Here is a 72,089-nt window from a genome sequence, read left to right as displayed (position 1 = left end):
TATCTTTTACTAACTATAATTTTAACAAAAACTAATGGATTGTATTTCTTTCGGAACCTCGCTTCGCAATGCAAGATTAACTGGCACTACCTTATTTGTGTATATTAGTGGCAACATTTCTAGAGCTACGACTTATATTGTTGAGCGTGAGCTGAGTGACGTCATTGGTAGAGGTTGGGTGGCGTTATTAATAAGGCTCGAGTGAAGTCACTTACGGAGGTTGAATACGTCAGTGGTGAACGTTGTGACGTCACTGGTGGAGGCTTCCCGTTGGTGGTGGTGTGTCATACGTCATTCTGTACAATATGTTATTTATTATATTATCTATTTGATCTATTTATTACCTTATTTATCCTCTGTTATTTTGTATTAAGTTGATTTTAATAATAAAGCATGTAATAAATTTTGTACAGATTCCTTTAATTGGCCACAGTCATTTATAGACTACAGTAGTGTTATAAATCCCATATATTTATCTAACTATAAATATTCCATTATAGTTTACTTACAAATTAATTTTAGGACACGTTTAATCAAGTTTAATTTGAATGAAAATTTTGTGATGGTAAGTTTGGCCGCATCAGTTTTGTTTTTGTATAGATCTGTAGTGAACGAAGTGTGTGGCTACAATACCGGATATATATAACAATGTGTACGTCATCATACGCGTTGTACTAGCTTACTCTAATGCTTGTTTAATTAATTGTAATATATAGATACTGTACGCTTTTAAATGTGCTTTTGCTTTTGTACTTAGCTCCCTAAATATATAGACAACTAGATACATTAGTACTTAGATTCTTAGCCATATAGATAGAGTAATTGATGAATATTGGCATAGAATGTAAAACAAACGTGAAAAGATTAGCACTGGATGATAGACGACAACATCCAAGTGTGGTCAGGGAAAATATCCCAATAGCTTCTGAATAATCTCCGATCTCAGTGCTCATGACTTACTTTGAATTGATATAATTTTATGTAAACATTTCATCTTTGACAGTATTATGTAGTACAAGAGATCAATGTAACTTGATTGTTTTGGGGAAGAAGAGGCAATCAAATGGTAGCTGTTGCTTTACTTTAAGATATCAATAAATGAAATCTTAACATGGAGGATGAGGAGAAGTAGTAAGCTATGGAAGGAGAGAGGTAGAGGGCGGGTAGCTGTGGAGGATTATTGAAGGTATAAACACAGACGTGAGGAAGGTTCTGAGAGGCCGCATAACCACCTTCGCTAACTAGTGACGCGTGACCCTGGACTATTTAACGGAATTAGTAGAGGGGTAGTTCTGTACACATCAGCTAGAGGATATAAAAAAAGGTAAACCTAGATGTAGGATGGCTGAGAATGTTAATTAAATGAGGTAAGGATTAGCGCTGAGAGAAAACCTGTGGATGTTTTGAATATTTGGGAGAGTTGGTGACCGACAGGCTGGAAGAGTCTAAAGGATCATTATAACATACCAGTAAACATCTTAGGTGGGGTGTACAGTATATAGGGCTCTTGGTCAAGCACTAAAAATGGGGCCTTAGGAATTTATGTCGTCCAAGCCAAACCAATAAAAATTCCCCGTTAAACATATCAAGTAAAGCCTGAATGACTAAGTAACTTGTAATGTTAAGTAAGAACACACTAAAAGTACAGAATAAGAACTCACAGAAGTGACCACGTAATTCAGTAACACACAGGCTGGCGAGACATCTCTCATCCTAACACCAACATCCACTATATTTTGGGTCCGCACCACTGGTCGGTCACGTCAAGTTTTGTTAATTATGCATATATGAAATAAAACCACATATACTGTACTATTAAGTAAGAAATATGACTAATATTAAATATGAGGTAAAACATATTACCTTGTGTAAGTGTTCTCTCCTAAATCTATATTTATTGGTATTTGTGTCGCTGTGATTCTCGGACACAGCAGAGTGGATACCGCAGACGAGCAGAGGCGGGCCACTACAAGAGTCTCAAATTATATCTGTCGTCCCAAGAGGAAAGTCGATCGTCCGAGGAGGAAGCTGAACCGTCAGGTAATGAACCAAACTATGGCAGGAGTGACAGCGCCTCGGGGGACTCATCCGCAGGTTCTTCGTCTTCACCTTCACAGCCTCCCATACACACTCACCTCGGGGAAGGCCAAGAGGAAAACGCCTCGCACTTAGACTCTGAATCTCCCTCGACCTTCGCCCCTCACCACAATAACAAAGAGATCTCAGCGTCGCCAGGGACTGAGGAGGAAGAAGCCCGGCTGTTTTTTGCCCCAGCGTTTCGTTGGGGTCCCACCTTCAACCCTAACGTGACCCCCATCCTGGCTGCCCACTCCTGGGACTTCCTGGGCTACCTTCTGCTGTTCACCCTCACCAGCTTTATATGGCCGATTTATTCTCAACCTAAAACCGATATGGACATGATGGGCATGGACGGATCAATGAACATGATGGGCATGGATGGATCAATGAACATGATGGGCATGGCGGGATCAATGAACACGATGGGCATGGCGGGATCAATGGCTACGGCGGAAGTGTCGTTCATGCCGGGAGTAGACACACAGGACGGCATGACAGACACAAGGTTCACGGGTATAAGAGACACGGGCTTTGAACAGCCTCAGGGCGCAGTGTTTCCAAACCCTCAGCAGAGCTTCACTAACTTTCAAATTAACTAGTGTTTCCTGTGTATGATCCACACTCACTTTTGATTCGCCAGTGAGGGGATGTGCGGGTCATAGTTTTCCCTCTAAATGACTCTCATTGACCTGGTTCACGAGTGAGTTCAGAGTGTGATAGGAACTTTGTTGTTGCTGCATATCTTTAACTTAGTGCTTTACATTACAGTGACATGTATTAATTAATCTAAATAATGTTATACTGTACTTGTTAGACTACCAGAGTCCAGCAAACATCTTCGTAACTTAGAATTAGAATGTTTAATATAAGCTAAACTAAGTCAATCAAATCAAAATCATATGTCCATATTTAATTGTATAAATGATTTTATATGTTTACATATATGTAAACATCGCCACACTTCCACGGTTCTGAGCTGGTGGCGTCAAAACAAAGAGAGAGCGCGAGTATAAACCTACAACGGCTCAAGATTTTCCCACATATACAAAGTTATTTTATTTGAGTGATTTTATCAAACTATTCACTCATTAAACGAAGAGATTTACTCAATGTTTACCCTATCTATCATTCTCGTCACTACAGACTGTGTAGTAAGTGACGGTGAATAATTTTTCTTAATATCACTAAAATCGGGTTATTACATCTTTCCTTAAACAAGTAATCACCTGGTTGTTAAGCTCTAGCGCAAACCTATCATGCTTAAACCCAATAAATAATGTGAAAAATAATTAGCCAACCTTAGGCTGCATTTACACCAAACGAATCGAGTCGAGTCAAGTCAAGACGAGTCATGAGTCGTCTTGACTCGCCATTGCAGTTCACATTAATTTGCATGTTTTTTTTTTTTTCAAAAACCGTTCACACCGGGAGAGTCACGCCGAGTCGAGTCATGTTTACGGCTGGACCCATTTTTTCATCAGTCACCGCGCGTCCGTTGTGGTGTGAGCAGTATCATGCAGGCGGGTGATTTGATAAATTTTGTTCGGGAGCGTCCTGTCATGTCCACCAACTTCTTAAAGTTTTCAGTTGTCATCCCAAAGAAATTGTATAATTTGTCTGGATGGTTCACCAAGTCTGGGAATAATTAACTAAAGGCACCAAAATCTTGTCCTTTGGCGTTGATTTCATGTATCCACAATTGGGTCCTCCTCCTCCTCCTCCTATGGCGCCGAACCCACAATAGAACATATAGTTCAGCGAGAGAATGTGTGTCCATACAGGCTGGGTACTGACAATTTAGTGACAACCCTGACTCGTTTTGACTCTTTCGGTGTGAACGGGAATGAGTCAATTTGACTCGAGTCTAATGACTCTAATGAATCGACTCGACTCGTTTGGTGTAAATGCAGCCTTATTTTACACACACACACACACACGCATGAAGGTGTCTTGTTCAAAATGTGACAACAATATTCAGTAATAAACTTACTTTACATCTTCATCACATCATGAGACACCACAGAGGAAGGCATTCATCTGAACTTGTCAACTTTATCTTGTGTTCTAACAGTTGATGTTTTACGATAACATTTTATGTGAATGATGTCACGGATAGATTGGTTGACGTCACCAAGAAGCTGAGTGACGTCACTGGTAGAGGTTTCTCTCTGGCGTTGTTACACCAAAAATAATTCTGTGATGTATTTATTGATCTAGTTACTACTAAATTTATTTATCTACTGTAGTTTATATGATCTAGTTGTTGCTTTATCTATTGATAATTTTATTGCACCACTGATAAATAACTTAACTGTGTATTGATCAGCTGATCATTTTAATGCTTTAATTTTGTATACGTTAATTTTATATTATTTTTTATATATATTACACCTGTTATGTTATGTTGTGTAGTTTTATATTTTTCACAATAAATTCCGGAAGGAAATGTTCTCTGTTGTTTAACCGAGTCACTCAGATTTGGGTGTCTTAATTATCTTACTTTTCTTTACCCAAGTAAGGAAGAGAGACGCTTATGGTTACTGTAGCTCCAGTGTATATGTGATGCTATGCTATTTTGTACAGTAGCTCAAGAGGATACTTAAAATGTGTCCCCGTATCTTCACTTACTAGGAAACATATATTTACGAATCTTTGAGAATTGGGATTGAGATGTTTTATACACGAACGGAATTAGGGAGTCTGGGTTTATGTGTTTAATAAAAAAAATAAACCTTTGTGAATCCAGACCTAGATGTTGCTGGAGTGAACACAACGCACAGTACTACAGCCTTGTTTTACCAGCCACATGAATAATATTAATAACATCCCGTAAAATTATGTATATGGTCTATATTTTATATACTGTAAAAACATGGACAACACATTTTAAACATAAACAATAAAACAAACATACAATCAAACAAACAGACAAAGAAACAACAAAACATGTTTGAACATTATCACTACTATGCTAACTTTTACTAACAATAATAATGCCTAAAATTATTTATTTTTTGTTATCATTACCAGATGGTTGTTTAATAATAACACGTACACGAACAAAGATGTGTGAAGATTAACTGGTGCCTTGTTGTCATGCACACAGGCAACAGGTACTCACGGTGGGGAGCGACGGTGTCTGATTCGTTCGTGAAATACGTTTTATTCCGATGTTCGCCACATATACATTGCCACTGGTCTCTAATTGGTCAGGGAATCAGTCAACCTGATATCGTTCTACCAATAGATACCTGTTTATGTATACGACAACAGGGGCCCAGCGTAAGACTCGGTACACAAAGGGAAACCTGAAACTATCTTTGTACATTTCACTCATACACTTTCCCAGGTGATTACAGGAAAATATCACTTGAATGATTTATACTTCATATGCGTCTTGTAAGAGTTAATGTGTTATTGGTTGAAAGAGTTTTCTTCAACATGCAAACTAGACGGCCATGATCAGGGTTGGAATAATTGTATTTGTAATTTAAATGAAATATAATTAATTACAAGAAAATAGGAATTGTAATTTAAAGGGTTATATGTTAATTGTAATTTAAATGATAATCATATAATTGTAATTTAATTGTGAACTCAGTCCCCCGATTAAATTTTCAAAGCCGTCATCATGACCATGGCCATTCCACTGACTGCCACCCACGCAAAGCCAACTGCTGTACTGTGAACCATTGGCTAGACTCCTGCTGGACTCTGTGAAGAAAAGGTTGCACCCATACATAGAAATGAGGGATGTTCGAGCAGCGGCTTTTCCGGATTCTAGGTTCAAACTGGACTGGCTGTAGCAGAAGGACCAGGTACTGATTGATATGAAGGAAATGTTGGAAGAATCGGAGGCAGTTCAGGAGGGGTCAACAGAGGAAGAAAATGACAAAGATGATCTAGCAGAAGGATTACCTGTATAAAAAAGACCCAGACTTTTCTCCTTCATACCACTATCTTCAACTGGGCCACAAAATCAACGAGCATCAGAGGGAAGTACAGTGAGTCTGTTGTTGAAACAATGAGTGGAAGAAGGAACTATCCCATTTTCAAGTAATCCAGTATTTGTATCTGTAATTGACTTAAAAAGGTGTAATTGCTCCAACCCTGATCATGATACCCTTAGTTCTACAGGCAACCCCTCCCCCCAGTTCTACAGGCAACCCCTCCCTCCAGTTCTACAGGCAACCCCTCCCCCAGTTCTACAGGCAACCCCTATCCCCAGTTCTACAGGCAACCCCTCCATCCAGTTCTACAGGCAACCCCAACCCCAGTTCTACAGGCAACCTCTCCCCCTAGTTCTACAGGCAACCTCTCCCTCCAGTTATAAAGGTAACGCCAACCCCCCAATTTAGGATTATCAGTCAGGTGTGGTCCCCCAGTTTACAGTACAGTCTCTGACAACGTGAGAGGAAGAGTGACCTAGTACAATAAGTAAGGCGAGGATCCCCAAATGGTGTCGGCCTACACTCAACACCCTTCCCTTAATAAGGTCCTTAGGTTAGGTTCCCCTGATACGGTCGTTTAAGGTGTGGTGATCGCTAAGTAAATATTGAATCAGTACAGTGTTACTTAATCCTCAACACAAGTGCAACAATATTCCTATACATGTGTTTCTACTCTACTGAAATGTAATTACATAGTATATTTATTACCTATTTACTTCTAAGCTTAACAGAAGTCAGTCGATGACCTATGAGCCAGGTAAGATCCGGGAGACGTGTAATACGAGATGTAAATTAATGATGTGCAGAGGTGAAGGTGTGCTACAGTGGGGATGTGTAGTACTCGAGGTGCCACACTGGAGGTCGGCGTAATTAATGACTCGTGGGGCGGCAGCTCTCGGTCTCTTACAGGACTAGAGAGTATTGCACCATTTTTGAAGTTAATGTCTTATTTTTTGGTTATTTTCATCACTTCGTGTCTGCGTCTTCGATGTAGGTTGTCTCTGTACAAGAGAAATAGAAAATTAGTTAACAACAGAGTGAATTAACAACATGAAGACGAGGGTCACCTGAAGATTAGGCACCCCAGCTTATTTCACGTAATGGTTAAACACCCTGACGGTTTAATCATCAGGTGAAATAAGCTGGGGTGACTAATCTTCAGGTGATCCAAAAAGTGAACTGTGCCTCTCACCACCAGAGTGCACAACACATGACAGGGTAACTCGCACATGCCAGGCAATGGCTCACCTCAGTTGTGTGTAAGGGATGTTGTGCCTGTCCCGGACCACCTGATACTGAGGACGACCCAGCCGACGACTCATGGGCAACTGCTTTTTTGTGACTGGTGCTTCACCCTCGGCATTTTGTTGTCTGATTGGCGCTCCCCTGAAGCGGTACGGTTTACGGACCAATCCTTTCCCGGGAGCGCGTTGTTTTGCTTTGGCTTTTTTGCGCGTGATTGGTGGGCTTCCCGAGATAAACCAGTAGAAGTAGTCGCTGATTCGCCGCATATATTCACCAATCTGCTGACCAATCCCAGTGATGGGGTTTCTGGAGCGCGGTGCCTTCGGTCGAGATGGAAGCTGTTGAGAAAAAAGACCAAAATTAAAGTAACAATTTAAATAATACATAAACAGTACCATTTCTAAAAGTAATCCCGAGCATCTTCACTGTCGCTTTATAAACCATCTTCAGCTGTAGACCCACACGCTACACAAGATAAGATGAAGCTCTTAAAGAAGCACCAAGTCTACTGCACCACCTCTGTTTTCTAATATAAAAGTCCAACATATTTGCATCAACACCCATTTTTTTTCGTTTTTGTGTTGTTAAGAAAATATTCCAACAAGAGCCAGTGTGTTAAGCATTATATCCCAACAATATTTGAGAAGTTGATTTATAGTGAGAAAAAAAATGAAGAGATGCGATATTGGCCAGACTTACCATAATCTCACCAAGTTGTTTCCTGACGGGGTATTTGGCGTACTGCTGCTGTTGATGTCCCGACACTACCCTGTTGTCCTTCGGCGTGAGGTATGAGGGAGGCGCCGCGACCCTCACTCCGCCCACTGAGCTCTCTACAGCCAATAGGTCCTCTTGACACTCTGCTGGCCCAGCCCACATCACCAGTGCTGCCACGCCCACCAGTTGCAGTACTCTGAAACATGGATATTTGTGAGTGTGGGCGTAAGGATAGTGATTTGGGAGTCATTACCTTAAAATCTTAAAAGTTGACAGGTTACGATTCCTTTAAAGTTGACAGGTTAACGAACTCTGGTCGTGGTCAAACCTTACTGAGTGACCGTTGCAGCTGCCCCTCAATAATCATTAACTCTCAGTTCCTTCAATTAGTCAGGTTCTACAGCTGTTGTGTCGCCTTTATTAGCTAACCAGTTCAGGGATGACTCTTCACATCGGGAGGAAGTGAGTAGTGTAGTGTAGTGTAGTGTAGTGTGGTAATGGGAGTCACCTGCCACACGGGATGTGGTCAGGAAATAATAGGTAACTGTGAGCTAAATTTACCATGGCAGATGACTAGTTATGAGGTCATGACGTCATAAACGTGACAGAGAAGACGTTCAACTTATGACTGAAGTGTGTCAAAACAAGGCAGGAAGAGGCTATAGTCGTTTACACGGTTCGTTGGAGTGTATTCTTTTACACAGACGTAGGAACATATATATATATATATGTATATATATATATATATATATATATATATATATATATATATATATATATATATATATATATATATATATATATATATTTATGTAAATCACAATGAAAACGTGGATAAGATAAATCTTGATAAAATCACACGGGAAAATGGAAACAACGGAGGCTTTCTTCTTTATTCAAGACATCTTCAGATGTGGTGTGGTATATATACCACATCACGTACAGTATTTAACATGGCACACTTTACGGACCTAATCAGTTTCCACACACACATACCAGGTGCATTTCACGACTCACGTCCGTGAATAAACACAAGTAACTCACTTCACATACTCGTACACGAATCGCAACAAGGTTCCACGTACTGTATAGTACTGTACATGACAAGCCACATCTCACGCACATACAACAGGAACCTTCTCACCGTGGGGTGATCCACACTACCCTGTCATTAACTGTTGTTTCTGGTCAGTCATCAAGTCTTAGCACTCACCGAGCTTCTTCACACACACACACACACACACACACACACACACACACACACCACTACTACTACTTTGCTGTCACTCGGAATCTAGTATGACGATCATCCAGCTATGATACAGTGATACGAGTTATTAAGGATGCCACCTACGTTGGTGAGTTCTGAGGTGACAAAAGAGGTCAATACGGGACCGGCAGAGTTGTTCACAGATGTTGCACATGTGGGGGCTACATCTAATGAGGGAGGGGCGGCGGCAACGTCTTTCCGGCGTTGGCGCTTGTCTGCCTCGTTATGCAGTCGGGTTAACTCGAAAGTATTGACACCTTCTTGTGTGGTGCTTCTCTAAGCGTTACAGTGTGGAGTAATCGTCTCCCAGGTAAGGGGGGTCTATTTGGCACTTTTTCAGATTTGTCTTAAGACTATCCTTATACCTTTTCAGTTGCTCGCCGGCGTTACGTTTACTATTCGTAAGGTGACTGTTAAGTAGCTGCTTTGGCAGTCTAATGTCATCCATGCGGGTAATATGGCCACTGGCCAGTCCAGCATAGTTGTTCATGGATAATGGTAACCTCGATGCTCCTACAGTTGGTGTCAGCAAGAATACTGGCATATGTTCTCTTGTCTTCCCATCGAACTCGGAGGATGGAACGTAGACTACGTTGGTGAAAGTTTTCAAGTGCCTTGAGGTGCTCCCTGTATGTGACCCATGTCTCGCTGCCATGTAGCAGGGTGGAGTTGGACCACTGCTCGATATACTGTGTATGTAACTTTGTAGATAATTCCAGCTCCCTACAGCTGAAGACACGGTTTCGGAGTCTGCTAAAGGCTTGAGATGCACATCTGATTCGATGTAGAATCTCTTCATCGATGTCTGCGTTTGGATAGGGAAGAACTCGGACTGGGTGCCGTTGTACAGGACACTGCCGTTCATGCCATCGTCGAGTTGCCTCACAATGACTATAAATTTTGGTGGGCAGCCAAAACGGCTGAGTGTCCACCAGAGGGTTTCCTTGTTGACCGAATCGAAGGCCTTGGTTAGGTCGATGAAAGCCATGTACAGATCACGACGCTGTTCTCTGCACTTATCCTGTATCTGGCGGGCAGCAAAAATCATGTCAGTGGTGCCTCGTGATGGTCTAAAGCCACATTGAGATTCTGGGAGGAATTTTTCCGCCTCGGGAAGAAATCTGTTTTAGGAGGACTCGGGCGGTAATCTTGCCAGCTACGGACAGCAGCAAGATCCCACGGTAGTTCTCGCAGTTTGACCGGTCTCCCTTGTTCTTATAAATAATGACACACACACACACACACACACTGTACCACCGTATTATATAACATTCTCAGATTATTTTCACAACGTAAGTTCTTAAGCTCAGATGCCTATGTTATGTCCCTGCATGAATAGCTCCTTAGAATGTGGTCATCACGGGTCCTTAAACGACCATCTGTAGTGTTGTGCATCTGACTGGGTGAAAAACCGCCCGATCGGATCCCTCACCACGGGCTCGCCTTGGTCCTCAGACGTCCGGCTCATGTCACCATCCTGTTTCTTGGTTCATTTTCTTTCTTTTTTTCTCTTCCTTAAATTTAGTGTTCGTTTTAATTTTTCATACACTGCGTTCAATGGATTACTAGTAGATATAAACAGTAGATATAAAAATAAACTGAGAGAGAGAGAGAGAGTATTTTACGGACGTCAGGAGTGAATTCAGATGTAGATGTTACAATGCGAGAAACTGTTATGCACTCATCAGGGGTCATTGGTAATTCAGGGTGACTCGTGAAAATGTCTACACACTACTTAACAAATTTTCGTGGTGATCGCGTGAATACTTGTATCACAACAGCAACATTGGTCTAACGTGTTTATGTGTGAGGTCTACCACAGGTGCACATCTGTTAAGTATTTGTAGTGTATAGACATTTTTATGAGTCACTCTGTAGATTCCTAGTTGGTGTAAGCTTATCTCTGAGACACATGCTTTGAATGATACGAACCACGAATCAATGAGAATCTGCCTCGGGATATCTAACGAACCAACGTGATTTCTTATACATCAGGTTTTATTATCATTTACCCAAATAAACACTACTCATTAGTACAGTTACCATATATAGTATACCTGTATATTTCTTCCATTTTACGGATAATTTCATATGAACGAACATGAACCTGTGAAAATTACTCGGAACAATTTATAAGAGAGTGGCTCATGTTCCATACAAGATAACGAGCTAATTACAAGTCATTGATCACCATCCACATGTCTGAATAGTGAAAACTTATAAGTTATGAATAAATAATGATCAAATTAGTTATACATTTGCTAGTTTTACACGCTGCTGAGTGTCATTACACTTATGTAGAGAGAAAGTGGATTATTATCTGCTTTCTGAATACGAAAATGAGTACATTAAGAGATATTTGTGATGAATGTTGTTATATACTGAGGCTGAGACAATATACGACGCCCTGTACACTGATAATTATACTGAATTATTAGAGAGAAACGATATATAGATTATTCCACACAACTTTCCCCTTTGGCTTTCTACTTCCTTCCTCTTTCTCCCTCTCACTCCCCGATACTCAATATTTATCTGTTTGTCTTGTCATTTTTCTCCTTTCTCTATCACTCCTCTCCATCTTCCTCCCTGTCGCTGTTCTCCATCTTCTTCCCTGTCGCTGTTCTCCATCTTCCTCCCTGTGGTTCCCAAGCTTCTTCACATGGCATCACCCTTTTGCTTTCTATTAAACCCATAAGCGCCCCCCTCCCCACCTTGTACCGACCCGTAACAGTTTTAAGCATGTATCTCGTGTATGTGGGGCAAATTGAAATATACTAAGGATTTTTTTACACTAATTTATTGAAAAATTCGTAATAAATAAAAAATCAATATTTATATTTGTTTTCCACATGGCCTAATCTTCAGGTAATAAGACTAATTACACGCTACGTTAAAGAGATTCACCCAAGGCATCCACCCAGGTATTGAGTTTCGGTTATATCAGAAGGGTGAAGTAACGTGAGCAGTTACCTGAGTACAAGTAACGTAAGTTTTAGATTTCATTATTTTTTTTTATTAATTGTTGATGAACTTGAGTTTTTATTCAATTTGTTAAGTGCTTAAAGACCTTGGTTGTTGAAGAGCAGTAATATCATTATAACAACAACTCCTAACAGTAATTGTCCCTTACAATTGATTATCTTCACCCTCTTACATCACTCACCACCACTACTACCACAACTACCACACCTCACTCACCACCACCACTACCACACCTCACTCACCACCACCACTACCACAACTATCACACCTCACTCATCACCACTACTACCAACTACTACCACAACTATCACACCTCACTCACCACCACCACTACCACCACTACCTCACTCTACCACCACCACACCTCACTACCACACTACTACTCACACCTCACTCACCACCACCACTACCACCTCACTACCACCACCACTACCACCACTCACCACACCTCACCTTCCACACCTCCTCCCCACCACTACTACCACTACTACCACCACTGCCACCACTGCACCACCATCTCACCACCACTACCACCACCACCACTACTACCTGCTTCCACACCTCACTCACCACCACTACTACTACTACTACCACAACTACACCTCCTCACCCACCACCTACTACCACCATCTCACCCACCACTACTACCATCTCCACCACCACTACTACCACAACTTCACCACACCTCACCATCACCACCACCACCACCTCCTCCACCACCACCACTACCACCACCATCTCACCACCACTACTACCCACAACTACTACACCTCACCCATCCTGCCACAACTACCACACCTCACCCATCACCACCACTACCACACCTCACTCACCACCACTACTACCACAACTACCACACCTCACTCACCACCACCACTACTACCACCATCTCACCACCACTACTACCACAACTACCACACCTCACTCACCACCACCACTACACTGTTGCCTTTGATCTTAAACATCAATAAGTTGTGTATTTTGTGACTTAAAGAATTTATTGCGATATTAACCAATTTAATTCTAGACATAAGAAAAATATATACAGTACTGAATGGTAAAATATAAGTAACTGTATAATTATAAACCAGTGTCTGTCCTCGAAAGAATTAATTGCTGGGTAAATATAAAATAAAGTTTGCTGTTCTTTTTAGATTAATTATTACTAAAAAAATGCGCTACTGAGAGGGGGGTGACGTGGTGGTGGTGGGGGTGCTGTAGTTTTTTCCCAGTCTGGTTCAAGATTTAGAATGCAAAAGAAGTCAGCAGGTGGTGGAGAGCGAGAGAGACAGAGAGAGAGAGAGAGAGAGAGAGAGAGAGAGAGAGAGAGAGAGAGAGAGAGAGAGAGAGAGAGATTCACTTCCGTTCACATCGTTCTCCACATAAAACATGACCAAGTTAAACAGTTAGACAAGTTCATTTAGTCTAATAGTCTTGTCTGAAACAGTGAGACAATACCAACATAACCGAGCTCACAGCTTCACTACGCGACTTGTTACTACACAGTTGCCTGTCTTCCTCACATACGACAACCCCTCCTGAATTTGCCGTCCTCACCGTGCACTCGCCTGCAGGTACTGACCCACTGGTCTAGACGACTGTGGCCACACACTGGGGTTGACCCACCACTTGTGATTGTCCAGTGGTCGCGGCAAATTGTTTGTAATGTGCAGCACAAACTCTAGAAGGGTTGGGTCCAGGCTCAGGCGCGGCCGACGAGGCGTTACCCACCACCAGCCTGTGGCCACATGTGTCGACTGATCACGGCCAATTTTATAAAGCACCTCAGTGAGAACTGTAGCCTTACAAACAAATACATCTTTACGCCTCTGACTGGTACGTATCGAAAAGATCAAGCTTCACTGTCACATAAACCTGCCTATAACTATTTACCCGTCACTCCATTTATCTACCTTTGTATAAAATCTAAGACAGCCTAAAGTTATAATCATACGCGTCTGTGCGTATTTATCCATCAGTCCCTCCACCTATCTCTGTAACTATTTAAATAACTCAACGCTGTCACGCCAAAAACATTATACTAAGCTATTTAGCTACCATTATCTATCTGCCTGCATCCGTATATCAATGACACCCACCACCTCACCACAACACATGGCGATTTTTCTTCAGTGTTGTGAAGGTCTCTTAAGTGTTTGTTGAAGTAAAGATAACTTCAAAAACACAAGAGAGTCTTAACTTAATATTTTGGACTCATTCAAGAAAACACAATTACTTTATTACAGTGATTAACAATATTTTAACTGATGTATTTCCGGAAGCAAACAACAAAACAAAAAACAATTGCTTTAAAGAGAATCCTGAACAAATATTCAAGATAAAACGAAGACTTAACATGTAGCTTTATATAAAGGAATACAAAGACCTAATGCTACTGAGAAAACTACTGTATATAATAATACTGTACGTTAATGTTCCGATGATTCATTAGCCCGAAGGTTCATTAATCTGATGATATGTTCAGGCTAGATAAGTTAAGACGTCGAGACCAAGTTCCCACTGAAGCAATGAACCGTTGGAATATAGACCCTTAGGCATTACGGTACTAAAGTAAAGCAAAAACTTACCCTGACATCGACTACCGACTGATAAAAAGCCCTTCATTTTCTTAGACAAAAAAACTAAATGTAACATGAACAAGAATTTACACCGTCACACACTATCATAAGTATCGCAGGTATAGTATGTCCATGTAAAACTAAACTAATACTGTATTTGTACTGTACTGTAATCCACATGTATGATAGAGAAGTTAATTACATCTACTAACACTCATACTTTTGTTAATACGCCCACCACTATATATCCACTTCACGTCACCCACCCCCGTGTAGGAGTTGAGAGTGAGGTGGTAGTCATTGTAGCTGAGAGTGGGATGGTAGTCATTGTAGCTGAGAGTGAAGTGGTAGTCATTGTAGCTGAGAGTGAGGTAGTAGTCATTGTAGCTGAGAGTGAGGTGGTAGTCATTGTAGCTGAGAGTGAGGTGGTAGTCATCTGGTAGTCATTGTAGTTGAGAGTGAAGTAGTAGTCATTGTAGCTGAGAGTGAAGTGGTAGTCATTGTAGCTGAGAGTGAGGTGGTAGTCATTGTAGCTGAGAGTGAGGTGGTAGTCATTGTAGCTGAGAGTGAGGTGGTAGTCATTGTAGCTGAGAGTGAGGTGGTAGCCATTAGAAGCTGAGAGGAGAGGTGGTAGTCATTGTAGCTGAGAGTGAGGTGGTAGTCATTGTAGCCGAGAGTGGGTGTAGTCATTGTAGTTGAGAGTAAGGTGGTAGTGATTTTAGCTGAGTTAGGTGGTAGTCATTGTAGCTGAGAGTGAAGTGGTAGTCATTGTAGCCGAGAGTGAGATGGTAGTCATTGTAGCTGAGAGTGAGGTGGTAGTCATTGTAGCTGAGAGGGGGTGGTAGTCATTGTAGTTGAGAGTGAAGTGGTAGTCATTGTAGCTGAGAGTGAGATGGTAGTCATTGTAGCTGAGAGTGAGGTGGTAGTCATTGTAGCTGAGAGTGGGGTGGTAGTCATTGTAGTTGAGAGTAAGGTGGTAGTGATTTTAGCTGAGAGTGAGGTGGTAGTCATTGTAGCTGAGTGAGGTGCTAGTCATTGTAAGTGAGAGTGAGCTGATGGTCATTGTAACTGAGAGTGAGCTGGTAGTCATTGTAGCTGAGAGTGAAGTGGTAGTCATTGTAGCTGAGAGTAAGGTGGTGGTCATTGTAGCTGAGAGAGAGGTGGTAGTCATTGTAGCTGAGAGTGAGCTGGTAGTCGTAGCTGAGAGTGAAGTGGTAGTCATTATGGTTGAGAGTAAAGTGGTAGTCATTGTAGCTGAGAGTGAAGTGGTAGTCATTGTAGCTGAGAGTGAGATGGTAGTCATTGTAGCTGAGAGTGAGGTGGTAGTCATTGTAGCTGAGAGTGAAGTGGTAGTCATTATGGCTGAGAGTAAGGTGGTGGTCATTATAGCTGAGAGTAAGGTGGTAGTCATTGTAGCTGAGAGTGAGGTGATAGTCATTGTAGCTGAGAGTGAGGTGGTAGTCATTGTAGCTGAGAGTGAGGCGGTAGTCATTGTAGCTGAGAGTGAGGTGGTAGTCATTGTAGCTGAGAGTGAGGTGGTAGTCATTGTAGCTGAGAGTGAGGTGGTAGTCATTGTAGCTGAGAGTGAGGTGGTAGTCATTGTAGCTGAGAGTGGGGTGGTAGTCATCGATATAAAATATGATTCTTATTATTATTATTATTATTGCCTTACTACAGTTCTATGTGAGTCGTTACTACATATTACAGCTAATACGTCTACGCAGTACTCTTAAAACACTCTTTTATACGAACGTAGAAAGAAGTTAAATTAAGTCAAAGATCGATTATCTTTTAAATAATTTAATGGATATATAAAGATTTTCATTACTTGCTTGGCTGACAATTTAATTTCCATAAAATCGAAAAAAAAGACGATTCACAAAAGCGAACAGCTCAAATCAGAGTACAAATATCAACGTCTATAATTTATTAATACCTGTACAGGACTTTTCCTTTGACGAGCTTGAAATCATTAATATATAACAAAACTTACTTTGATTTTTTTCCTTTTAAGTTGGCAATGATATCTCAACATCCTTCACATCCATTTGTCTCAATGAACTTGAAATAAAATAACGTTTGTATTATTCGGCATTACAAACTTTCTCTTACATGGAGTTTTACTGACCCTTGTTAAAGAGTTGTTTTAACAGTTAGTGTCTGTATGCGATACACGTCTTTGTTTTAATAACTAGGGTATTTAAACACGCACCCTTAATTCGGTTTATACGCTAGAAAGTCACTTACAATAACTATTCAGTACTTCACTGCACAATAAAGAACTAATGTCACGTATTAATAAACATGTCACTTTTACACTTGTCTTGGTACATGTTTTCAGATAACACAAATAATAGGTATAAAAAAGGACACACTGTACTTATTTTCAACCATTCAATATACACAGGCAAATTAGAGGCATGTTCCCATCACAGAACCGTTCTTCCACTCACCTTCCCATCTTGACGCTGCAGGGGAACTGACGCAATAGCACAGGGAATTTTATTTAAGTGTACGCTGCACATGCCTGTGCCGTTTCCAGGCAGGATTTATTGTATGTAGATATATATATATATATCTATATATACTTTGGGGGGAGGAGGAGAAAGAGGTGAATATTATCTGTACAAAAAATCAACAGATGCAGTAGAAAATGTTATATTTATAACATTAGAATTTTACAATTGTCTTTTATTGCGTAAAAATAGTATTGAGTTGGTAATTGGTTATATTGCAGCGTGCGGCAAGAAGTTCACTGAACGCTTATATCAAGGAAGCCTAACTGTAAACTCTTGGGCAGAACAACAGCATTTTAATTCAAGGTCGGCGTAGGTATTATTCCTACAAATCCTTTAAAAAAAAAAAAAAAAAAAAAATTATATATATATATATATATATATATATATATATATATATATATATATATATATATATATATATATATATATATATATATATATATATATATATATATATATATATATATATATATATATATATATATATAAACTCTTTCCATAGTGATATTTCCAAGAGTTACTGGACCAAAGGCTCATGGGAAGATTATTTCCTACCGTGTTAGATATACGTGTAGACAGTAGAGGTACTGTACGTGTGACCACAAACACTAATATGTGTCCACGGCTCTTGTTACCATGGTGACTAACATGTGTCCACGGCTCTTGTTACCGTGGTGACTAATATGTGTCCACGGCTCTTGTTACCGTGGTGACTAATATGTGTCCACGGCTCTTGTTACCGTGGTGACTAATATGTGTCCACGGCTCTTGTTACCGTGGTGACTAATATGTGTCCACGGCTCTTGTTACCGTGGTGACTAATATGCGTCCACGGCTCTTGTTACCGTGGTGACTAATATGTGTCCGCGGCTCTTGTTACCGTGGTGACTAATATGTGTCCACGGCTCTTGTTACCGTGGTGACTAATATGTGTCCGCGGCTCTTGTTACCGTAGGTGACTAATATGTGTCCGCGGCTCTTGTTACCGTGGTGACTAATATGAGTCCACGGCTCTTGTTACCGTGGTGACTAACATGTGTCACGCTCTTGTTACCGTGGTGACTAATATGTGTCCACGGCTCTTGTTACCGTGGTGACTAATATGTGTCCGCGGCTCTTGTTACCGTGGTGACTAATATGTGTCCGCGGCTCTTGTTACCGTGGTGACTAATATGTGTCACGGCTCTTGTTATGGTGACTAATATGTCCGCAGCTCTTGTTACCGTGGTGACTAATATGCGTCCACGGCTCCTGTTACCGTGGTGACTAATATGTGTCCGCGGCTCTTGTTACCGTGGTGACTAATATGTGTCCGCGGCTCTTGTTACCGTGGTGACTAATATGTGTCCACGGCTCTTGTTCGTGGTGACTAATATGTCCGCGCTCTTGTTACCGTGGTGACTAATATGTGTCCACGGCTCTTGTTACCATGGTGACTAATATGTCCGCGGCTCTTGTTACCGTGGTGACTAATATGTGTCCACGGCTCTTGTTACCGTGGTGATAATATGTGTCCACGGCTCTTGTTACCATGGTGACTAACATGTGTCCGCGGCTCTTGTTACCATAGTGACTAATATGTGTCCGCGGCTCTTGTTACCGTGGTGACTAATATGTGTCCACGGCTCTTGTTACCATGGTGACTAACATGTGTCCACAGCTCTTGTTACCGTGGTGACTAATATGTGTCCGCGGCTCTTGTTACCGTGGTGACTAATATGTGTCCAGCTCTTGTTACCATAGTGACTAACATGTGTCCGCTCTTGTTACCATGGTGACTAATATATGTCCGCAGCTCTTGTTACCATTGACTAATATGTGTCCACGCTCTTTTTACTGTGGTGACTAACATATGTCAGCTCTTGTACCATGGTGACTAATGTGTCCGGCTCTTGTTACCATGGTGACTAATATGTATCCACGGCTCTTGTTACCATGGTGACTAACATGTGTCCGGCTCTTGTTACGTGGTGACTAATATGTGTCCAGCTCTTGTTACCATAGGTGACTAATATGTGTCGCGGCTCTTGTTACCATGGTGACTAATATGTGTCCACAGCTCTTGTTACCATGGTGACTAATATGTGTGCTCTGTTACCATGGTGACTAATATGTGTCCACGGCTCTTGTTACCATGGTGACTAATATGTCCACGGCTCTTGTTACCATGGTGACTAACATGTGTCACGGCTCTTGTTACCATGGTGACTAATATGTGTCCGCGGCTCTTGTTACCATGGTGACTAATATGTGTCCACGGCTCTTGTTACCATGGTGATTAACAATGTCACGGCTCTTGTTACCATGGTGACTAATATGTCCACGGCTCTTGTTACCATGGTGACTAACATGTGTCGCAGCTCTTGTTACCGTGGTGACTAATATGTGTCCACGGCTCTTGTTACCATGGTAACTAATATGTCCGCGGCTCTTGTTACCATGGTGACTCAATAGTCCACGGCTCTTGTTACCATAGTGACTAATATGTGTCCGCGGCTCTTGTTACCATGGTGACTAATATGTCCACGGCTCTTGTTACCATAGGTGACTAATATGTATCCACGGCTCTTGTTACCATGGTGACTAACATGTGTCCACGGCTCTTGTTACCATGGTGACTAACATGTGTCCACAGCTCTTGTTACCATGGTGATTAATATGTGTCCACGGCTCTTGTTACCATGGTGACTAATATCTGTCCACGGCTCTTGTTTCCATGGTGATTAACATGTGTCCACGGGTCTTGTTACCATGGTGACTAATATGTGTCCACGGCTCTTGTTACCATGGTGACTAATATGTGTCCACGGCTCTTGTTACCATAGTGACTAATATGTGTCACATCTCTTGTTTCCATGGTGATTAATATGTGTCCACGGCTCTTGTTTCCATGGTGATATATGTGTCACGGCCAATGTTACCAAGGTGACTAATATGTGTCCACGGCCAATGTTACCATGGTGACTGATGTGTCCACGGCACTAGCGTAGCTACGGGGGGGCGGTCCGCCCCGGGCGGCACTTTTGGGGGGGCGGCACTTTTGGGTCTGCTCATCACCCATATCTGCAGCTACTGGAGACGTTAATCCATCCCTTTGTATCGGCGGCAAGTTAATCCTTGTCGTGTCTGACCTAACACCTGACCCACATCATCACGGCCACGTCATGAGCTACGTACACCCTTGCTATGCGCCCCCCCGCCACACACACAACCTGTAACCTGTTGAGGATTAAGGAAACAACTTCAAACAAGTACGCCAGTGAGCTCATGTGGTGTGGGTCAGGTGTTAGGTCAGACACGACGAGGATTAACTTGCCGCCGATACAAAGGGAAGGATTAACGTCTCCAGTAGCTGCAAAACCATGCAGTCTCGGGTCATATCAGTTCATGTACAGCCGACCAATCCACCAGTTACAAGCAATTCACTTCAGTTCTGCACAAGTCTCCATCGTGACAAGACGAGGGGAGGCTAGACGACTTTTAAGTTCTCTTGTGTTTTCGATCCAGTTATTTACTTCGTTGGAAGACATAATACTATAAGGTAAGAAATATTAAAGTATTGGTTAAAAAATATTGATGTGACTTTTGCTGCGGTACTGAGATTAAATATTAAGATTTTGTTTCACAGCATTGCGATTTTATACTAAGACACTATCCTCACTGGGGTACAGACAAAAGCCCCCCCGACAAAAGCCACCCAGACAAAAGCCCCCCAGACGAAAGCCACCCAGACAAAAGCCCCCTACTTTGATCGGGGTGGCTTTTGTCTGACAACAGTAAGGCAAACTATTTAATATATATATATATATATATATATATATATATATATATATATATATATATATATATAAAAGAGTGAGTCACTGTGCAATATGTATTTTTTGTAGGGTCACGGGGGGAGGGGGGCGGCAAACTCAAGGGCCGCCCCGGGCGGCACACACTCTAGCTACGCCACTGGTCCACGGCTCTTGTTACCATGGTGACCAATATGTGTCCACGGCTCTTGTTACCATGGTGACTAATATGTGTCCACGGCCAATGTTACCATGGTGATTGATATGTCCACGGCTCTTGTTACCATGGTGACTAATATGTGTCCACGGCCAATGTTACCATGGTGATTGATGTGTCCACGGCCAATGTTACCATGGTGACCAATATGTGTCCACGGCTCTTGTTACCATGGTGACTAATATGTGTCCACGGCCAATGTTACCATGGTGATTGATGTGTCCACGGCTCTTGTTACCATGGTGACCAAAATGTGTCCACGGCTCTTGTTATCATGGTGACTAATATGTGTCCACGGCCAATGTTACCATGGTGACTGATATGTGTCCACGGCTCTTGTTACCATGGTGATTGATATGTGTTTAATACCGTAACTGGTTTGATGTTGTCTGACCCCTTGTGCTAGTCTGTTATAGCAGTAAAGAAGACAGTGTTTTTCGCCTGACCGCTGAAGCCTCGTATCATAAAATTATGTTCTCTCCCTGTAGTGCCTTGCCGGCTTATATCCCTAATCCTTGCAAAGTTTGTTGTTAGATACTCTGAGCTTTCCTTTGAATATCCTGTAAACGTGTTTTTTCCTCACTTTCCGTCGCACTTAACATGTTCTGTGATTAAAGAACTCCGTGCCCATCGTGATCTTTTGTGTTCATATAAAGAACTCCAAAGAACAACAAACAAGAGTCAAGGGTTAGTCCAAGGTATTTCACTGAGGTCACAGACGAGATGGTTCATTCCCAAATAGTAAAACTGTTCGTTTACCATTTTGAGTTTTCTTTTTGATCCCGATAATATTGCTTCAACCTTTCTAAACTGTAGGGATAATATGTTGTTTATGAGCCACTGCTTGTATGACTCGCTTACATAACACAGCGAGATCAAAGGTCCTAGGATACTCCCTTGTGGGACTCCACAAGCATCGATATTATTTCAACAACAATTTGTTTCCCGTTGCTAAGATACGTTTAACACCAGTCAACAGACCCAATGCCAAGAACCTGCAGTTTGTCACAGTATATCATGATCGACTGTGTTGAAGGTTTTTTGCAAGTCTAACATTACCATATCTGTGTAATTTCCCTATGATGTCTGGGATATGATATACAGTAAGTGAGATGGAGTAGACTGATGTCAGTTGAGTAAGAACTTCAAACGCCTGATTGGCAACTGCACAAAATAGTATACTCACGGAGATATCTTTCCACCTGAACATGCACTACTGCCCTTTCTAGAATTTTAAATACAATATGCAGTATAGATAGGTGTTACTCTGGCAAATTTATACAGTACTCATCTGGTACAGTATTGGTACTAATGGAGAAATAAATTAGATGTGTTTTTGGTGTCTTTAATATAGTGACACCATCCCTCAAAAATCTGGCCTGGATGCTTTCAATACCTGTGCTCTTATAGGGGTCCAGTTTACTTAACTCATTTTGAACAAGGTCTTCTGTCACCGCATAAGGTTCAATATTGTCTGGAGTGTTACCTTCTTTCTAGAGTGGGATTATAATGCTTCTGGTCCCACAATGTAATTGTTTGAGGTTATCGGCAGTTTTTTCAGCTAAAGATGATGCAAGTGCTGTATAAAATGAATTAAATTGGTTTGCAACGTCTGTTTTTGGTTTGTTGCCGTGTCCAAGGGTTCTTAGTTCCTTCCAGAGCTTTTGGGGATTATTAATATTTCCCTCAATCTTTACTTCTTTGCCTACAAAATCATTTGTGACTCGTCATCATGTCTGTTTTTTAATATTATTCTTATTAGTTTTGTTTAGGATTATTTTGAAGCCTAGTACTTCTTCTCGATTCCACCACTTGAGTTGGTAGACCGTTTCATCGATTTACCACCTTCTGTGTAAAGAAATATTTCCTTATGTTCGTTCTGCGTTATAATTTGGTGAGCTTGAAGTTATGTCCCCTCGTGTTGGTGGAGTGTGACATTACAAAAAAAAAATGGCCCGGGTTCACATTTTCCATCCCTTTCAAGTTTTTTAATGTCTATTAGAGAGGACCATGTCGAGGGAAGGAGGTTACTGGCCTGTGTTCTTGATAATTTTGTTAAGAGCTATATTGAAGCCCAGTACTGTTCTTGATTCCATAGCTTGGGCTGGTAGACCGCTCCATAGGTCTACCAGCCTCTGTTTGGAAAGGTATTTCCTTATATTTGTTCTGCATGATAACTTAGCGAGCTTGTATTTATGGCCTCTCGTGTTGGTGGTGCATGAAAACCACAAAGTAATGTCCCAGGTTCTCGTTTTCCATCCCTTTCAAGATTTTGAATGTTTCAATGATATCTGCTCTATTGTGCCTTGTCTGAAGGGTTGTTAGTCCAGAGGCCCTTAGTCTACTGGGATAATCGATGTGACATAGTTCTTGAATCATCTTAGTCGCTCTGCGTTGCATCTTTTCTCGGGATGTTACATATTTTTGTAGGTAGAGTTTTCATGCCTGTATGAAGTAATCCAGACTGGAACGTACTTGAGATTTGTACAGTTGAAGGTATTCTTTATAATTCTTTAATCTCGATTTGCTTTCCTCACTTGTTGAGTCGCCCTCATTAAATGATCTATCTCCATCACAACGCCAAGATCTTTCTCCTTACGCATAGTATCCAGGAAAGTGTTATTAATAGAATAATTGTGTCGGGTTGTTGTATTCTTCGTGTAAGGTTTTGCATTACGTAATGTTGAAGAGTAATTATCATTCTCGAGACCATTTGAACAGTTTAAGTAATTCAGATCTTCCTGCATTGGTGCGACGTCATCCTGGCGTAATTACTATCTTCCTAAATTCATTAAATAGCTTCCCGAGGGACTGTCAGTTGATTGAAAATGTCCAAAGGAGGGCCACCAGACTGATGCCTGCATTTCGGCACCTCAGCTACCCTGAGAGATTAGAGCTCCTGAAATTGCCTAGCTTATACTACAGACGGGCAAGGGGGGACCTAATTGAGGTGTATAAACATCTCAAAGGGCACTACTCAGTCGAGTGCCCTTACCTGGAGCTGGTGGACCTCTCGCCCCACAAGAGGTCACAGCTCAAGGTTGAAGAAGCCGCAAGTCCAGAAAACTGTGAGGGGTAACGTTTTCGGAGTGAGGGTTGTAAACTCTTGGAACAATCTGCCAGAGAGTGTTGTGACGGCACCGAGTGAGGGCTCTTTCAAGACCAGACTTGACAAGCACTGGAGCAGGTTCAAATACATTCAGGAGACATTGCTCCAGTTTATGCCAACAGTGCGTAACAGAGACGGGAAAACCCAGAAATTCAAGACGTGGGTTGGGTCAAACGATGAGCAAGACAGGTGGATGTATGCAAGAGCCAGAAACCAAGCAAAGATAGAGTGTAGAAGGGCTGAAAAGGAGTTCCAGAGGCTGGTTGCAAGCGAGGTCAAGTCAAACCCAAAGGCGTTTTACCGCTATGCAAAGTCGAAATTAAAAACGCGAGTAGGAGTGTCAGACCTGAGGCTTGAAGATGGTAGTTACGCAGATTCTGACCAGGATAAAGCTGAGGCATTGAACAGCTTCTTTTCCTCGGTGTTCACAAGAGAGGATGCAATTAACCTTCCTGCGTTTGAGGACAGACGGTTCGACACAGCACTGACCCACATTGTGTTCACAGAATAGGTTATAAGACATAAACTGTCCAGGCTAAAGGTCCATAAGAGTCCCGGCCCAGACATGGTGCATCCCAGAGTGCTAAGAGAGTTGTGCAACGAGCTTGCTGAGCCCCTGAGATCCTGTTTTGTAAATGCCTGGATGAACAAAAGTTCCCCAGTGAATGGAAAGTGGCTTATGTGAGTCCTATCTTCAAGAAGGGCGATCGTCACTCCACGAACAACTATAGTCCTGTGAGCCTGACCAGCATAATATGTAAAGTACTTGAGAGTATTATCAGAGATGCCGCAATGGAACATCTACTACGAAACAACCTTGTAAAGGATTGCCAACACGGTTTTATGCTGGGGCGCTCCTGCTTAACACAATTGCTCAAGGTATTGGATATTTGAACCCATATTCTGGAACGGGATGATAATATCGACAATATTTACCTAGATTTTGCCAAGGTTTTCGACAGTGTACCTCACGAAAGGCTGAAAATCAAACTGGAAGGGTACGGAATTCGGGGAAATGTCCTAGTGTGGATAGAAGACTTTCTTCATGACCGCAAGCAGTGTGTGGTGATTAATGGCACGAAATCATCGTCCGTACCTGTCACAAGTGGGGTACCACAGGGCAGTGTGTTGGGCCCGCTGTTGTTTGTTTGTTTCATAAATGACATGCCTGACGTTGTACACTCCTCCATACAAATTTTTGCCGATGACGCCAAGTTATTTCGGGAAAAAAAGAACCAAGCGGACTGTGAAGAGCTGCAGAAGGATCTCTGTGGGCTCCAAGAATGGTCGAAGAAATGGTTGCTGAGATTCATTGTCACGAAGTGTAAGAGGATGCACCTGGGGCGTACCAACGGTAAGGAGGCGTATCATATGTCCCAACGGGATGAAGAAACTGTACTATTTGAGACTAAATGTGAGAAGGACCTTGGTGTGTATGTTGACAATGAGCTGAAGTTCTCGGGCCAATGCGAGAAGAAGGTAAATCAGGCAAATAAATTATTGGGTCTTATAAGAAGGTCGTTCAGATATCTAGACGGTCCGTCCCGCATAACGATCTTCAAGAGTGAAGTGCTTCTCCACCTGGAGTACTGTCACCCCGTCTGGTCCCCGAGATATGCTAGGGACTGTCAGCTGGTTGAAAATGTTCAAAGAAGGACCACCAGACTGGTGCCTGCATTTCGGCACCTCAGCTACCATGAGAGATTGGAGCGCCTGAACTTGCCTAGCTTATACTACAGACGGGCAAGGGGTGACCTAATTGAGGTGTATAAGCATCTCAAGGAGCACTACTCAGTCGAGTGTCCTTACTTGGAGCTGACGGACGGTCGCCCCACAAGGGGTCACAGCTCAAGATTGAAGAAGCCGCAAGTCCGGAAAACTGTGAGGGCAAACTTTTTCGGAGTGAGGGTTGTAAACTCTTGGAACAATCTACCAGAAAGTGTTGTGACGGCACCGAGTGTGAGCTCTTTCAAGGTAAGACTTGACCAACACTGGAGCGGGTTCAGGTACATTCAGGAACCGGTGCATGCCCAGTACTTGCCAACAGTGCGTAACAGAGACGTGACCGATCGCCCAAGCGGCTAACGAGCCGATCAGTGGCGAAGAGGATAAAAGAAAAAGAAAAGAAAAAAGACCGATCGACCAAGCGACTAACGAGTGGTGAAGAGGATAAAAGTAAAAAGTAAAAAAAAAAAGTGTCGTCCGCAAACTTGACAGTGTGGCTCGATATACTTTCATATATGTCGTTTATGTAGATCACAACAAGATGGGTCCAAGGAAAGAGCCTTGTTGCACCCCACTGAGAACCTTTTTCCACCTAGAATTTACTCCATACAAAATACAGTACCCAAGAAAGTGTTATTAGCATAATACTTGTTGTATCGGTTGCGCCAGTGACGCCAAGCTTTGTGTGAATGAGCTCAAAGCTGTTACAAACTTACACTACTTTTATCCTCTTCACCATTGATCGGCTCGTTAGCCGCTTGGGCGATGCGGTTTCTTCAACCTTGAGCTGAGACCCCTTGTGGAGCGAGCGTCCGCCAGCTCCAGGTAAGGGCACTCGACTGAGTAGTGCCCTTTGAGATGCTTATACACCTCATTTAGGTCACCCCTTGCCTGTCGGTAATATAAGCTAGGCAACTTACTGCGCTCCATTCTCTCAAGGTAGCTGAGGTGCCGTAGTGCAGGCACCAGTCTGGTGGCCCTCTGGATATTTTCCATCAACTGACAGTCCCAAATATATCTCGGGGACCAGACGGGATGACAGTACTCCAGATGGGGAAGCACTTCACTCTTACTTTTTACTTTTATCCTCTTCGCCACTGATCGGCTTGTTAGCCGCTTGGGCGATCGGTCACGTCTCTTTTCATTTATATTCTTCACCAAAAGATCGGCTCGCTAGCCGCCCGGGCGATCGGTCACGTCTCTGTCACGCACTGTTGGCAAATACTGGGCATGCACCGGCTCCTGAATGTACCTGAACCCGCTCCAGTGTTGGTCAAGTCTTCTCTTGAAAGAGCTCACACTCGGTGCCGTCACAACACTCTCTGGTAGATTGTTCCAAGAGTTTACAACCCTCACTCCGAAAAAGTTTGCCCTCACGGTTTTCTGGACTTGCGGCTTCTTCAATCTTGAGCTGTGACCCCTTGTGGGGCGAGCGTCCGCCAGCTCCAAGTAAGGACACTCAACTGAGTAGTGCCCCCTGAGATGCTTATACACCTCAACTAGGTCCCCCTTGCCCGTCTGTAGTATAAGCTAGGCAAGTTCAGGCGCTCCAATCTCTCAGGGTAGCTGAGGTGCCGAAGTGCAGGCACCAGTTTGGTGGCCCTCCTTTGAACATTTTCAACCAACTGACAGTCCCTAGCATATCTCGGGGACCAGATGGGGTGACAGTACTCCAGATGGGGAAGCACTTCACTCTGAAGATCGTCACGAGGGACGGACCGTCTAGATATCTGAACGACCTTCTTATAAGACCCAATAATTTATTTGCCTGATTTACCTTCTTCTCACAATGGCCCGAGAACTTCAGCTCATTGTCAACATACACACCTAGGTCCTTCTCACACACAGTCTCAACTAGTACATTTTCTTCATCCCGTTGGGACATATGGTACGCCTCCTTACCGTTGGTACGCCCCAGGTGCATCCTCTTACACTTCGTGACATTGAATCTCAGCAGCCATTCCTTCGACCATTCCTGGAGCCCACAGAGGTCCTTCTGCAGCTCTTCACAGTCCGCTTGGTTCTTAATTTCCCGAAATAACTTGCCATCATCGGCAAACATTTGTATGGAGGAGTGTACAACGTCAGGCATGTCATTTATGAAACTCTTGAAGATCATTACGAAGGACGGACCGTCTAGATATCTGAACGACCTTCTAATAAGACCTAATAATTTAGTTGCCTGATTTACCCTCTTCTCACAATGGCCCGAGAACTTCAGTTCATTGCCAACGTACACACCTACTTTTTTCTTTTATCCCCTTCACCACTGATCGACTCGCTGGCCGCCCGGGCGATCCGTCTCTGTCACGCACTGGTCATTTTCACGTTCAGTCTCAATTAATGCAGTTTCTTCGTCACTCAGGGAGATTATTCCTAGAGTTCAAACTGTCACAAAAAATACCTCACAATATAACCTAGCCTAACTTATAAATCATAAATAAAACATAAAATGTCATTTTCGGTACTTTCTTGTCGTATCTCAAAAAAAAACACATGCTATTTTTGTTTAAATGTGCGGATAAAACTGAAATAAAACAATATATTTCTATAAAAAAAACATAAAACCGAGAAGACCTAAGAACCATATGAAATGAATCATAATAAAGTCAAATATATTAAAAAGTTCCTAGGTATTTATTTGAGATGTAAGTTATTGTCCCAGACGAGGCCTTACAGCAGGTGACTGGCGTGTGAACTATAAACACTGACTCCCTCACCTAGCTGTCAGACCAGCCAATGTCAGCCTTAACTATAAAACCATATTAATACACAGTAAATGTATATGTATAATATATATGCTATCGCTTCTGTGATGATACCAAGACACGAATAGTTAATGGTGATTGGGTGAAGAGTTGTTAAGTTGAAATGACTGAAAAATAAAGGAAATTGGTGATTTTATAGAGATGGAGATGAGTGAGGTAAAGTTGAGGTCTATCATGCCAGCCAGTGGTGAGTCAGTCCTCACTCCTGTAACTGTGTCATCTGAGAATAAATCAACAGGTCAAGATATTGATACTCTTGATGATGAATTCTTGTTTATACACAATTCTGTTGTTCAAAGGTTAATAAACATGAAATGTGATGATTGTCAAGAAAAACAGTTTGATTCAAAATGCAGAAAGGTTTTTGGTTTAGTCAATTCTATATCTGTTACATGCCGACATTGTGGTAAAGGACAGCAAATAAATCCCTTTGAAAGAGGTGAAGAAGAATATCATCAAGTACACAAACTTATAACTCAGTATGTCCTGAATTCCAAAGGTGGCCAAGAGCTTTTAGGGGTAAGTTACAATTGCTTATGAGGTGTATGGAGAAATGCTTCACTTTCTGGTTATGGTGGAGGAGTTGGTTAGCACCCAAAGGTGTTTATATAATCCGTTCATATTTCCTCAATTGTTGTTTGGATGATAATAACTAATAAAAATTATACAACTTTTTCCTTTAACATTGGTAATTATTGATGACTGACCTGCTGCTGAATTTTCTTAGAAAATGATTTAAAGAACGTCGCAATTTCACTGTGTTTTATAGTGGACACTCGTAGTTTTGGTAATTGTGTTAAAAGAGTGATTATTTCTTAATTAAACCTAACCTAACCTTAGTTACTAAGAAAAACAAGTGGCAGAAGTGTTGTTAGAAGACCTCACCAACCTAACCAAAGAAACCTACCTTACCTTACCTAACTTCCTAGCCGTGGGGCTCCGCCTCCCTAGCATATTAAACAGAAAGAACTTACTATAATATAGTGTAATCTTAAATTTTTTGTGGATGTGAGAGCAGCCACTTGGATCGTGCGGCTCATAGACATACACTGGCGTTGATTGGAGTGTCAGTATGATTGGCATGTTTACATACAGGACATGACATCACCGCTGCATTACTACCAAGACAAAATAATGCACGCCTAGATGCCTAATTGGTCATTATTTAGAAAATGACACCAGGCAACTGAATATTGAAAATTGGGTATTATTTTACTTTCAGACATAGCTCGCCCGAAAGTTATAAACTACTGAAACATTTAAATCTCCCTATTCTGAGCATTTTGAGCCCCATATATACCAAGCAGAAATGGATAATAGTAACACAATTGAATTTAATTGATTTTACATAGTTTTCAGTCTTCTGTGAGGGGGTGTTATCGACGCATCACGCATGCGCAATATTGACTGACGTCATCCAGTCGTGACCAATGATGTACAATATCGTTATCATCACGCAAATTTTTTTCGGCCAGCCACATTTGATTTTTTTCAAAGGAAGCATCCTGGGTACTACAGTATTTTAATTTCATTGACCAGTCTCAAAATTGTCGCGGTGGAGGCTGGTTGTCATTTGTGCTCCTACGATTATTTTAAGTTAATTGCTGAGTTTTATGAGAAAGACTTTCGGACATGGCGCACCCGAAAGTTTTAAACTACACTGAAACATTTTGTTAGGTCAGATGACTCGTTTTCGTTTTCTCCCACACCCAAAACCCTGATTTCCCAGGCTCTTCCCCATTATTGTTGAGGGGGGGGAGGGGGAGACGAGCAATTTCGGACAAAAATGAAGGTCAGATTTGTTTAAAACACATCAAAATACAATGGAAAAACATATTGGTAAACTCATAGGGACTCGTGTCCTAAAGTAAAAATTTACCGAAAATTGATTTTTCTAGTGTAAATCATCGTGTTAAATATAAAAATGAGCTTTATTTCCGTTGGAAATGAGCAGTAGTTAAGATATTGGGGAAAAAAGAAAAAGGTCAAACAATGTAAAAACCTAAAAAAAAAAAAATAACCTACCTAACCTAACCCTTAGTGTATAAGAAACCTACCTTAAGTAAGAGATTTGGGAGGATAGGACCAATAAGAATAAACAAGAGACCAAGAATCAAGAAGAGAAGAAAAAACAAGAAAAGAAGATCCAAGAAAAGACACAAGTACCAGCTGCCCTTGTTGGCCCTGCACCAGCTGCCCCTGCAGACCAACACCTCACGTTCTACGACTTCTTCACCTTCTACTAGCAACTAGGACACAAGGAAGAACAAGACCCATAGCAGCCCGCCCATCGGAAAGCAGTAATCGAGCCAAGAAACTCACAAGAGATCAAGCCGACCTGAAGTAAGGAAGAAACAAAAGTCAAGTCAACACTACTAGACAACCTGCCGCCACCAGTCTCCCACTGCCGAGTCTGGTCGTGAAATTGCCTCCACCATTCAGGGCTCGGCCCCACTACCCCGCAAGCTGTGTTAAGCCACGGCATCTATCCTCTCCTTCTACAACTCCCTTCCTTCACCCCCTTTATCCTTCCCCTAAACCTTCTTCCACCTGTCTCTAACCATTGATTGATTGGAGGATAGAATGATGTGACTTGAATGAGGAAGTGGCCATCAGTGTCTGACTGATATCACAGTAGCATACATGGCGATCTACACAGTATTGACACTCTGAATTACATCTTGGACACTTTACAGATGAAACAAGAACACCGTGAACCCTAAAAATTACAACGGCTGCTGCTTCATTGTACAAAGTGCACCGATTAATGCAGCAGCCAGCCAATGTACCTCCATCTCACACAGACACCATCTTCCAACTGGCTGCGAACGCTGATTAGCACATGAGTATTGCATCACATCAGCACTCACACTGATTGGCACTCATGACTATGTCACATCAACACTCACACTGATTGGCCAATTATTATACTTTACTTTTTTTTTTACTTTTATTCGATAACTATAAATTTCCGATGGAAACGTAATAGATTAAATTATTTTAATTAATTTTTTCTCTATCTCCCCATGTATATGACTCAATATTCAGTTGCCTGGTGTCATTTTCTAAATATTGACTGCCTAATTATCTACCAAATGAATAATTTTCCAAAGAAATTATTTTCATATCAGAACTCATTAATGAAAATACAGTATAGTAAGAAAATAAACATCGAAACAAGTAACGTGTTGGCAGGTTAGTGATCAGTATTACCCTTAATTTTAGGGTTTTTTGTTTTGTTGTGTTTTCTCTATCGACAGTCATAAATCACCTGTGCTGGGTAGGGTATGAAAGATCATAAGACAGTCATTTCGTGTCTGTGCTTTGTACGTGAAAAAATAAATTATTTTCCATAAATATTTTGCCGATATTTACCTTTGGAGTTAAACTAATAAATTTTGAATCCTGTCTTTGTTACCGGGTAGCTTAAAAATAAATGATGGAACCTCACATTACCGTAGGGGTTTTCTTACCATAATATTGGCTTGATTGTCTTCTCTTTCATGTTTTATGCTTCACTTTCCTGATTCCTTTATATAATGTTTGTGCAAATCCCTTTATTTATTTATTTTTTTATCTTTTGTTGCATTAGATTGTTAAGCTCATTCTATGTATAAATGATGAGAATCATGTACAGTAGTTAGATTCAAATCTCATATTATAGGTTTGGATACATTTCCAAATTGTTTGGAATATAATTGGTTTCTGAGTGAACTGTATGTTCCTATACTTCTTCCATTTTGAACACTTAGCGTCCTGCCAACTAGTCCATGTTGACAGATGAACGCTTGGAGACAGTCTGCATCCTCCACAAGATGGCTAGCTTGTCTCTCTTCCTGGAAAAGAACAATAAGTATACAAACATACAGTTCACTTAGAATCCAGCTATACTCCAAAGAAATTGGAAATGTATCCAAACCTATAATATGGGATTGGAATCTAACTACAGTACATAGAAAATCTAAAATGGGTGTCTCTTTTTCTTCTCAGCACCACAAAACTCTCACTTTTAAGCTTGCCAACCATTTTAAAGTGAATTACAAAAAATTTTTTTGTCAGTACACAGCGCAATCACTAACGTTAGGATTCGAAAATACGTAATTTGACAAAATTTTGGTATGACTGAGGCAATCGTATGTCCGGGTGGTCGTAGGTCGAGTATGTTGTAAATCGAGGAGTAAGTGTATATACAGTTTATATATATACTGTATACACAGCATGCCCTTCAAATTTGCAAGGGTTAGGTTCTCAAAATGGCCTCAAATAACATTAGCTGACCGGAGGGAGGGGGGGGGGGTTACATTTTTACTTGTGTGCAAAGAAATCTATATTCCCTTTATGTGTTTGCTCTTAGGACAGTTATTTCTTTTACCTGTACAGTATTGTATATGTGTGTGTAAACACACACACACTCACACACACACACACACACACACACACACACACACACACACACACTCACTCTCTGACTATAAGAACAGTCCAGTCCCAACCATTATAAAAATTAACAACAACTCATAATCAAAAAGTGTATTTATTCACTCCCAGCCAATCTTACCTTTTTGCACTGTTACTTGAAATGCCTGAGAGTATAAACTTCTCCCCACTTCATTATTATATATCACATTTGTATCACTTATATTATTTGTCAATCAAGTGATCCATTCCCCAATTATGTAACTGTATATTTTCAGCCTTCCTGCTGCCATGCTCGTTTAATAAACCATTAATTATTATTATTATTATTAAAATGCATACAAATAAGTAGTAATGGGGAAGTCCTCTCAAATAATAAGAAACACGACAAGAAAATGTACCGGTAATGTAGAAAAAATGCGAGTCTACCCTCAAATCAACTCCGTCCTTTGTTATTAAAGTTGAGTTGGTTGAGTTGTCATACGGTGCCAGCAACGCGTAAATCAAACTTACATTATTTCTTTCGTAGCCGTCTAGCCAAGCCAACATGAAGGATGTCAGTAATTGTGGTGTAATACTGTATACTTTTTCACAGTGTGCATGTAAATGAGTAAAAATAAATGAAGAAGGTTACGTATATCTATCCAAAAATGCGAGTTGAAAAAAAATATAACACATCACAGCTTGGCCCAGTTGCCTGGTGGTTACAATGAGCTAACCTAGCTACAATGACATGATTAATCACTATTAAGCACTATTCTTTCAGTAATAACTATTAATAACAGTAAATCCAGTGAAATATGGCAGGGAGAGGAGGAGAAATACAACTGCAGACGTCAAGCTGACTGGCAGTCACTCCTTTCACCTGCTCCCGTTGCCAGGTGAAGCCAGGCATACGTATGGGAGAAATACACGACCCTCTTTTCTCTCTTCACTTATTTGAGCGCTTTCCCACAGCTAGATGAAGATGGTTGAGGGTGTTTGGGAGCCATCACAAGCACGAGCAGCACAGTTGTTAAGAGAGCAAAGTAACACACAAGCGAGACGGAAAAGTGTTTATCCCGGACTGAGGCGCAAATCGCGTGGGCCAGCCTCCCAAGACAAGAGAGACACCTTGCGGGACATCATGAAACTCGCGTGCTCTCCGTACTGGCCGCGAAATTGACGGCAACTTTAAAACTACCCGCAGACATTCTTGGGTATATCCAGGGTGTCATCCACGAATAATAGAGGACCGCGAAATAAAAATCTGCGAATTATCCGGGCATGTTGTACAATAGCTTAAGTTCGCTATAGAAAACACCTTGGTGAATACAGGAGGTCCTGGGGTTATGTATGTCAGACTTATAAACATCTGTTGATACAAATGAGGTCCCTTAAAGTAAAACTTTAAATTTACAGTATTTTATTTACATGATGATATTTTTTTTTTTTTTTACTTCAATAATTTCATTTGCTGTATTTTGAATGTATATAAGGACTTAGGCTATGATATAGTGGGATTTTAAACATTTTTCTGTAGGAAAGGAACTCGTATGTAACCCAAGGACTGCCTGTACTGTATTTGAATAAAGCCCATTTGTATTTTATGATAATTTTGTATTTTTCTGATGTAAAACTGTTTTGTTCATTTTAACCTTAATTTCTTGGGCAAATGCCTCAGTAGAAAAACTAACCGGAAAATGGCGGTTTCAAAAATACAAACCTAACTAAGCCTAACCTAATTAGACCTAACTAAACCAAACCTAATCAGACCAAACCAAACCTAATTAGACTTAACCAAACCTAATCAAACCTAACTATTGTAGACCTAACCAGGTTACAGTGTAGATGAGTAGTGCACCTTCACTTCCTACTGTAGGACACTTTACCATCGACTGTAAAAATTTCTTACTTCACGAAATTGATGAAATATAAACGATTAATACTTTTTGCAAGATATAAATTTTACAATTTCTTTTTGCTTCAATTAACGGATGTGGTGCCGTAAACCGGTCATCTGACGTTTTATTGTTTTCATCTCGGTGATCGATTGCATGCACAATGGACCTTAATAATACTTTTAAATTTGTTTCTGTTTGATTACTCAGTATTTTATGTTAGGTTAAGTTTGGTTTGGTAGGATAGTTTGGCTCATTTTATGAATCATAAATTATAGAATCTGGTACCTCATGAGTGTTAGCAGTTGTCAGGAGTTGCCAAAAGGGTTCATCAATATTTTATGGTTCATAAAATGAACCTAACTTACTCAGACCTAACCTAAAATGGCTACTACAGTACTGTTATATTGTAGCTAGTTTAATATTCTGAATAAAAGTATGAAAATGCAACGATTCCGAGATAAACAACGAATGTACCAGACATGGCAGGTGGATTTTGGAGTCCTCTGTGCAGATGAAATGCATAAAAAAATGTAAATATGTTATTAAATGAAGTAAGAAATTGTTTACATTTTATGGTGAAATCTCCTACAGTATGGTAGATAGCTACAGTAGTTTAGGTGTGCAAGTCATGTAACCTAACCTAATCAAACTTAACTTAACCATAAATATCTTAACAATTTTAACTGTCTATCTCTTGCCTGTAGGCACAGGGTCTATTGCATTGCCCACAGGTTGCAGTTTTTCTAAGAATGCCGTGCTTCACAAAAATATCTATTGCATATACAGTAATGCATTAATTTATTAATGTCTGGAAAAGATTAATTACAATTTTCACACACATCCTCGCTTCAGGAAAGGGAAGGCACAGTTAAAACAGACAAAAAAGATGCTGGAAGTCTTCTCTAAGCTGAATAAAATCATCTGGCAGTAGCCAAAACAACGTCTTAAAGTATTGAGAGCATTGAACAGGTTAATTGAGATATTACTTCTTTTGTATTCAGTTTGGTTAGTTTTGGTTGCATTGGGTTTTTTAAAATCAGCTCCCAGGAATGCATCCTTCGTTTATAAGTGTCAATGGGAAAATCTCTTTAAATTTCTTTTTCCCACATCTTCAGAATGTATCCTTTTTGTAGCTATAGAGAGGACTGCCTGTATTGTACTACACTTCATTATGGACAGTACAGTACAGTATAGTGCTGTATATGTACATGCATTTTATGATACTTTTGCACATAACTCTTATTGAAATATTATTGCAGGAACTTTTAAAAATAAAAATGGAAAAAGAAGTTGTGGCAGATACAGAAATGGACGAGGAAGAGCACCCTGCTGTAGAAGTAAACATCAAAGAAGAAACAGAAGATTTTGATTTGGCAAATGGACTGGAATTATCTGAAACTGTAAATGCACTTGTCGGAATGTTGACCAGCGAAGACAAAGACAACAAAGATGACAATGGTAAGTTTTCAGTAAAGCTGATAACATGCTACAGTCTTCAGCAGAAAAAAGTTCCAAATATTGTTTAGTTTTATAGTAAAGGTAGAAGATAAAGAATTGTCAGGGCTAGTCATAGAGATTGAATGACATAATATTTGTTAAGTGGCAACATACAGTACTGGGCTATAATGGGATACTGCCATTATACAAGGTACTACAGTGCTTTTCTCACTTGGGTTTTCTACCATCTGATGCCAATAGTTTTAATAAAGATGTTAAATTGTAATCTACAAAATATCATTTGCTGCAAGTCGGCCTCTAACTTTGCTTCTGAATTACCAGATGATTAGATGTGCCTGCACAGTAGCTATCTGTGTTTATAAAAGTATAAAAACTTTATACATTTTCTGTGAACACACTGTGTATTTAATCTGTACCTGTGTCATCTCTACTATACTGTATACTGTACTGTCACTGCTGTTAGTAGTAGATTCATGTGGTACTTACTATAGAATTTCCACGCTAACCTGGCCCGTAAGCCACGCCCCTCTTCTGTAGCTTCAAATAATCCCCCTGTAGCTGATTGGTTCCCCTGAGCTTTTTGCCTCCCCCTGGACTGCGCATGTATAAGCGTGTATTTACTGTACATCAACCTTTTATGATAAATATTAAATTTTTTATATCATGCTCTCTGAAGTGCTAATGCCTTGAAATTATTTGCATTTTGATAGTCCAGAAATTTAACATTATTTTAGAATCAGTGGTTCCCAACCTTTTTTGGCTGCGACCCTAAATTTCCCAACAATACTGTGTCGTGACCCTCAGGCATATAATATATTATATACAGTATAATCTCGGTTTACTCGGATTTTTTATACGAGGTTGGTCATTTACGCGGCACCTGTCCAGACGCGCCAATTATTAGTTATGCTGTACATTCCTGAATTTACGCGGGAAGCGGCGCGGACAAGTTGCGCGCTAGGTCGCTCTTACGTCACCGCTGACGTCAGATGACGTTTCGGACTGTGATTGGGCCACGTATCCTTACCACCCACGCACCCCCTCCGCCGCGAGCTGTGATTGGTCTATTTAACTTTGCTTGCCCTGCCACCAGGGGCGATAAGTTGATGACCTTGACTGCGTCAGTCCCATTGTCTCCCGTCTCCGCGTATACTCCCTCGTGCCCGCCACCCACCACAGCCAGCCCAAGTCAGTGATAGTGATAGTGAGGATATAGACTTTGAGGGGTTTGACAAGGAGGCCCCGCTAGCCTCTGTGTTGGATAGTGATACAATTGATACAAGTGATACAGGTGAGGGCCATTAATCTGCCCTCTGCCTCGGAACCAACCCCCCATCCCCGTGTGCCCAGCCATCTCTTCTACTAATGTAAGTGTTAAAAAACCTAATATTATTGATATTTCTCTTAAATATCAATTGTGTGTGCATACCATCATAAAATTAAGATGTTATTTTTACTGCAATGTACGTATTGTGTCGGAAAAAGGGTAGTCTGGCGGTCGGCCCAGTCTCTATGTATTTCAATTAATCCCATATGTTCTGTTATTTCGTTTACGCGTTTCGAGTTATACGCGGACCTCCATGGGTTTAATTGACCGGTAAAACGAGACTATACTGTAGCTTGAATGTTAAGCAAAAATTTGTTTATGACTTTATGATAGGTACTATATTTTTTAAATTGTCTGAGGGCCCCTCGCAACCCTACTGAGGACACCACACGACCCTGATTTGTGTCGCGACCTGAGGTCTGCTTACCAATTGTGAACACATTTAGTTTGAATATATGGACAGCTACAAAAACATTTTCTATGAACCAATCAGCTTACAGGCCAGGTTAGCTTGGAAGTAGTATGGTTATGGCTCTTGGCATATAGGTTAGATTTTGTCAGAAGGTTTGAGGAATATTGGGAAACACCCCTCCTGCTCCCCCTCTCCCTCAAAGTTGGAAGAACTGTATGTACAGTTGGCTCCACTCCTGACTTTACCACTTAGCATTGCCAGTCGTCTCTTTCCCTGACATCTGAACCCCCAAACTCAGAAGTGTGAATTTGAAGCATTTGCTAGTGAGCAGGAGAGAGAGAGAGCAGAGGATAGTTGTGTTTCCAGAGTTGTAAAAAATTCTAGACTTTGTTGCTTAAATAAAAGTATTGTTACATTGGCAAAATGTTACTCAAGTAGAAGTAAAAGTATCCAAATTTCAAAGTACTCAAATAGTAGTAAAAAGGTATCTTATTCTTAAAGTACTCAAGTACTGAAAGTAAAAAGTAACAACAAAATTATTATTTGTATCAAATATTAAAATAAATCCACAGTAAATTATATATAAAAAAATAGTTAAATAAAGATCAAAATAAAAGACACAACATTACACATGTTTATTTGCAAATCTTTCTATTAGGATTAATCAATAACTGATTCTAAAAATTATGGCTGTCCAATCCAGATCTCTTAGGCCTAAATATAAGCCCAGCATGACCTACCGAAAGAGAGCACCTTCAGCCACTCTTCTTACAATCCATTGCAGGGATGGTGAACGGGCTTAACATATATCCATCCAACACAATGATCACTTTGTTTCTTATTCATACTAGTACAGGTATTGCCGATGTGAACTAAAGGTCCGCAGACATAATGTTGTCTCTGCTCACATTAGGTTAGGGTACAGACCTATCTGGCAAGTATCTGAGGTGGGGGATGACCCACACTTCTCTTCCTGTAAACTCTGTAATTGTCCCAACACTAACACCCTTCAACATTATTGCCTTGACTGTCCCACTGTCAGGGACTTCCTACCACAGGATGAGTCACTAACCACCATGTCACCACCTACTTACGGTAATATCTCTGTTAGCCGGAATCCCTCAAACCCGGAACTCTCCAATAGCCGGAATTGAAATTTTCTCTGAAAATTGCTCCCAAAGCCGGAATTTTCCAGAAAGTTCCGGCTTTGGGAACGATTTTCTGGAAAATTCATAGAAAATTTTCCTGCTACCTGGAAAATTCCGGGGATGGGGGAGTTTTTTCTGGGTTCGAGAGATGAAAATGAGGCACATTTTCCAGAAATTTAGATAAAAAATTTCTGGTACAGTCAGTTCTGCTATAACACGATAGTTGTGTTCTTGTAAAACCTCGCGTTGTAGAAATTCGCGCAATGGAAATAACAGGGCTTATGGAGAAAATAGGGTTAGGTGCAGATTGCTCGAAATTGAAAAAAATTTAGTAGTTAGCCTAACACAAAGGATAGCACAGTCTAAATAAATGTTACATTCATATCTAATAATGAAATCATACAGTAAATGTAACACTTTACCTTGAAAAAATATGAATGTAACTTGGTGGGGGGAGAAGGGTGATTTTGAGGTTGATAACATCAAGCTTCTCTTCAAGTGTTATAGCCTTTCTTTTACGATCACCACCGGGAATGCGATCACCAGAACGCTTCTTGGAGATATTCTTCTTTTCCATATTCACAGTTAATACCACAAAATTGGAGAAATAGCAAGCAAAAATCACTGAGGACGCTTCAGAACAACCCACGTGTTTAAACTGATCGCGGGATGTAAACAGAGAGCGCGGGTGTAAAACGCTAATTAGTCCGCACTGCGAAACATTATTTTTATTAATTTTTTTCATACAGTATTTATGGGAACAGCTAAATTTGCAAAAAAAAGGATGAAATTTATAGAGTCCCTATCAAATAACATTTCACAAACAAAACACATGAATCAATTGAACCTGTGATGTCAAACATGAACTGTAAACACTGCATAACCCCACGCCAAGCGACAGTACAGTACACTTAAAACGTTCGAGTGGAATCGCATTACAGCCAACACGCGTTTGCGTTTTGTAAATATTGTTCTTCTATTCATCAATCGCATTATAGCCAATTCGCGTTGACAAAACACGTGTTATAGCAGAACTGACTGTACCAGGAAAATTCCGGGGATGGGTGATATTTTTTCGGGTTTGAGAGATGATGTACTAATGGTCATTTTCTGGAACTTCCAAGAACATTTTTCTGTTACTCAGAAAATTCTGAGGATGAGGGATTTTTTCTTGGCTTTGAAAGAGTCGTCTCGTTACCCGGAAATCTCTCATTCCTGGAAGTGCTCTGCACCAATTGTTCCAGCTAACGGAGATATCACTGTATTGGTAATAAGTTCGATTTAATTCTGGTATGCTACCCATGCTTTGGTGGGTGCTTACTCCTATTTAAATCATATCAATATTGTCCCCATATCACAATTCATAGAGTGCCTGGCGAGACACGATTACCAATGTATTACTGTCTGACCGCATGGTCTTGTGACCAGATTTGGAGCCCCCTGGGGTGTAATGAATTAATTAAATATTGAATAATAAGCCCAGCTTGACTAAATAGATGCTCACAAGCACCAGATGCAGGTTGTGGGGTGTTAAGCTTGAGAGATAAGTCACATAATGTCGGGAAAGACCTCAGTAGCTCCATTCCATCCCCTGGGCATGCCAAGTAGCTATCAAGCTCTTTCAGTTGAGGAGTTTGTGGATGATTGTTGCCTCCATAGTGACTGAGTCTGACGAAGACTCCCTGTGAACTGTCCCTTCTAATTGATGAGTGGCTGAATTTTTTGCACCACGTAACATCTAGCGGGTGCTGGCGAGGGGTACTTAGTGGTACTTAGTTATTTATTTAAGCAGAATTTTAAATACACTCAGTTTCACACATATTTATATAGATACCTGCTTTATATCTAAGATGGAATAATGTAAAGCATTTTAGATTCTGAACCTCATTTAAATTAATCTTAGGTACAGGTATATGCAAAGAGAAGAGAGGAGATTGATGGGGGAGGGGGAATAAGAGGGTAGGCTAGGTGAGGTGGGTGGTCAAGGTTCTAATGGACACAAGAAGATCAAAGGGAAAGTCCGCTGTCCTGGCCACTGCCTTAACCTCACCTCACGAGACCTCTAGGTATGTGACCACTTGGTATCTCCCCACACCTTACCCTTCGTGGCTCCCCCCACACAACTCTTTTATTGTGGTTAATTATTAATTAATTAATTAATAAAAATATTATTAATTTGTCACAGACATTAAAACTCTTTGTTTGTTTGTTTGGTCCATGTAACGAGTAACTTTTTTTTTTTCAATTTTATTGGAGTAAAATTATTAGAAAACCATACTAAAGTAAAAGTAAAATTTTTTTTTTTGTATTTTTAAAAAGAAGAAACCCAAAAATGATACTCGAGTACATTACTCAAGCAAAATTATTTCATTACTTTACAACTGTGTGTGATTCTGTGGGGAGGAGACTAGGTTCTAGTAGAGGGATGAGGATGGAGAATGTATATCATTAGGAACAGATTACAATACAGGATAACATTTTGACAATACAGTACTGACGAGGTTTCCTCTGATGAAGTAATTGTCTAGCACTAATCAGTTGAAAATACTGAAGTTACGATAGTATGAGAGGCGGATGGATTCATGTTCTAAGTAAGGTGTTCCTTTGCAAAAGTTGGCATTATGGATATGTTTGGATATATATCTTGTAGAAGCAGTGAAATTTTGTTTTATCCAATTGACTATGAGATGGAACTTCCCCAGAATAAAATAGATAAAAAGACATTGTACTGAAGAGATTAATTAGCAATCAAAGTAATCAGGAAGTGAGCAATACATATTTTTGTCTGCTTGATGTCATGAGCATATGAGGTAAAATTTTATTTTTTTGATAATAATCCTTTATCTGGTTACTATGTGGCATAGATAGACTAACGCCAGAATGGTATTCGGACGTTTGGGCCACGAGCTGTATGTAGGGTGAACGTTTGGGCCACAAGCTGTATGTAGGGTGAACATTTGGGCCACGAGCTGTATGTAGGGGTGGTTTGTTTGAGCACAGGCTGTATGTAGGAGTGGACGTTTTGGGCCTCGGAACTGTATGTAGGGTGAACGTTTGGGCCTAAACCACGAGCTGTATGTAGGGTGAACGTTTGGGCCACGAGCTGTATGTAGGGTGAACGGGGTGGACGTTTGGGCCACGAGCTGTATGTAGGGTGAACGTTTGGGCCACGAGCTGTATGTAGGGTGAACGTTTGGGCCACGAGCTGTATGTAGGGTGAACGTTTGGGCCATGGACCAAAAATTTCTTGACTGTAAATTATAATCCCTTCAATACCCCCAAGAACCTTCCGGTCAAGAGCCTGCAGGTTAGGTTAGGTATTATATTGTTATTTTGACCCATGAATCAAATGTTTGGGGGTTGTGGTTCATAGCCAGAACGTCCAGGGGTCGTGGCCCATGGCCCAAACATCCTACATTATGCTTCTTCTTTCTGCCATAATATACATACAGTTGAGTAGTAGCATAAGGTGCAACAATTAAAACACCCAAAATGTGTGGAAAATGACATTTATTCTAACTAACACCTAATAGTGTGAAGTAGCTAAGACTAATAACTGCCTCACCCTGGTGCTCGAAATACTGAGCATCACTTGTACAGTGGTATCCCCGGTAGCCGGAACAATTGGTGCAGAGCATTTCCGGGAATGAGAGATTTCCGGGTAATGAGACGACTCTCTCAAAGCCGTAAAAAAAATCCCTCATTCCCGGAATTTTCCGGGTAACGTAAAATGTTCTCGGAAGTTCCAGAAATTGTCCATTACGTCATCTCTCGAACCTGGAAAAATATCCCTCATCCTCGGAATTTTCCGGGTAACGGAAAATTTGTCTTGGAATTTCCAGAAAATGCGCCTGATTTTCATCTCTCAAACCTGGAAAAAATTCCCCCATCCCCGGAACTTTTCGGGTATCTTGAAAATTTTCTCAGAATTTTCTGGGAAGTGTGCCCTTCGGAAAACGTTCCTAAAGTCGGAATTTTCTGTAAAATTCCGGCTTTGGGAACAATTTTTTGAGAAAATTTCTCTTCCAGCTATCGGAAAGTTCCGGGTTTGAGGGATTCCGGCTAACAGAGATATTACTGTATTTGTATTATTTTTATAATTGCGCTTGGGCGGACTCATTTTAGCTTAAATAAAAATCATAATTGCCTCGTGGAAATGAGAGAGCACAACATTATTCTACTGTGTAAATTGTCTGCAATGGTTTGAGTAACAGAAACCTAGAGTAGGGGGAGTGGGGGGTTGAGGGTTCCACCACCAACAATGTCCAGGGCTGCTGTCACATTGAGTGCACTACCAAGAAATTTAATTATTTAACACCTTTAAGTAACAGTAATATCACTTTGTATCATAAATTGCATACAGTATTTCATAATAATAATGTCTTTTGTTTTTTTACCTTTTACTGTTTGGCACAACTGAACTATGTGGTGCCCACTACTATGTGGTGCCCACTACTATGTGGTGCCCACTTCCTGGTTGTTCTGATTGCTAATTAATCCCTTCAGTACAATGTATCTTTATCTATTTCATTCTGGATACCTGCACACGACTTTATTCAGCCGGGGAAGTTCCATCTCATAGTCAGGGATTAGACAAAACTTTACTGCTTCTACAAGATACAGATTCAAACATATCCATATTCCATTTGCTCCTAAATGTTCCTTTTTACAAAGGAACACCTTACTTAGAACATGAACTCATCCTATTGTAACTTAAGTACAGGTTGACAATCCCTTATCCGAAATCCTTGGGGCCAGAGGCATTTTGGATTTCGGAATTTTTCGGTTGTCAGAATGGTTAGGTTTTTTTTTTTTTTTTTTTTTTTATAAGCCCACCTGAGCATAGATCAACATCACCCCTGGGGTGGGGGGCAAAAATATTATAATAATAATGATAATAATACTGTAATAATAATTCATAGGTCTAGGTCGCATTTCTCACTTTTGATCTTTTTTTCATTCTTGTATTTCTTTATTATTATTATTATTTTATTACAGTATTATTGTTATTATTATTATTATTAATTTTATTATTGTATTTTATTATTACTATTATTATTATTGTTATCATTATTATTTTATTTTGGTGTACCCCGTACAGTATTTTAATTACAAATTTTATTTACTATGAATAATTATTATTATTATAATTATTATTACTATTACATTTTCGCCCACCAGGCCCTGATGTGAGTCAGTGATTTATGCCTGGGTGGGCTAATCCCTGTTTTAAAAAGAAAAAAAGCCCCATAAAAAACTTTCGGTTTTTAGAGCTTTTCGGCTTTCGGAATTTCGGAAAAGGGTTGTCAACCTGTACTTTCATCTGGCTAGCGTTAGATGATTACACTCGGCTGAGGAGACCCGTCGGTATTGTCAAAGAATTAATCTGCATTGTAATCTTCCCAACTGAGATACTGTACACTTTCCCTTCTCACCCCTGGTACCTTGTCTCCCCCCACAAAAAGACACACCCCTCCCGTCTCCCTCCTACTCACTAGGTGAATGCTTCAAATTCAGAGTTCAGTGTTTGGGGATCAGATCTGAAGGAGAGAGAGGATTGGCAATGCTAAGTGGTAAAGTCTGGAGTGGAGCCAATTGTACATTGCCTGTATAGGACAGGATTGTACTATACAGTAATAAAGGTAAGAACAAAATTTATCCCACCCCCCTATAAAAACAGCTCTTGGAGAATAATTTGTTCTAAGATGGGCTGTGATTTATGTTTAGCATTATATAATGTGATAGCTTGAAGTTCTCGTGGTTCTGAGAGATGGTCAGTTTTAAGTTATAGAAACAAGAGCTGTTATAAAGTTAGTGTTTCCCAGTTTATAGTAGAAGTGAGAATTTGAGTGCAAGATGATATTTAGGTGGTGTACAGGGTCGCTAGTCATATCTAACATAACAGTAAATGACAGAGTGATGTCATATACGTACACATTTATATTAACCATTTTTGGTAAGTGACAAGTCATGGGTATGTGAAGTAAAGACAAAGGGGGAAAGAGGAAAGCATTGGAACAGTATTGGCGAAGAAGTTAGAGTGTGATCATGTTGTCTTGTTGTGATTATATTCCACATAATTTGTGTTGCGATGTTACTCTGTGTATTTATTATTTTTCCTCCACTCTCTTGTGCCTGGGATAGATCAGTGGAAGCAGCCTTCAAGAAAAGGATTAGGTTAATATAAAGGCACAAGAAAATTTAAGAAAGTACAAGTTTCAACACTCAATACATACATTTTCTACATTCTCAGCTTACATACAAAGTAAAATTTGCACAAATATGATTTTTATACTTTTCCCTCAATTCCAGATTCAGGCCATTCTGACCAACACATTACAATAAACCAGACATCCACAGCAGCACTTAGTAATCGAGACCAGCACCTTCCAGAACTCTTTGGGGAGAGATTCCCAGAAACTAGGTACAATACCTGTATATTTTTCTTCTTTGCTGCTGTTTTGATCATAACTTGCATTTTCATTTTGTTTGCAAATCTTAGGTTGCGATGCTTCAAGGGTAAGAACTTTTTATGAAAATAGCTGATATGGTCTGTGGAAACTTGATGAGGTTCTTCATATACGCACCATATGATATCACCAATATTTTTAGAATACTGTACAGGTATTCCCCGATTTACGATATTCGGTTCTACAATATTTCGCTTAAATGATGGTGATGTACTAAGGCCACCCCTATTTACATTTAAAAAAAAATCACATGAATGATAGTCATTGTCCAGCCAAAATCACTGACAAGCTGAATATGGAATGCATCTCTCGCTGCACTTGTCAGCTGCGGTCTACCCACACGTGGCCACCCGATGCACTACAATCTCAAACTTTGTTCCATGCTGATTGCACATGCCCGTAATCGTGTAGTTCAACAATTATCGGTCAGTACAGTATCGGTGTTTTTACTTATCATTGGTGTTTTTTTTATTTTACCTTAAAGTGAGGGGATATCACTAGCGTTCATATTGTACTTTGTTTTGGTGACTGTAAAGGGACTTTTGCTATGTTTTTTGTAACTGTAAAGTGCTTTGCCTCTGTTATTGTCAACGTGATGTAAGCAGTGCTGGCCGCTATCTTTGTTCTTATGTTATCGTTTGCTCTGATTTTGTGACAAGTGCTTTTGCTCTGGTTTGTGACTGTGAAGTGAGCAGTGTAACTTTGAATATGTGTGGGAAGGCCAAGGCACCCAGGGAAACTGTGTAAATGGAGGTAAAGCTTGACATTGTGGAGCTGTGTGGGAGTCAGAGTGACATCTCCTTCAAGCATCCCCTTAGCCTTGAAGGGAACATGTGATGACAACCAGGCTTGTTCTTAATAATGTGATGAGTGTTGTTTAATTGTTTTTTATGTCTATTATTATTGTAGGAATTATATTTTTGGTGATACCTGTGGATGTGAGTGTTGAACTGGCTGGGACCGTATCCCTTGAACCCCATGTAATAAGGATCCTAATTTGTGATATTTCAACTTGCGATGAGTTTTTCAGGAACGTAACCCCATCGTAAATAGGGGGATACCTGTATTATGATTCAGTTAACCTCATAGTTAAGTTCTGTTTCTGGGGGTTTATATTGCTGCATACCATCTGTTAGAAATAAGACGTTGTCAAGTCTAACTTTGGTTTCCAGTTTCTACATTGTGTTTACTGAAATATATACAATAGTTATACTTTAAATGGAAAGTCATATAATTTATGACTATTTCCTTAGAATAACAAGTCACTCATTTCATGATGTAATGTCACCTGTAACTTGTTAGAATACTCATTATTTATTTAGTATTAAGAAACATATCTTATTTATGATTATTTTGAAGCATTATTTGTTTTCAGAAAGGTTATGACATACTACACCATAATGTTTAATGTGTGTGGATAGTATGGGATATCAGACATGACCTGTGAGAGTATCATTTACTCTGAAGTATTGTACTAAACCAGTGGTTCCCAAACTGGGGGGCGTGAGGTGGGTACAGGGGAGCGCGAAGAAACACTTTCGGAAGTAACTCTCTCTCCGTTTGAATCTTCCACACATCTGTGCAAAACCAAAGTACAGGGTATAGCAGTCACCTCTATCCGTTTTCTATCATTACATCTCTCTCTCCTTATGCGTCTTGTACTGTACATGTCAGGGATACCATACTGACTCACACACTACTCATATCTTTCACAACACTACCAGCCACCGATCCTCCCTCAACAATACAATATAATTAATAAAAAAAATTGAATCTGTGTAGATTTTACATACAAAAATATAAGGGGGGGGGGGCGGCTGAGGACTTCACAAAAAGCAAGGGGCGTCATGTTAAAAAGTTTGTGAACCACTCTACCTAACTAATATGATAGTGGTAAGGTTGACGTCTTTAGTCACCTGTGCTGATGCAGGTTGAACAAATGGTTTGAACTGGCTTTAGTGTAGAATTCAAGCACTGTTAGGAAGCCAAACTTTGGAAACCCACCTCATGCTTCAAACCTCCTCAGGCAGTAGATGAGTAACAAGCAGTATTTGATCTCTGACATTGTGTTTTCACTTCCTTCGATGAACATACACCACTGTATCATCTCTTTGCTGACTGTCACACCAACAAAAGACAACTGTAATTCTGGTAAATTTATAGTTAAGAATACATAGAAAGTTCAGTAATTAGATTTATGGTTTATTAATAATGCATAAGAGACTTTGTCAGCATCCTTGTTCATTCTCCAGGAGTCTTAGGGCCATATTCTCAGTCGTTACACAACCCGACTGATCAAGAACAGCATTGGTTGAGGCCATTCAGAGATGCCACAGTCCCGAAGGCAGTCGTGGTTCTGTTCCTGAAAACCGCAACGTTAATGGAATCAATTTTCCCCCAAAAGAAACACTGTACAGTAGATAAAATATAGGAGTTACGTTCCCCAGTATATATAAAACTAAATTATTTTTGTGGTATTATTTTACTTTCGGACATAGCGCCCCCGAAAGTTATAAACTACCGAAAGGAGATGTTATCTGTGCATCACGCATGCGCAGTGTTGACTGACGGCATCCAGTAGTGACCAATGAGGTATCGATATCACGCAAATTTTTTTCAACCAATCACATTTGGGATTTTTTCAAAGAAGCAGCCTGGGTATGATTTTAATTTCATTGACCAGTTTCACAATGGCCGTGGTGGAGGTTGGTTGTCGTTTGTGCTGCTACGATTATTTTAAGCTTATTGCCGAGTTTTACGAGAAAAACGATTATTCTATCCAATTCTTACGTATCCCAGAGTTTTTAACTACTGAAATATTTAGGTTAGTTTAAGCTCGGCCTACTGGAGGCAGAGCCCCATGCTAGGGGTCAGGTTAGGTTTTGTTAGGTCAGATGACTCGTTTTTGTTTTCTCCCCCACCCAAAAACTTTGATTTCCTAGGCTCTCCCCCATTATTGTGGGGGGGGGGGGGCAAAACTAGTAATTTCTGCCAAAAATGAAGGTCAGATTAATTTAAAACACACTAAAATACACTAGAAAAACATTGGTCAACCCCTAGGGACTCATGTCCTAAAGTAAAAATTTACCCATTTTGTATTGTACTCACTGGTGGAGTGAGTGTGTGGTGGGTAGTGGAGCGGAGGAGGAGGGCGAGTGCCTCCTCTTCCCGCTCTGACTGGGGTTCCTCGACTACTGTTTGCTCCTCCTTGCTTGCAGGCTGTTGTGAAGATGCTGCTGCTTTCCAGCGACGAAAAAAAGAATCCAGCGTTGACTGCTTAGTGCTCCTCCTCCTCTTCTCCTTGTAGATCTCATTGTAACAATCAAGACTGTCATCAATGTTGCATTGAATCTTTGAGCTACATTCTCTGTTTGGGTCGTCATCAATGAAGATTTGCATTCCTTGCTGAATCATGTTGAACGCTTCTGCCATCCTATTGGTAGTTAGCATTCGTTGTGTTATTTCGTCATCTTCAATGGGACAGTGTTTTGTTGCTTGTTGCAAATCTTCACTGGTGAGCCTTTTCTGTATGGGATGCCAAGATTTGCTCAATATCCTCTGATTCCAGCTCATCAAAGCTTGCCTGTCTAGCCAAGCTGAGGATATCCCTATTCACAGCTGGGACTAAGTCTGTGAATCTTGTAATACTGTTGACTCACTCGGGCCACAATTTACGCCACACACCATTCAGGCAACTTTCTGAAACTTCTTCCCATGCTTTGTCAATGTTGTCGATTGCATGAAGAATGTTGTAGCCCCGCCAATGTTCTCGGATTGTAGGTTTATTTTCTCCATCAGTAGCCTTTAGCAGTTGATCCATGGTACGCTATAAATAATACGCCTTGAATGCGGCGATGATGCCTTGGTTCATAGGCTGCATCAGTGTTGTCATGTTGGGAGGCAGGAAGACAACTTGAACATTGTCGTGCAAGTCGTCGATATTGGGAGGATGAGCTGGAGCATTGTCAACGACAAGAAGAATTTTGAAGTTTATGTTCTCCTTGGCGTACACGGTTAACCACTGGCTAAATATGGCACTGGTTATCCATGCCTTCTTATTTGCCTTGTAAATGACAGGAAGTTGATCCTCATAGTAACCTTTCAGGTCCCGTGGGTTGACAGCGCGAGAAATTAGCATAGGCTTCAGCTTGAAGTCGCCAGCAGCGTTCGCGCCAAGCAGCAGCGTCACACGGTCTTTTGCTGCTTTAAAACCTGCCACTCTTTTCTCTTCCTTTGAGATATATGTTCTTTCAGGCGGCATCTTCCAAAAGAGACTAGTCTCATCCACATTAAAGACTTTCTTCGCTGAGTAGCCTCCTTCCTTGAGCAACCATATCTGAACTAGCAGCTTCACCAGTCATCGTAATGTTATGAAAGTTATGACGATGCTTAAAACGTTGAAACCAGCCTCGGCTGGCCGTAAAGTTCTCTTCCTTCGATCCTTCACCCTCTTCCTGCCTTTAAGTCGTCAAACAAAGATTTTGCTTTATGCTGGATAATAATAAGGCTCACAGGGGCATTGCATTGATTCTGGTCCTCCATCCACATAGCCAGCATCCTTTCCATCTTTTCAATAACGGAACTTCGAGCACAAGTTGTCCTTGTTGCACTCAGAGTAGCGCCACTTCCAGCACTAACCTTAATCTTGTCCGTGTTGGTCCGGATAGTATGCACTGTTGTGGCGGTTAGACCTAGAGCAGCAGTTATGTCCACCGCACGTTCCCCTTTTTCAAAACGGTTTAAAACTTCCATTTTCGTAGCAAGGCTAATGATCTTACATTGCTTCTTCACAAAACTAGCATCAGTAGCATTTGATGGGCGCTTGGAAACCATTTTGAATTGATAGAGTACAGTTTTAAGAGCAAAAACACGCACGAACGCTATGGAAGCCTCATGAAGACTGACGCCGCTTTGGGAAGCTGTGACGTTCCATGAGTGAGAGGTAGGGTGCCAAGACGAGAAAGTGTAGAGCGGCAAGATGAGTGAGGATGATGCGACGTAAAAAGTAGTCCGTGATGACACTAAAAATGACGTTACATTGAGTCTTCGGGATGTTAACTGAATTATTGGTATCGAAAGAGTAGCGACATTATAACGAAACAACGTTATCGGGGGCAACGTTAAGCAAGGACTTACTGTATTTAAAATTGATAGAAAATGAGTTTGTTGGTGACAAAAGCTTTTGTTTCCATATACAGTATATTCAAAGATTGTCATTTATTTACAAGTGCATCCATGTGTGAACAACACCCCGCCTTGTTATCGTTTTATCCTCTTCACCACTGATCGGCTCGTATGCCAGCCATTGGCCATCCTAGTGTGGCCAACATCCGGTGAAATATAATAATCTTCAAAACAAACCTCACAAACACCAGAGAATCATAATTTCGATTTCCCATAGATATCTTCTTAACACTTTTTTGTTCATTTGGTCGTATGATTTATTTATTTATTTTTTTTTTTTTTAGCTTTCGTTAAATTTCTTTTGTGTTTGAGGGAAATATTATTGGGGTACAGTACTCGATGCCTGGGTTGTGGTAACAGTTGAGTCATCCAGCCAGTTTGGAAATATTGGTAGCCCTGCCTGGTACATCCTGCCCGAAGCACACACATTATTGAATGACCTCCCCCCTCATAAGTGTATGGTGCCTGATGGCTTGACATGATGACTGAGAGTACGGCCCTGAGTCATAGTACACACACGCACACACACACACACACACACACACACACACACACACACACACACACACACACACACACACACACACACACACACACACACACACACACACACACACACAAAAACTTACTGCCGTAGGTCAGTGGTCTACAGATGTGGGGCCGGATACTCAAAACACCTCATAAGTTACGTATATTAGCGAGATACAGTACCATATATTGCAGACTCCTCACAGTCCCGTAAATTTAGCATACTCAAAATTTAATTACAGTTCCTAAAGCAGTCCGCAAGTTATCATAACTCTAGTGTTTACCCTGTAAATTCAGTTCTCTTGTCGGAAGGTAGATGGCAGTGCAGGAGCTAGTTGGCCAATCAGTGCTCAGTTGACAAAATCATCAACCAATCACAAGAGAAGGATAAATCAGCTGAGAGCGATATTTACGGCTATACAACATTAATAAGGTCTATCTATAAGTTTACTCAACCATAAAACATATTTTTACCCTAAGTGTGAACAATACAATAATTTGTAAGAAGACAAAAGATGCGTCTCTTCCAAACTGCGCCAAATATAAACACTCAAAGCCTCGTATTATTGCAACAAAAATTTTACGAAAAAGACAAACTGAAATACTATATTTCAGTATGTTGATGTACAAAACATTTTCTTCGTTATTCTATGACAAAACAAGTCTAACAAGCATTATTACAACATATATTATTATTATTTTTTATACAATCGGGAGTTAGTGACTACAACATCCGGGTTGAGAGTGTTACAGAGCCTCAGGGGCTGGTGCAAGTTATGGGCTTTAACTTACAGAATTCGATGTCAAATATTTGTTTTGAATATACCATCGGTGTTTTGAGTATACCGATCTGAGACTGTAAGTCCAGTTACGGGGTACACAGAAACATACAGTCCCATAAATGTTTTTGAGTATTGGGCCCCTGGGACCCATGTTATGGTTACTTGTATAAAAACATGAAAAGGTAAAGTATGCAATTCTATATACGTACAGTCCATCTGTATACCAAATTGTTCAGGCTCTTTTTAGACATAATTAGACAGTGTGATTACTGCACAATATTTAATTTGTTGTTGTATATGTTTATACCATACAGTATACCCAGAAGTCATCAAAGAGTCATTGGAATAGTTTGGGCTTTAAATAAGCTTCAGTCATAAAAACTTCATTGATTCGTCAACTTCCTTCCCCTTATCCTATCCTTGGTGATTTTAATGGAAGGCACACCCTTTGGGTTGATACAATGGTTAATTTAAGTGGTGACTTGATAGCTTCACTCATGGAAGAAGTGGACCTGGGTATATTAATTACTGGTGATATCACCCACTATCATGTCCAGACCAACACGACTACAGCCATAGATCTCTCACTGTGCTCAATAGACTATACTGGACTTTGGGTGGAGAGTAACAGATGACCTCAGATAAAGTGACCACTACCTTATCCTACTTTCCTCCCCGGAAGTCCTCCTGACACCATGAGCTCCCCCGTTGGTGGTTAGACAAGGCAGACTGGGACTTGTTCAAGGAACTAGTGAAGGTAGACATGACAAGTGAAGAATTTCCGTCAGTAGATGAAGTGGTTGAATACTTAGCCAACCTCCTGCAATGGGCTGGTCACTGCCGACCTGTTCCTTGGTGGTCAGAGGAGTGCAGGCAGGCAGTTGTTGAGCGCCACATTGCTTATGGTCACTCCTAGCATCATAGGACAGAATTTTATAATGTGGAATTGAAATGGGCCAGAGTACAACCTCGTTTAGTTTTAAAGAATGCCCATCGCCAATCTTTTTCTTCTTATGTCTCCTTTCTAAATGAAAACTCCCTTGTCCCAGGTATGGAAATGTGTGCAGAAATAGCAGGCACTTTTTCATCTCATCCTCCCCCAGTTCTCAGGGCTAATGATGGCAGCTCAATTGCTGCCCCTCAAGAAGTTGCTGATCTTTTTGCCACAGCATTTGCAGGGGTATCTTCTAAGGCAGCTCAGTCCTCAAAGTTTTTAGAGTAGAGGAGTCACAGACATCATGTTTTCAATGAAAGAAATGAGAACTGCCCAGAACGTCAGTTTTTGCTGGGTTCCGGCTCATGTAGGGGAGAGGGGGAATGAGCGTGCTGATGCTGTGGCATAAGCATCTGCTTCTCGCCCTGTGGCCCATCATTCCTTTCTACCTGCCTCTGACATGAAGCCAGTAATATGAGCTGCCATCTGCTCGAGTTGGCAATGCAGGTGGGATGCTGTTGGAGCAAACAAGGATCTGTCGTGCTGCTAAGAGACTGCTTTGGCCTGCCTCCTCATTGGCCACTTGTGGTTGCCTTAAGGTTTTTTAATGAAGAGGACGCCCCCTCCATATTGTGATGACTGCCTGGTCCCATTGACTGTTTGACCCCTGGTGGAATGCCCCAATCTTAGAGATCCTCATCTTAAGTACCTCTCTGGGTGCCAGGGGGAGACAGATCTTACTGTCTCACTTTGGTGCTGGTGGGGGGGGGGTAGTGTTGGAGGAGATGTCCTCTCCTTCGTGAAGGAAGCTGGCCTTTTACAAAAGTTTTGAGTTTTATCCATTAATGTTTAAATGATTTTTAATGAGGGTTCTATGCTAGTTATTATTTATGTTTCTTCCTTGCATTATTTGCTTTTAGCCTTCTAAGCTCTTAGTTTAATTCGGGGCATATGACCTGAGCTGTTGTGTCGCCAGGGATGTTATTACCACAATCAATCGCTCACATGGCAGACATTGATGTACAGATCATCCAGAAACAATACAGTTGTTTTTGTAAAAGGGAAAGGAACAGATGGAAAATTGGTCTCTAATACCAAGTCTTAGCATCATAGAAAAACTTCATTGATGGGCCACTTTTGTCAAAATGAATCAGTATAGCATAAATGAAACACTCTGAGAAGGCCAAGAGAAATTGATGGACAGATGTAACTCACAATGTGATGGAATGTGTCTTCTGTATGGTAATGAATATTTTGTACTACATATACTGCTTGGGATAGAAAGATACTTAGTAATTACTTTTGTTTATTGCAGAATGTGGTGTAGGGCAGTATGGCTTAAACATGGTGAAAAAATGGAGGGCATGCTGCCAGCCAATTGGATTAAGGGAGATACTGTTTACTGGCCTCCAGGTGTTCATGCTAAGAAAGCAATGGCAGAGAGGCATGAGCCAACAGCAACCTGGAGACGGTTCATGCTTGTGAAAGTCAAGTATATGTTAGGTACTAAAAGAAATACTGATGTTTTTGATATTGTTCAAGCTCCTGTTTCACATGGGTGTGAAATTGAGAGACCTCAGATGTTCTGCAATAGTCATGGTCACTCATAGAGAGAGATCTTTTATGGAAATAACATCGAGGGATCGCCTGTTATAGGTGAACATTTGTCCATGTAGTGAGTGGATGTGTTTTAGTGTGTAGGGCATCATTACAATGTTTACACAATGGATTTGGGGTGAGTTTGATATTGGTTAGGGGGGTTGGTAACCAATGCTTGAATCTTGTCTTTTGTGTAGTATTTGTTTGTGAATGGAATAATTTTATCATTGAGGGTAAGAAATTCTCTTTCAACTCAGTTATTGGGTCTCCTGTCCTTCGATTATGTAGAGCAGGAAGGAGTGTGGGAATTTAGAGTTTGGGATTAGATTGATTCTCTGTATAAATCTTCTGCTTTATTTATCTAGTAAATTTTGAAGCTTTAATACTTTGCTTGTTGTAGATGCTTTTATTTTGAGTTGTAATATGTTGAATTTTTCTGATTGTGGCAGTGCTGGGTAATGGGTAGTGAATTTGATAAAGATTGTTGGTGATACTGCAGCTGTATGCCAACTGTGGATTATATTGTATGTGGGACATTTCAACTGATATGAAGCCACTAGTAGCACTTGCTGTATTACATTGGATTGTCCCTTGTCTTTTTGTTATATGATTATAGTATTGACTGTTCGATACTCTACTTCTATATATTTCATGAATGTTAGTGTATTTTTTCATGGTTATTCACTGTATATTATATGAATATCATACTCGAAAATCAATAGTTTATTGCATAGCTGATTGGCTATCTTTAATGTTTATTATAATATTAGTGTAAAGAGCTGAGCTATAATGAAACCTAAATTTAAGGAATTGGTGGTCACTGTACAACACTCTGTGAACCACTAATGAGATACCCTGGTTAGCCAGCACCAGTGTGCAGTAATCACTAGAGTTTCTGATTCTGAGACCTGTCAGTGAGGGCAGACGTACATAACTGACGTGTAATAAACAATAAAGAGTTTAAGAACATTTCCACAAAGAGAATTGCACAGTACCAGTAATTTATATAATTATTTTTTTTATGTGTTTACTGTTCTACAGTAATTATATATAACCTAATGCACTTGTCTTATCTTCCAGGAAGCAAAATTGACAAAGCACATAACTATACCACAAAACTTGACATGGCTACCCCACAGCAACAACACGAGAAAAAAAATTTCACTGACTATTCAGCAGGTACCTGTATATGTAAATTGTTGCCCCAGCCATATGTATATATCACCCAAAGAATCAGTTATGTATTAAACTGGTGATACTAATACTTAAAGCTTATATAACTTAAAAATTGTTGCCAACAAAACCACATCTATGAACTACATGTAACTCAACTGCAAATGCAAATTATTTTATCATTATTGAACAGAAAAATATGGCAATGGTGCTTCTGACTATGAAGAAGAGATGGAAGAGTATGATGATGAAAGTATTGAAGAGAGAAATACCGATCAGATGTCCAAGCCTCGTCGGCGTTCAATATCCCGCTCCCGCTCCAGGTCACCGCTCCGTGGGATGCAGTCAAGCAAGGTGCCAAGCTTTGCATGGTCGCCATCACAGCAACACTCAGTGTCTCAATTCCATTCTAGGTTACCACCAAACAGGCAGGCTAGCAAGTCCACTGGGGATAGAAATTTGGATCGATTCCCTTTGCCTACAGCAGGTACGTTTTATGTTTTATTTGTGTTGTACGTGTGAACCTTTTTAGAATAAGCCGATACTAAAACTTTTTCTGTGATATTTTTGATCATACACTTTTCATGCTTGTACACTATACTAAATGCTGCAGCATATTAGAAATTTCCATCAAAACCTAATAGTAGAGTTTATAAACTGTGATGAATGTACCGTATTGAACTTTATGTTTCAACTAAACTCTGTGTTATTCTAACTCATATATTGTAGAGTTCCAGAAACGTGTGCTGTATCTGCTGTCTGAGGTAATGGAGCAAATAGTACACATGTCAAGCATGCCAAGTATCACGGACTCTGGTGACCATCACATTGTACAGGCATCCTCCCTTCAAGATCTGACTGAACTAGAGAATTCATTGAATGGCAGAGGTAGACATCAACAGATGGTAAGGAAATAGTTGAGACAAGGGGTATAATTGTTTATCAAGTAGCCATTGGGCTAAAACTAGCAGGGTGCACGGGGTGCAGCCACACCCAGACCTCCAACAACAGGGGGCCTCATAACTTTTGTCCATTCATGATAATTTAGAGGTGCTCATTTATTAATGAAGGCGACAATAAAATTTTTTCAGGATATGAAAGAGAATACATATTACAACACATATTGAGTGTATTTTTTAATTTTACCAACTTTAACATAGAGGCATCCCCCGGGTTACGGCAACTCAGGTTACGGAAATTCGCTCTTACGGATTTTGTAAATTATGACCCATCTATCTGGGATACGGACAAAAAATTCGCCTGTACTATAAGAAAATATTTCACAAATTATAAAATTTATTTTGTGTGGATTTCTTGGTGGTTGCTACAAGACTGTACAGTGGGGACGCCGCGTATCCTCTCCACGCCAACCCGCTCTGTTTGAACTCACATGTGCGCTTGGTCTCGCGACACTTACAAACTTCTGTATTCAGGACTGTATTACTGTGTATCCTTATTCAAGATGAGTGGAAAGAGGCCATCAAGTTCAAGTAAGAAAGCAGTGGTGCTAAAAGATCCCGTACAGGAATTACATTGGACATTAAGCTTGATGTTTTACGGAGGTTTAATGCAGGAGAAAAACTTAGCCAGATTGTAAAAACATTAGGCCTTGCTACGTCTACAGTGTGCACAATACGTGACAATAAAGACAAAATTAGGTCAAGTGCTCAATCGGTTACTCCTTTAACTGCCCGTACATTGTTTTTTCATAGAAGTGATGTGATGCTTAATATGGAAAGACTCTTGAATTTGTGGATTGAAGACCAAAAAACGGAATGTGCCACTAAGCACGATGATCATTTAGGAGAATGCAAAAAGTTTGTATGAGGATTTGCAGAAAGAACAAAGTGCAAGTTCTGATGCAAGACCTTTAAAGGGCTAGTAAAGGATGGTTTGAAACGTTTAAGAAGCGCCTTCAGTTGCAGAATAGCCCCAACTGCTACAGGGAGCTGTACAAGGACAAAATGCGCTGTCAACGCCAAACAACTTCAGACAAGTTTTTTGCCCCAAGAGCAAGGCCTGTAGCAAATGATGATGATGGATTACAGGGCGAGGCAGGAGCCAGTAGTGCCCCTCTGTCTCCCTCCCAGTAACTCCAATTGCACCACTTTACATCACCACCTCACCTAATGCAGCTCTCAACATTGTTTGTGGTAAGTTAAATTCAAGTGTTTTGTATATTTATTATCATATTATATCATAAAATAATCAATGTACAAGTATGTGTTAAAAATAATTTATTTTCATTCATAAATGTGCTTGTATTACGTCTTTTTGCCAAAAATATTTCCTTTGTGAACGCATCTCCAATTATATAATGGAAGTCAATGGGGAAATTGCTCTCGCGTTACGGACAAATTTTCATGAACACACCTTCCGTAACCCGGGAGATGCCTGTAGCGTAAACACCCCTAGAATGTCATACTCCCTTTACTTAATCTACTCCTTGAACTATGGTTGCTGCCACCAGACCTCAGGGCAGTACATGTGGTTTCGAACAAGAATTTGGCTTCTTTCATGTGGTAGCAGGTAAAGAAGTGAGCTCGTGTTTTTCATTAATCAACTTTATGATAGAAGGAAGGGTGAAATATTATTGATCATTCTTAATTAATTTATTGATAAAAAGGGTCTTAATTTATATCTATTAATAATAGTACACTCAGTTCCAGTAAAAAAATAGTTAACCTTCCCAAGCACTTAAGGTCATGTCTTCACTATACAAAAATAATATAACTAAATACTCATAGCACCTGAATAAAGGAACCTTCAGTAATACATACAGTTAACACACAGCGGGTACTTCACAGACAATCATACAGGGACTATATCGACTTCCTTCATACTTGGGACACTACAGTAGCGGCAGCACCTCAAGTAGCACCAACACGTATTCACACCCAGGGTACTAAAACTTTGAGACACCCAGAGATCCTTAGGGAGGTTGTACAATGACCACAGGCATTACCCATGACACCAGGTGGGTTCCTCACACACAATAGTGGTTTGGGTCTGGCATTTCCTTCGACATCACATCTTTACCTCTATGGCCTCCACAGCTCACCCACACACAAAGGCTCACACGGCCTGTACCTGTCCATATGAAGTGTCTTGTGTTATTGTGCATAAACAAATACCGTATGTTTACTGGCTCTTCTGGCCTTTGTACTGACACAAAAAAATATAAAACTTATTAACAAACTTACTATATCATCAGTAACATTATGCAAGGCTTTAAACTGTATATAAAACTCTAAATACACATCTTGAAGAACTCTGACCTTACACCAAGTGGACACTGACCTGTTTGTACAAAGCGTCCTGTGTTATCGAGACCGTGTGCAGGTGTCAGGGCCAGGACCAAGGCCAATGGGTGCCAATGCTTACCGATCCCAGTGTTTTTATTCTGGCCCCCACACACAGTTTCTAAGGTATTGTGACTTCATGCCTTATAATTATATATCGTACCTTAATTCTAAATTACATGATACAATCAGTGTCTTGAGTTGTCAGGACTCTGGTCAATTTCTTCCTACATCTCACTATCTCGAATCTGAGGGCCACATGGTTTCAGGCGCCAACATGGACAAAGGCCCTAGCTTGTGGCTTGGTATATTACACTTACTTTACTCCCACTTTGCTTACATTTACCACTTCCATAAGATTCTCGAATCAGAGCTGTCCATGGCTATCCATCAAATGAAGTAACTGTGTATTAACCTCACACACAACTAAATAAGATGATTTCCTCCTACCATAGTGTATGGGTCAACCCAAACACTTCACATAACTTAATACAATTATAATTTTCTCAGATCATTGTACAGTGAGTTCTGCTATAACGCGTGTTTTGATAACGCGAATTTGCTCTAACGCGATTTATGAATTCGGAACAATATTTGTATAACGCGAACGCTTGTTTGCTATAACGCGATTTTTGCTTACTATTTCTCCAATTTTGTGGTATTAACTGTGAATATGGTAAAGAAGAATATCTCCAAAAAGCGTTCTGATGATAGAATTCCCGGTGATTATCGTAAAAGAAAGGATATAACACTTGAAGAGAAGCTCGATGTTATTAACCTCAAAATCACCCTTCTCCCCCATCAAGTTACATTCATATTTTTTCAAGGTAAAGTGTTAAATTTACTGTATGATTTCATTATTAGATATGAATGTAACATTTATTTAGACTGTGCTATCCTTTGTGTTAGGCTAACTACTAAATTTTTTCGATTTCGAGTAATCTGCACCTAACCCTATTTTCTCCATAAGCCCTGTTATTTCTATTACGCGATTTTCTATAACACGATATTTTACAAGAACACAATTATCGCGTTATAGCAGAACTACCTGTACTCATATATTTTCACCTGTCACATGAGAAAGCTATTTTTTCTTATCTTACATAAATATTATAACCTTCAAACACAGTCACACTTATTCACAGTATTACACTATTACGTACCAATTGGGCCTTTGCAGCCCACATATATGTACCTGGAATTCTCCCTTGATACTGTCTATATACTGTACTGTCCTCAATCCAGATGTAGCTGTATCCCTCACATTAGCGGCGAATCTTGGCAGAGGGGGCACTTAGGGCAGCGGCATTATGAATCTCCCTCTCTTACTTCTTGATGTAGCGGACGGTTGACTCATTGATGCCATACTCACGGCCACACGCAGCAGAACTCTGGCCACTCCTAAGTTTGTCCAGCAGCTGTATCGTCTCCACGAAGGTCATGACCTTTTCTCTCTCTTTGCTTGTTTGGGCTCATTTCCGCGGCTGGATGAAGGTGGTTGAAGGAGTTTGGGAGCCATCACAAGCATGAGGAGCACAGTTGTTAGGAGAGCAGAGTAGCACACAAGCGAGACGGACAAGTGTTTTTCCCGGACTGAGGTGGAGTGTGTACGTGGCCCAGCCACCTTGGACAACAGAGACACCTTGCGGAACACCACACAACTCGCGTGCTCCGCCAACTCTAAAAGTACCCACTGACATTCTTGGTCACATCCAGGGTGTCATCCGCGAATAATTGAAGGCCATGAATTAAAAACTCGTGAATTGTAAGGACATGCTGTATAAAATAAGAAAAATGAAGAGCATTGGTGTGTATGTGTGGGAAGTGAACATTTGTGAGTAAAGACAGTGAACTTTAACTGTGTATGCGAATTGCCGGTCTGCCCTCCTTCCCTCCCTCCCTCTCTCCTCCCCTGATGTCAGCCACCTAGGTGACTGCCTATCCAAGCAGCTGAATTGTGTCATGTCGCCCAAAGGATAATATGAGTGTGGAAGGAGCTATGATTTGTACCAGTAAATGTGAGGAATAAATAAAAATAATTCTGTACACAAAACACTTGAATTTAACTCACCACAAATGAGATTGAATGCTGCATGAGGTGAGGTGTTGCAGTGGGAGTTATTGGGAGGGAGAGTGACGAGCACTACTATCTTCTGCCCTGCCCTGTAAATCATCATGTGTTGCAGCCACTTGCAGGCTCTGCTCATGGGGCAAAAGACTTAACCAAAGTTGTTTGATGTTTACGACTCATCTTCTCATTGTACAGCTCACTGTAGCAGCTGAGTCCATAATGAACTGCTCTTGCAACTTGGAGGTTATGTTCGCTATTGGGATCATTAGCAGCAAAGATTTGCAAACCTTCTGCTATAAGTGCAAATCCTTTAGCCATTTCCTTTGTAGTCAACAGAAGGGTGGGTGGAGCTTCTATATCCTCCTCCTCTTCTCCTGCAGCTCACTCTTGTTTCAACAGCATCAGATCCTCATTAGACAGATCTTCCCAATGGGACTGTAGCAACTCAGACACATCATCTTCAACAACTTCTGCAAAGCCTACATCATTTGCAAGTGTCACAATGTCTTGTTGAACTTGATGTATACAGTAAGTCCTCGCTTAACGTCGGAGTTACGTTCCTGAAAATACGACGTTATACGAAACAACGTTAAGCGGATCAATTTTCCCCATAATAAATAAATAAAATATGGGAGTTACGTTCCTTAGCATCTCTTTGCCCCATGAAATACATTACAAATACATAAATTCAAAGCTCCTTGTGATGCCTGGTGAGGTGCTTGTATGCATTACTATAAAGTCACATTCATTGAGATTTTATAAGCGAAAAACTCAAAACTCCTCTACATGACAGATATATAAATACCACTAGGTAACCTTGGTTGGCCGGCGGGCTGGCGCCAGCTGTCATAATACATCACCTCCCCTCTGCACTTCCGGCAAGATTGATGGTGGTTTAGGCTTAAATTTTTTTTCTTATAGAATGGCACAGACTAAAGTTAGCGGAGTATAAATTGCATTGTTGGAATCCTTGAAAGACAGTGAATACTGTAATATGAATATAGACATCGTATATTTTGCACGAGATAAAAATTTTTGTCCCTTAAGTACATTTAAGTACTGTACATGTTTTTTAACTTATTTTTTGGTAGATATAGTAACTTTCTTCATTTATTTTTACTCATTTACATGCACTCACCATCCTAAGTACATGTTGTGAAAAAGGTAAAATGTAATCCGTGACGACTCAAACGACGTTGTACCGAGTCACTGGGACGTTAAACAAATTTTTGGTCTCTAAAGTTTAGTGACGTAGTACCGAAACAATGTTAAGCGAGGACTTATTGTACTTTCTGTTTGTGGAAAACCTTGAAAGTCGTGGACGCACTCTGTCCATATGTTTTTCCAAACACTATTCATAGTTGATGATTTCACTTCATCCCACGACTAGGCAATGTTCTCCACGGCGTCCTTGATGTTGAACTTTTTACAGAAGTCCCTAACTGTTGGTTTATCCTCCCCATCATTTCTTTTTATGAGTTGTGTAAAAGTTCTTAGATAATATGTCTTGAAGTGGTCTTGGGGATATACTCCACTCTGACATGGTCAGAAAGATCATTCAAGTTCACTGGGTAGTTTGGTGCATTGTCAATGCTTTGTTGGAAATATTTCATCTGTCTGTCACTGTACCTTTCAACAGCAGGGCAAAAATGATAAGTGAACCAGTTTTGAAAAAGGTTCATAGTTATCCAAGCCTTTTTATTTGAATGCCAAATTACAGGTTGATTAGACTTGCCGTAGCCTTTGAAGACCCGTGGATTTTCAGAGTGATACACAAGTAGGGGCTTTAATTTCATATCACCAGCAGCATTTCCTCCCTCAAGAAGCATTAGACAGTCTTCTGAAATTTAAAAACATGATGCTGACTTTTCTTCCTTAGTAATAAATGTCCCAGCTGGTATGTGCTCCCAATAAGTCCAGTTTCATCCACATTGTACACTTTTTGTTCTGGTGTGTAACCTCCTTCATCAATAATTTTCTTCATCTCATCAGGATAATTGTGCACGGCTTCTGTATCAGTACTGGCAGCTTCACCGATCATCTTAATGTTGTGCAAATTAATGCAATTCTTAAAACTTTCAATCCAACCTTTATTAGCCTGAAAAGGTTTTGCTTTAGATGTTGCACCTTCCTCTTCTGCAAATTATTATACAAACTTTTTGCCTTCTCTTGAATGATCATTGTGTTTATTGGCACATTACACTGGGTCTGACCTTCAATCCACATCCTCAGTAGTCATTCCATATTAAGCATCACATCACTTCTATGAAAGTATAACGTATGGCACTTGACCTAATTTTGTCTCTATTATCACATATTGTACTCACTCTAGTTGTAGTAATCCCTAATGTTTTTGTAATCTGGCCAAGTTTTTCTCCATCATCAAACCTCTGTAAAACGTCAAGTTTTATATCCAACAAATCCTGTATGGACTTTTAGCACCACTGTTTTCACTTGTACTTGATGGGCTCTTTCCACTCATCTTGAATAAGGGTAATACACTGAACAGTTTTGAATAAGATATATACAGTACGTAAGTGTTGAATCTAAGAGCTGGGGTCAAAAGATCAAGCATACACGCTGGGAGATAACAACACACTGTGTTGGCATGGGTATGCTGGCATACCCATGCTTGGTGGTTGTAAACACTAAGAAATTGAACCCAATAAATTATAATTTCTGTGAATTTTTTTTCTATTGAAAATTTGGAATATTTACCCGATTTCTGTAAGGTTGAATTTTCAGGCCATATCCTGAATTTAGTGGTCACAATTTACAAATTTGGTATGGATGAATTTCCACAACCTGAGTTTCTGTAATGTGGTGGATACGTGTATTGTATTGTTAAATGATGAATTAACCAGCCGTGGGCAATTGTCTGATTATGAGAGAGAGATGGGAAGATATGTCATACCTCCTATAACAAATGACTGGGCTGGTCTGTAGTAGCAACACAACTGAGAGGAAAGCCAGTTAGAAATATGATGACCTTGTGAAATATAGATGCGAGAAGGTGACCTCAATGTAATTTGATAGATTCAATTCAATTCAAATACATGGATGGGATTATTATTGCTTAATTATTCATTAATGTCCATGAATTTCCCCAAAATTTAGTTAAGAGCACTTTTTACGTGTACCTTTCCTTACTGATAATGAACTGTAACTGGTCCTGCTGCCCACACTCTGACGTGTTCAAAATATGTGTAGTACGTGAATTTTCAATGCATTGCTGAAATTTTGTTACATTTTTTCAGGTATGTTTAGTCCATTTCACATTGCATGAGGATGTGTTGGGCAGTCTGCCTGTACAGAGCTGCTGTTTGCTGTTAAAATTTAAACACATCAGTTTTCTAAAAAAATATTTTTTTTTTCTTCAGATCCATCACCTGTTTTCCATTGGAGGATTAAACATAAAAGACAGCGTACAGAAGATCATGGGGAGGTATGTAGTCATGTTTAGGTAGTCATTTGTGAACAGTACGGTACAACTACAGTATTGTGTTTCATGGTATTGGCTTTATAAACTTTTCTGGTAACGGTCTATGTGTTTGTACCATATGTGTCAACATAGTCATCATACACCTGGTGTGAGTAGCATGGGCAAAGTCACATCCATTGTCATACTCTTGTGCAATCTTTATTACAGGCTTATGACAAATGATGTCATGGCTCAGCTCAACATGCGTGGAAACCGGGGAAAAGTTGCTTTTTGCAAGATGACTAATTTATACAATGCTATCATAGGTAAGGGTATTATTATTCTTATACATGGGATTTATTAGATGAACGATGAAAATTTATATGTGTTTTGTCTGATATTGTTGCCCACTAATGTTGCTAAAGCAAGTGAATATAATATGAAATAACACTTGTTTGAATTCTTGCAGCAAGTGTCAGAAAGCAGTTTCCAGATGCAACAGAAACTGAAGTTGGAGCTGTCATGGCCACTACTTTGAGATACGCTCCTGATCGAAGAGGTGGTGGTGGCAGGAGGAAATCAACAGAGTCTGCCAAATAAAATGTGCCTTTTTGTAAGACTGACATTTATATTAATATCTAAGTACAGTAGTGTCAGTGACATCAAATTCATGACTAGAAATTTCTTTATTTGAAACATGTCTTGTGTTTTATGTTTCTGCATATCTTGTAGTGTCTTTGGTGCATGAAAATTAATTATTTTTTTATTTTTATGGAGCTGTACATTTTTTATATCAGTGTTCATTTTTTAAATACTGTACAGTAATATCCCCGTTAGCCGGAATCACTGGTCCCTGGAACTCTTCAATACCCAGAATGGATTTTTAACCTTCTGGGTAAACTCTCTCCATTCTAGGCATGGGAACACGTTTCTGATGATGAAATCATGTGCATTTTCCGGAAAAATTCAGAGAATATCTCTCCTTCCGGGCATGAGAATTTTTTTTTCTGGAGTTTCGAGAGATTGCATTATGTTCTGACACGTCTGCCATGTTCTGAACACATGGGGGGCTAGCCATTGGGGTAACTTAGGCTGTAGGCTTGCACGCTGTGATTGGCTATTTCTGTCATGTGACAACATGGGATGCCTGTGATAGGCTGCTGCATCCCCAGCTTATCCCTTCAAACCCTAGCATTGTGCCATGTTTAGTTCATAATCTGCCGCCAAGCTGCTCCCTTGCTTGCTGCTGTTTTTGTACAAATCTGTGTTGTTCAGTACTGTACATTACTGTACCAGGACACAATCAGCCAAGAATACAGTGTTAAAGCAGTGCCAAGATGTAAATAGTGATTACAGTGTTATTTAACTGTAAATTAACATTATTAGTGTGAGCACCATACTGTACATACAGTAATGTGCATAGCGGAGTGGACAGTGCAGGATATGCATACTGTAGCCTAGTGTATAGTGTTTGTGTGTACTGTACTGTAACTTTACTGAACACGTACAGTTGCCTCCACTTGAATGTACCACTGCCTGGGAGTGTGTGAGGGAGTAGGAACGATATGTGGTAACACAGTGCTGTAGTCATGGGTGTGAAACTGTGGATTACCCTGTTTTCTGGTTCCCCATAGTTCACTCCTAGTCATTCTGTCATGGTTACACAACAATGCTGCATAAGACATATTACAGGGTTTGTTTATCTGTTTACCTCCTATTTTGTTTGTATCTTATTGCAGATGTTGATGAAACTGTAATTTCACTGTTTCATTTCCATGCATTCAGCCCACCCTGACTATGGTGCTGCATTGCCACATCTCGTATCCGAGCCTTCACACACACCCAGGCTGTGGTACGTTCATGTGGAGGCAACTGTACAATGCTGATAGCTACAGAAAAAGCATATGGCACCAAGAGGTCGAGGAGAGGCTCAGAGAAAGGACTCCATTAAAGAAAAATTGGTAATTCTCAACAAACTTGAGAAAAATGTGTCAGTGAGAGTGTTGATGGAGGAGTATGGTGTGGGCATTTCGACCATCTACAATGTTAAATATGTCAAGGAGGAAGGTAGCCTCACCCATACTTGTATGGGTTGCTTGAAATACAAGAAAGTGGATGCTGCAGTGTATGACTTGTACACTACAACAGTTCCGCCTGATCCACCTGGCCACAAGGTAGGGCTAACATGGCAACAGCGCATGTGTATTCGTGTGCACATGCTTGACACATTGTTGAAACAGCAATGCTCTCTCACCACCAACCATGAGACTCATAAGTTGCCAGCCTGAAGCAGTCACTAAATTTACCCATAGATGGCACAGGACAAGGGAGGGGGGCTTAACAAGTTATGGGATGGAAGTGGAGTGGGGTAAAGTTGGTATAATTTTAATTAAAATAATATTGCGGTGTCATCTGCATGGTGCTGGAAGTGATTTTGGATGGGAGTTGAGTGATAAAAACAAGAAATATATATATACTGTACAGCATATCACTCATTGACTCCTTTACTCTCTATTCACGTTGATGAAATATACAGCGAATGCTTTTTGTATACCATGTGATACACCCGCGCTACACACGCACTACACTCCTCTCCCTATATACACCACACACAGCCAACACCCACCCACACACATTCTTGACATTCTACATTCTGTTATTTCATACTAAAATTGGTATATTACAACCAAGACCAGATCCAGACCTCAAATTTGACCAATACGTTCTTTTAGTTTTTGTAGCTGCGGCTAGCCCAGATTTTAGCTAATATTTACTTGGATAAATGTTGGTTTACCCAGATATTTAAGCTTATATTTGTTCATAAAAGGAAACTAAGTAAGACTGTATATACCTTTAGTTTATTGACTTACACAATACTGTTTAAACAATATAAATTTGTGCAGTGATTTATACTACCTGTACTAAGATAATTCTCAAATAGACTTAGTTACCTGTATTCTCACTTGGATGATTCCCAGAAAGATAATTCCCACATGGATGATTATAGCTAAAAATCGTCCATACATCACAAATTCTTTTAGAAATAATGTGTTTATTTTTGGAATATATTATGAATTATATTAAGATAAATAAATAATAGGAATATAATATGAATTACAGTTAACCCTCACTTTACGCGGTCCCGCATTCCGCGTTTCCACGTTTACGCGGTGCCCTGCCGGAACCCAGGATGCTCACATTCCGCGGTGCGTGTACCCCTTTACGCGGAGAGCGGCTGGCGAGCCGCGCCATTTTTGGATCCAAACCTCCCGCCATCCGCCTTGTTGTGTAAGCTGCGCGAACATGGTGCGCACAAGGTCGCCCAGTCATCAAAACATTACCAGTTCTTCACCCGGCACCCACCACAACCGGCCCAAGTCAGTGATAGTGATAATTATGGTGAGGATATGGACTTATATGGACTTTGGGGAGTTTGACAAAGAGGCCCTGCAAGCCTCTGTGGTGGATAGTGATACAATTGATACAAGTGACACAGGTGAGGGCCAATAATCTGCCCTCTGCCTCGGAACCAACCGCCCATCCCCGTGTGCCCAGCCATTTTTTCTACTAATGTAAGTGTTAAAAAACCTAATATTATTGATATTTCTCTTAATTATTAATTGTGTGTGCATACCATCATAAAGTTAAGATAATATTTTTACTACAACATAGTTGTGTGTCGTCAAAAAGTGGAGTTTGGGGATCGGCCCGGACTCCATTTCAATTAATCCCATATGTTATGTTATTCACTTTACGCGTTTCTCACTTTACGCGGGACCCTCCGGGTTACATTAACCGCGTAAAGTGAGGGTTAACTGTATATTAGAAATAACAAAATTCAACATACACTAAACCCTCGAAAGTCTGGACCCTTTCAGGGCAAGAAACATTTGTCCAAACCTTTAAATATTTGTTGCCAACAAGCAATCCCTTCGCCTCTTTCTTCCTTTGGACCTGTGAGTGAGCAGTTTATTCCCCTACTCTTAGAATGGCCTCGCCCATAATGCTGTTTCAGAAAAAATTTAATATTTTTGTAAAATAATTCAAACAATGGTGATGGCAATCCTTCAGGGAGGATAGCAGAAGACAAGCACATATTATGTCACACACACACACCTGGCCCAGTCCGTTGATCTTCATTACTTTTAAGTCAAATTACAAAAGTAATATCTCCGTTAGCCAGAATCTCTCAAACCTAGAATTCTCCAATAGCCGGAATTGAAATTTGCTTGGAATTTTTCCAGAAAATTCCTTAAATACCAGGTTTGGGAACAAATTCTGAGTTTGAAAGTCAGAAGTATTTTCTGAAAATTAAAAATAAAAAAAAAATCTGGAAAGTGTCCAAATTTTTATATCTGAGTTTGGGAGCAAATATCGATTATGAAATGATGCGCAATTTGCCAGAAAATCACTCCAAGCCTTTCTGCCTAGGGCCTGGGGACAAGGGTTCCCGGCATTATAAAAGATTGTACTGTATCATGTTTAGCCTCATCCTCACATGGGTGCGAAGACCAACCGCTTGGGTAACACTGGATTTTCTGCTCATGGTCTATTTATAATTACTAAGCAAATATAAAATTTCTTTAAATGTATGTACAGTACATACAATACTAAAAAAGTAAAATAATATGGTAATAAATCAACGTAATTCTGATCTGAGCCAACGAGGCAAAGGGTGAGGTGGGGAGTCAGGTGGTGAGGTGACATGTCAAGACACTTACATAGCACACATATTAAGAGCACTATTAAACCATTGTCTTATAACAATTTACTTCATAATTTCTATTTTCAAATTAATTGATACATGATGTTCGATTTGGCTACTTTTGCTTCGCAACTGCAACCACAACTGCTGAGCAACAGCATAAATTATCACAACCTGTACTCAAATGTACTAAGTTAATTTCTAAAAGTTTTATGTCTAGTGCAGACTATGGGATGCTTTTATTCAAATTAATCGCTATCTTGCAAGAATTCCAACAATGCAAGTTATAATCTGTTAAATCAAGTCAGTGGCATTTTATAAGCAAGAAACTTAAACTCCTTGCCTTTTTCAATGCTTGAGTACACATTAATCTCCCCTCCTGGCTGTCAACACCCCACCTCCATCCCCCTCCCAGCCAGCAGGGGAGACAGATGGCGGTGATAATGATTGATGGGATGAAGGTTGTCTTAGGCTTAAAGTTCATAAAATGCAACAAACATGTCTTAGCAGAATATAACTTGCATTCCTGGAATCCTTGCAAGATAGCGATTAATTTGAGTATAAATATCTCTTAGTTTACACAAGATATAAAAATACTGTATTAGTCCTCTAGCATAGTACTTTTGTGAGTACAAAATGAGTACAGTAATATGCTGCTCAAAATTATGGCTTAATCACAGGGAAAAGTCTGTATAACTAGGGCCAATGGTCAAGATATTATGGTATTGAGTGTTACAGAGTACTGTATTTCAAATAAATTCTTGTTTAGTTCTGTACATAGAGACTTGTGGATAGAAACTGTAATAATTTGAGCTTGTTAATATCAGTACCCTTCATATACAGTAAAGTACTGTACTGTACTTTTTTTTACCTGATTATTCGGCTTGTCATTTAACCCTTACGCCCCTGGGTGACATACTGGAACTCCTAACTGGCGCGCCCCGGGTGACGTTCCAGAACGTGCGCTTTTTCCCGCCACTGTTTAAATGCCCAGCGCAGGTTATCAGGTTCCAGTGTGACTATTTGCCTGTCACGCCACACACTCGGCCACAGGGAAGCTTCCTGAACATAATTACCTACTTTTGTTTGTTTCATTTTCATTGTCCGTTTTATCATGTTGTATCAAAGAAATAATACTAAAAGTAGTGTAGTTGTATTTTAATGTAGTATTACTGGAAAATAATGCTATGATTACCGGGTATGTTATAAATGTATTTACTTGTGTAATTATTATTATTTTATGCATTACTTGCTCTACCAAACACAAAGACAGCCAGACAGCCTGGCAACCGACTGCGTGCGTGTTGCCGAGCACTTTTTACAAAAAATAATGCAATTAAATATTCTAAATGAATTATTTTTAGGAAATAATTATTATGATCAGTACTAAATGTATGCATTACTGACCATCCCGGACACAAAGTCAAGCAGAAAATGGTCGCTAAGTGAGTAGTGACCACGAGCGTCAGCTGTCAAACAACATTGTCCCTTTATCTCCCTCGCCACTGCTGTCACAGGGAAGTTTCTAGAGGGTCAATATATAGTTTTTCTTACTTATTTTTTATTTAAAAAGGATAAAAAATATTTTTGGAAAAGTTCTGATTTTTCTCGATTTACCCCCGCGTGGAGGGACACGGCCAGCGGCACCCTAGCCCGGGGCATAAGGGTTAAGGGTATCATATTGGAAACATCTCATAGAAAATTTATTCAGGATCATTATAGTATCAAATTCAACTCTCTGACAAATAGAAGTTTATAATGAATGCTGTGAAGTAGGGAGGGAGGAGGAAAGGTGCATTGGAAAATGACCACGCCACCCCCACCCCCCACACACACACACACAAAGGGGTCACCTCTCTGATTGTTTGTCAACAAATACTGTCTCATTCATGTTACAATATTGTTTATTTGTTTTTCATTAATTAGTAAAGGTACGTTACTGTAATAAACTGTCATTCAAGACTTCTTCAGGTCATAAGACCCACTAATCTCCCATCCAACACTGGGTGACCTGACATTGCATCAGGTCAGGTTAGTAACATGACCCAACCTCCATCACAAGTGTTAAGACATGATTACAGTTATTATTATTACAGTCAGCTGAGTAAAGTGTCTGCCTACTCAAGGCTAAAGGTGACAGGATCTGCTGGTGAGTACAATATGTACAGTAGTATACATTATGTTTACAGTATGAACAATATTGTACTTGTACAGTGGTGTTTGTGTAAATAACTACAGCTCCTACTAGCTGTAACACAGCTCTATTCATGCCCATATCATACAGAGCTTTTGGTTTTAAAATATATTTATTTAACCAAA

The 72,089-nt window shown here is 40.3% G+C and overlaps 3 protein-coding genes across 4 annotated transcripts in view; 2 read left to right on the top strand and 1 right to left on the bottom strand.

Annotated features, from left to right (window-relative positions):
• The window catches only part of LOC121876601, a 43,383-nt gene extending 38,902 nt beyond the window's left edge, over positions 1 to 4,481 (top strand). Inside the window, exon 4 of one of the 2 annotated variants that reach the window (XM_042381817.1) lies at positions 1,935 to 4,481. In XM_042381817.1, coding sequence (XP_042237751.1) covers positions 1,935 to 2,678 — 744 coding nt within the window. In that variant the 3' untranslated portion in view covers positions 2,679 to 4,481. Of the gene's footprint in view, positions 1 to 1,931 lie in introns of both variants that reach the window. The other variant, XM_042381816.1, reaches the window with a different exon arrangement.
• Positions 4,482 to 6,351: 1,870 nt separating this feature from the next.
• LOC121876603 lies at positions 6,352 to 17,294 on the bottom strand. The gene is made up of 4 exons (XM_042381818.1): positions 17,279 to 17,294; positions 7,974 to 8,187; positions 7,278 to 7,612; positions 6,352 to 7,030 (listed from the first exon to the last, which is right to left on the bottom strand). The coding sequence occupies exons 1-4, from the start codon at positions 17,284 to 17,286 to the stop codon at positions 6,976 to 6,978; spliced, it is 612 nt and encodes a 203-aa protein (XP_042237752.1). The 5' UTR covers positions 17,287 to 17,294; the 3' UTR covers positions 6,352 to 6,975.
• Positions 17,295 to 28,886: 11,592 nt separating this feature from the next.
• LOC121876632 lies at positions 28,887 to 68,234 on the top strand. The gene is made up of 10 exons (XM_042381911.1): positions 28,887 to 29,476; positions 36,516 to 36,714; positions 45,914 to 46,025; positions 54,815 to 55,002; positions 56,179 to 56,277; positions 56,465 to 56,758; positions 57,001 to 57,176; positions 65,025 to 65,089; positions 65,294 to 65,391; positions 65,535 to 68,234. The coding sequence occupies exons 1-10, from the start codon at positions 29,099 to 29,101 to the stop codon at positions 65,663 to 65,665; spliced, it is 1,740 nt and encodes a 579-aa protein (XP_042237845.1). The 5' UTR covers positions 28,887 to 29,098; the 3' UTR covers positions 65,666 to 68,234.
• Positions 68,235 to 72,089: the final 3,855 nt, after the last annotated feature.

Source organism: Homarus americanus, unplaced genomic scaffold (assembly GCF_018991925.1).
Source record: "Homarus americanus isolate GMGI-L3 unplaced genomic scaffold, GMGI_Hamer_2.0 scaffold28, whole genome shotgun sequence".
Lineage (NCBI taxonomy): Eukaryota > Metazoa > Arthropoda > Malacostraca > Decapoda > Nephropidae > Homarus > Homarus americanus.
The sequence above is the reverse complement of the archived record's forward strand: the minus strand, read 5'-3'. Positions and strand labels throughout refer to the sequence as shown.

What these genes read in the sequence shown, in the direction of transcription:
- LOC121876603 (XM_042381818.1), bottom strand. An exon ending in AACAACTTGGTGAGATTATG is followed by an intron (nt 7,613 to 7,973) that starts GTAAGTCTGGCC and finishes TTTTCTCAACAG; the next exon opens with CTTCCATCTCGACCGAAGGC. An exon ending in ATCCCTTACACACAACTGAG is followed by an intron (nt 7,031 to 7,277) that starts GTGAGCCATTGC and finishes TCTCTTGTACAG; the next exon opens with AGACAACCTACATCGAAGAC.
- LOC121876632 (XM_042381911.1), top strand. Translation starts at nt 29,099, where the DNA reads ATGGAGATGAGTGAGGTAAAGTTGAGGTCTATCATGCCAGCCAGTGGT. An exon ending in GTACAGAAGATCATGGGGAG is followed by an intron (nt 65,090 to 65,293) that starts GTATGTAGTCAT and finishes TCTTTATTACAG; the next exon opens with GCTTATGACAAATGATGTCA. An exon ending in TTTATACAATGCTATCATAG is followed by an intron (nt 65,392 to 65,534) that starts GTAAGGGTATTA and finishes GAATTCTTGCAG; the next exon opens with CAAGTGTCAGAAAGCAGTTT.